Genomic DNA, 72,089 nt, shown 5'->3' on the forward strand with positions numbered 1-72,089 from the left:
TGAGTTCTTTTAACTACACTTTTAGAATGGTTTTGGGTTCCTTTAATTTTTTGCGGCCTTTTAGCGAGCCGATAGTGTATCTTTTTGGCTCGTTTTCTTTCTGAGTTACATGTAGGTGAATATATATTTTTGTTTATTTTTTATTTTCGGCTAGATTTGTTATAGTGGATCAATATTATGCCGTAAAGAAATTCTTCTAGCAGCAAAAGTGTGGTGTTAGTGAGTTACGTGATGGAAATGAAATTCTTTAACAGTTAACAAGTACTTTTGGTAGGAGTGAAAACGGTATGGATAATATCCGATTTGTATTCGATTTGTATTCGAAAACTTAGATGTGGATATCCGATATCCAAATATTCGTGTGGGTAAGGATACTGTTATGGTTTTACGTTTCAATTATCTGTATCTGAATAGTGAATATATACTATATATTTTAATTTATATTATGAACAATTTATGTTATTAACAATTATAATTAGATAAATATTATAAATTTTAATATTTTTTAATATTATTTTCATAAATATCTGATCTGATTTGGTTTCGTATCCATATCCGTCTTATATCCGTCTTATATTCGCTCGTATCTGTATTCGAAAAATAAAAAAAAGAGATATGATATAGTTTTAGCACTACTATCCGCTCCGTTTTCACTCTAAATTTTTTGGTATAGCTATGAATTTTTTTTTTTAATGTTTGTTTAGTAGCGACATCTACTTGGCAAGGCGAGTTGCACGAATGGATGAACTAGATTTATTTGGACTTAATTGAAAAAAAAATGAGTTCAGCCGGTCTGCGCGATTATAAAAGAAAATTTTATTATAATCGTGTTGTGAACTTGTTATGGGTAAAGTTGTATTTTTCTTTTGGGTAGTAATTGTAATGAAAAAGATGAAAAGGATCTTTTTTTTTTTTTTTAGGAGAGAAAAAAATGAAAAGGATCCTTTTGCATTTATGATGTTTGCACGGGGAAGGATACAAAAATCGATGAAACCAATGAAAAATTGAATCGATGAAAAGGATCTTTTTTATTTATTACAAATTTTACAATCATATCTCTCTTTAAATATGTGGTAAGTTTACATTATTTTTTGAACATGTGTTAGTAACATTATCTGAATGCATGTAAATATCTTCATGTTTTCACTGATTTTCTTTTAATGCATGCATACATAATTCCGGAATTTTGACCCAAAAAAAAATTAATAATAATAAGAAGACTTTTGTAATTGTTGCTATTATTTCAATATTACGTGACATATGCTGGCCAAACAAACTATTGAAAATTAAATTTGCAATGAAAAAAAAGTTAGTTCTCATTTGACCTTTCAAATACATAGACATACATTTATCACATCATTATCCAGAAAAATAATAATAAACTTGGTAAAATTTTCCGCAGTGCAAAGTGCAAAAATCAAAACACCCGGGTAGTAATTTACAAACTGCAGAAAAAACAAGGGTCTGATTTACAAAAATTACATGAATTAATGCTGACGGCTATTATGAAATTGGTACGTACGTGACGTCACCCTGAAAGTCATTTACAAATAACAGAAAAAATAAGGGTCTAATAAAAAACATTACATGAATTAATACTGAGGGCTATTATGTAACTTGGTACCTACGCCACCCGCAAACTCTCTCTCTCTCTCTCTCTCTCTCTCTCTTCCCCACCCTCCCACTCGCATCTTTTACCTATTTCTCCTTTTTTCTCTCTCACAATTTCAACCTCTAAATCCGCTCCTCCTGGAATTCCCGACCTTCGTTCTCTCTCGCGTAAGATCGCTTTTTCATGGTTTGATTTTTTTTTTTTTTTGTACGTATTTAGAGCTGGATTGGTGCACACGTTCAAATAGGTTTTGAATTTTTTTCAGTCCTTTACCAATCATTCCCTTTTCCATTAGGTTTCTTTCGCTCTACGTTCAAGGGGTTTATTATTGCTGATTTGTTCCTGGTTTATACTAAAGCTATTGTTTGGGTTTTGCTGATTTTTGGAACAGTGAAATTATAACCCAGTGTAGGAAACTTTTGCTGGAACTCTAATCTAAGATGTTTGTCTCGCAGTTTGAAATTGGTTAGTTGTTTATTCGAAACAGGGTTTCTGATGACTGGGAATATTCTCACTCGAAATTGTTTCAACTATGATTTGCAATTGTGAAAGAGGAAAGTCTCACTTGAAATTGTATGGGAGATTCTCATAATTGGAAAAAAAAAATTCAAAATTAAACAAAACTAGAAATCATGTTTAGATATTAACCTGCGCATACATTTTGAATTCACTCTCCTTGTATTTTTAAGCGTCTAAGATACAAAACTTCTATTACTGACAGCTAATGGAAAAATAAGCTGACCATTATTTAGTTCCACTTCGTTGAAATCAGGACCATTGAAAAAATATATCAGGATTTTTCCTGTTTTATAATTTCTGCTCACAGTTTTGTGGAGTTGGGGAATATTCTTTCCAATAATAAAAATCACCCAAAATGTTGTTGATAGAATTATTAACATCTAGTTACTGGTACAAGGTTTTATTTTTTGTCGGGGTTGTCATTAAGCCATTATAGTTTTCATGGTTCTGCCAGAGAAGGTTTAGGTTTTGATAATAAACAAAGAAAAGGATATTAAAAAAAAAAATAAAAGAATGCCATTTTTCTCTATCCAAACCTGCACAAAATGGCATTTAAATATATCCAAATCTACATAAAATGTCTACAGCCAGATCCCAATTCCATCATTTTTATTATGTATTTTTTGTTTGTTTTTGTAGTAAATATCTATTGATGTTCATTCCTATAATGTGTTAATGATCTTCTTCTTCAACGCCTTTATTCCCAAACAAGTTGGGATAGGCTAGAAATGAAACCCAACTGGAATCAACAACACAGGGACTTCCCAGGAGGTCACCTATCCTAGTACTACTCCTACCCAATTCATGAAGGTTTCATTTCCATAAAGAGACTTTTTTTACCACTGGTTCGCCAAGCCTATCACGAACCCTCCTCCTTTTTCCTGGCTTGGGACATGCTGTGTAGAAACTACACAAGCGGAGATAATGTGTTAATGATCTATTTTGACCTTTTTATGTGCAGGTGCGCCCTTGGCCATGAAATGTTCTTCAAGATAACAAGCATTTTGGTTCATATTGAGAAACCATCACAGTGAATTATATTTCTTTATTGAGCGGAATCCAAATTTCAAATTTAATCTCTACTGTGTAATTGTATCTGTTGGAGATATGGCAATGAAGGGAACTTCACTTCCACCGGGATTTAGGTTTCATCCAACCGACAATGAATTAGTTTTGTATTATTTGAAGAGAAAGCTGACACATAAACCATTTCATTTTGAGGCTGTCACGGAGATTGATCTTTACAAATATGCCCCCTGGGAACTTCCTGGTAAATTTTAATATGTTTAATATTTTTTTAATGGAAACACACAAGGACGCTTACAGTAAGAATTTATTTAGGTTTTGCATGATAAGGCTATATTTCAAGGTCTCTAAGGGCATATGTCATACTTTGTCATTCCTTAAGTGTTGTGCAGGATAATACCATAGTACCATTCCACGCTTTTGGTACTTGTGCTAACTTTGTATATAATTTTGCATGAACAGATAAATCATGCCTGAGAAATCGGGATCGTGTGTGGTACTTCTTCTGTGCTAGAGATAGGAAGTACACTAATGGGATGCGTACCAACCGGGCCACCAGTACAGGTTACTGGAAGACTACTGGTAATGATCGGCCAGTGGTTAACAACTCGCGTACTGTTGGTATGAAGAAAACCCTGGTTTTCCATAGGGGGAAGGCACCTAGGGGAGAGAGAACAGATTGGGTCATGTATGAGTACCGCATAGAGGACCCTGATTTGGTTTCTTCTGGTGTTCAACTGGTACTTCCATTTTCTTCTTCTTTTTTGTGAAAATTTCTGGGGTACCCATACAAACTTTTGAAATAGCTAATATCCCATTGAAACATCATAATTCCAATATCCCCATAAAAATTTAACATTCTTATTTCTATCCCCTTTTAATTATTTAATCTATATTTAATTATTTTGAAATCTGAACTGACCAATATGTCCTTGAACTCTAACTGGAGGTGTCCATTTTAATTGTATCTTCCAGGTGTCCATTTTAATTGTATCTTCCTCCCTGATGTGTCTCTCTCAGCCCCATTCTCCCTCATATGCACCTCTCTCAGAAAAATCAAGATTTTTCTGGAGATTGCACAGAATTCTAAAAATGTTAACTGGTTAAATCTATTGACTAGATCTAAAAACGTTTCCTGTGTGAAATGTTCCTCAGTTTTTCAATGGCTTTACTCTGTTACACACCCTTCGCCTATCTTATTTTAATTTGTCGGGGTTTGATATTGAGAAATTGGTTTCACGTTTCCCTTGCTAGAACACTTGAAACTTCATTTTATGTCCTGCAAGGTTTCCTTCAATCTGAAAACAAGGAATTATCTTGTTTTACTCAGGTATCTTTTAGGGTATGGTAGGATACTATCATGCTACAAAATAGGTCGGCAAATCATGTCAACAGACATGAGCAAATTATTCGCAGACTGTTAAATTTGAAATCATGTATGAAGCACTTAAAAGGCATACTCAGCTTGATTGAAGCTCAATTTAGTTCAGAAAAATGAGAACAAACATAAAGAAAGAAGCTCACTAATGAAAGGTCGAAATTGTAATTAGCTGATGTTGGGTGCTTTTTATTAATAGATTGTAATTTTGCAAAGTACAACTTTTGTTGGTTAGATGTTATGATTATCGGAAGGAAGAATCCAGGATTATACAAATTGACACGTGTTAAGGTGGCACGACCAACCTACTCGCCAATCACTAGTTGGTCGTCAATAGGTTTAACCAGATCTCCAGCAAAATCTTGATTTTTCCGTGAGAGAGACGCACATGAGGGAGAATGGAACTGGGAGAGACATGAGGGAGGAAGAAACAATTAGAATGGATAACTCCAGTTAAAGTTCAAGGGTATATTGGTTAGTTAAGATTTTAAAATAATTAAATAAAATGTTAAATAATTAAAAGGGGATAGAAATAAGAATGTTAAATTATCATGGGGATATTGGATATTATGCTGTTTTATGGGGATATTGACTATTTCAAAAGTTTGCGAGGGTACATTGGAAAATTTCCCTTTTTTTATTAATTTCAAATGAAACTTGTTTGGATGTTATTGCTAATAGACCTGTCTGGTACCAGTATGGAAATGCTTTCGTCAGTTACTGGCATTGAGCACTAATAGAAGCCCTAGTTTAATTTTTAAAGCAAGTACAAACAGTGAAGCTTGTTTGTACATACCTGTATCAGGTTTTCATCACACTGGTTCCAACTGATTACCTCTGTTAAGGTATTGTGTTTTTAGGCATTTAAATCTACCCCCGAAACAGCCATACTACAAAGTAAACACCACTAATGTAACTTATTCACACGTAGATTACCAGACCTGATTGTATCATGTGTAGACAGTATGGTTATAAATATAAATGCCTTTGTTTTGTCAGAATTAATATTGGGCACTATAGAAGTAGTTCTCATTCACTGGCTTAGCAGGGTGGGGCAAAAATTTTGGATGAGGCATAATTTTGTCATTATTTTGAATATTAAGTTTTTTTTTATAATTTTTTCTGAGAAAAACATAGAAATTGAAGCATATTTTGGAGAAAAAATTTCAGGGGTAAACAATTTTATAATTTTTTTCTGAAGAAGTCCCAAATATATGGTGCCAACGCTCTTTTAATATGTATTTTAGGAATTAAGCCAAATATGCGGTGCCAACAGTAGCCCAAATATACCATTTTTTCATCCAATGACACCAATTTTGTTCTTCTTTTTACTTGTATAGGGTAATTGGCAGTGCTTGCATATCATTCCCTATTTTTGTGTTTCCCTTCACAGGTGCTGTAAAGTTTGTTCATCTTTTATTTTATTTTTTATTTTTTTAATACAGGATGCATTTGTGGTATGCAAGATATTCCACAAAAGTGGAATGGGCCCGAAGGCGGGTGAGCAATACGGTGCCCCATTTGATGAGGAAGAGTGGGAGGATGCCGAATTACACTTACCGACCATACCCATGCCATCTGTCACAATTGCTGTCCCATCTACTGACAATAACAATACCTCCTCATCACTCCATCTGAACAACCCGGTTCAGTCTACTGACTTACAGGCGGGTCCTACTCCCCCTATTAATCCTTGCCCACTGCAAGCACACACCTCTTCTGGTGTGGACTGTAATGGCACTGGAGGCAAGGAGTCACCTTCTTCGGTTGATGTGTTGTCATTTGATATTGTGAATCTCCAAGAAGTAGTACGTTTGTATATTAATTAGGTTTTGCATTATATCCTATAGTATCAGGAATAAGATATTGATTGAGGCTATGGTACTATGCTTAGCGCAAATTGGTTTATACTATGGATTAATTTCTTATTTTCAAAGTTCAAATAGTCGATTTGAAAATGCACTTGCAAACTAAATTTTACATTTTTTAGAATTTTTTTAGATAGGTAGAAATTTCTTGATCTAGACCGTTCAAAAGTAGTGATTTTTTACCTATCTAAAAAAATAGTAAAATAATTGTAAAAATGTAAAATTTGATCTACAAGTACATTTTCATACGGAGATCATATTAAACGGTTCAGATCGACTGTTTGGACTTTGAAAATGAAAATATTAATCCATAGTACGGACCAATTCGTGCTATGCATAGTAGCATAGCCTCACTCTAAGATAATTATGATTTGACATTTTTTAGCGGATTGATAATTTGAATTACTGTTTGGGCAGCTTCATGCTTCAGCTCCTCCTATAGAAGACAATTACAACAATGCCCCTCTTGATGCTGAAGATGCAATATTTGAAAATTTAGGTGACAGTTCAGGTGACCCGGGGGCAAATCTTGATGCGGAAATGTATCATAGTGATGATTATGACATGGTGAATGGCAATGCTTTTGATCCCACGACAATTCTATCAGAGCTTGCTAATGAGAATTTTGTTGAGCTTAGTGACTTTCTCTCCGCCTTAGGATTGGCATCTGATACTGATAGAGTTTCATTGCTGAAGGATTCGTTTAAAGCTAATATGTGTAGCTATTACTCTCCTCATTTCAGATGACCTCATGGATGCGTTAATTTGTTGTAGTTGACTTTGCGGCAATGTTTTAGGCGGAATAGGTGGTGAATGATCTAAATGACTCTGAATTAGGATTTATCAGAGAATTGCCTGAGAGGAGAGGGTGCAAGTTAAAATGCTGACTGGACTAGATAGTTTGGGAGGGGTGATTTGTAATTTGTAGGGACAGATCTGATAGGATAATTTTTTTGTCAAGGAAAGTTGAATAGTTTGTTAGTTGTAACATTGTCAGATGGTACCAGTGCATTTTGAACATGTTCATCAGAGTCATTGATGTGACAATTCCCCAATTGCTGATGAGAAAAACATTAGCTGTTTAGGAAAATGTAGCTATCTTTGGACATTTATTTTATGTTTTTTTTTTTTTTTTAAAATCTTTTGTGGCAAAACATAACTTTTTTTTTCCCAAAAATTCAACATGTATGACGAGAGAATGACATAACTATGAAATAAGTGCTATCTTATTAGTATAATTAATTGGCGACACATATTTCGTTAGTTAACCAATAATAATTGATAATCAAGTTTGTATGATGTCTTCATCTATTTATATATTAGTTATAAATTACATATGAAAGACACATAGGTAGGGGTGAAAACGGAGTGGATACGAAGCGGGGAGCGGATAATGTTGATACCATATCTGTATTCATCAGATAATGAGTGGATATGAATACGGACATGGATAGTAAACGGATATCAAAATTCAAAATCAAATCCGCTTTAAACGGATAGTCCACGGATACAAATTCAAATATAGATATAAAATGAATAATAGTCGGATAATTAAGATGTATAAACTTCTAAGATACAAATATTAATTAAAAAAATTAAATATAAATATTAATGATAACTATAAGTTGATGGAGAGATGGGGGAGAATCTATTCATGTAATATATATATATATCAAATAAAGAAATGATAACAAAAGATGTTGTGTTCTAGTAGTTTGAAGTTTAATCCAAAGGTCTTGAGATGGGAGTACATGAGTTCAAATCCACCTATAGCAAAAATTAATTCCTCTTCTATTTGAGTCCGGCCAAACTATTGGGTTTTGGATGGTCCAAATATCCGCTCTGTACATAAGTCATGAAAATGCAAGAAATCCGATACATCTTAAATTATTAACCTTTTGCTATATTGATATATTACAATTAAAGATTGCATTCTGATAGTTCAATTAATTAAACATATTAAGTAAAACAAAATATTGGAGGAAATCAATATTAACAACATGGAAAGCCATATCTTAAATTATTAATCTTTCATGGTCATGGTCCTTCCACAATTAGAGCCTATTCGGCTACCATTGTGTCTATGGAGAAAAAAAATTAACTTCATTCAAATTGGACCCGAACTCACGCCCATTTCTGTTCCCGTCTGGCAGCCGAACATGCCCTTAAAGAGCAGCTAAAAGTCGAGGTGTCATTATTGGAAGCTGAGAAAGAGCAACTGCCATTGCGGGTAGAGAAGAAGTCTTTGAATCATGCTGCAACATACTTGGGTGGCTTGACTCATCAATTCTCACATTCAAAATTTTTTTTTTTTTAACATATGAATTTTAAAGTTTAAAATTTTAAAAAAAGTAAAAGTAGGATGGAAATATAAAAAAAATATGAAGGCATTTTAATTGTCCACTTATTGTATTTCTATAAACAAAACAAACCTTCATTTTAATTCACCTCTTGTTCTATTTTTTTTTAAAAAAAAATATCCAACTTAGGTATAGCAATTGTTGACTTTGCTTGTACTTCCCAATTGACCTTTATCCGCGTCATACCAACTAAATGAAGTGATGCGTAAAAATTAATAAAAGTTTGAAGCAATAAAATAAAATAAATAAACAAAAGCTGTGTAAGTAAATTGAGGATTGACTGGATATATAAACTGGATTAAATGAGGACTAAATGAATAAATAGGAATTAAAATAAACGCAATGGATTTGAAGCTCAATTGCTGTATTTGTGTTACGACCTGGGCTGCAAGTTGAAGCGGAACGGGTCAATTTTGACCCAGTGAAAAGCGATAGAGTCGGGCAGAACGGTCAGGCAGAATGGGGTGGGGTAGATCAAGTGATTTTCTAATTGTTTCAAAAAATAGTAAAATATTTTAAAAAAAATATATAAAATTGGTTCTCCAAGTATATTTTCATATGATAATAATGTTGAGTGGTTCGGATCAACTATTTAAAATTTGAAAATAGAGATATGAATTCAATGCATGGAACGATCCGTGCATTGCAAAGTACCATAGCCTCACTCTTTCTTTTTTTACACAGGGCCCGATATCTCTTTTATATAATTAGTTTGCTTAGTGTAGTGACACGATCTTTTGTCTTTCTTCATAGAGACACATGTTTAATTTTGAGAATAATATCTAAAAGATACAGCATCAGAGCTCTTCAATGAAAATAAAAATTATTGTTTAAAGCTAATTTGATGAATTTTAATTGGAGTTCTCACTAAAAAAAATGAGGGTGTTCAGCAGAGTGGATTAAGAAAGAGGCTGAAAATTTTATAAAAAGCTCATGTTCGGAAATTAAAAATGATTAATTGAGAATAAAAGCTAAATGCGAATAAAAAGTCTATTATAATATTAAAGAAGTAAAAGACAATCTTGTCCATCACATGATTGTCACATAATTAAGGAGACTATTAGTTCTGTCCTTTTTAATATAATTTCAATCCAAAAATAGAAGAACACTCAACATGTGATTTACATAATTAATTTCATATAATTATTTTGATACTCAGAAAAAAAAAGGGTATTGATACTTTTTAAACAACATATATGTTTAACAAGTGATTTACAGTTTACTGCAATAGCTAGAAAGTTTTTCATCAGGGTGATTCATTGATGTACAATGCCTCAATTAGGGGTGTTCAAACGGTTCGGTTTGTTCGGTTTTCAATTGAACCAAATTTTTTTTATTTAAATGGTTCGGTTTTTCAGTTTAAATGGATCGGTTCGGTTGAAATTTTGAATTATTTTAGTTTAAATGGATCAGTTCAGTTTAGACATTTCAAAACCGACTAAACCGAACTGATCAAATTATATTGGTTCAAGTATGATTTATATTTTGTTTGGTTCAATCATTGCTTTTTTTATTTTAGTTTAAATATTTTGTATGGAATTGAATAACTTGCATATAAACATGTGTAATTTTCATTAATAATGACACCAATAGGTTTACTTCAGTTTGAACCGAACAAACCAAAATTTACTTCGGTTTATTTGGTTCGGTTCTTAATTGATTTATAAGTTTAATCGGTTCGGTTCGGTTCTATTTTTGAAAACCGAAGAAAAGTTTGATTTGGTTATTTTAGTTCGGTTTCAACCGAACCGACCGTTTGAACACCCCTAGCCCCAATAGCTGATGAGAAAAAAATATTAGTTGTTGAGCAAAATATAGTTATCTTTGGAAGTTTGTTTTATATATGTTCCTTTTTTCAGACTAACAAAATCTCTTTAGTGGCTAAACATAATATTTCTTTTTTCAAAATTCAATATGTATGACGAAAAAAATAACAAAACTATGATGTAACTTGCTACTATCTAATTAATTGGCAACACATATTTTGTGAGTAAACCATTAAGAATTGATAATAAAATTTGTATGATCTCTTCATGTTTTATGTAAGTTATAAATTACATATGTTTTTTCTGAAAATTCAAGACGTCAGATACATCTTAAATTCTAAACCTTTTGTCATATTACAATTAAAGATTGCATTCCAATTTTTCAACTAAATAAACAGATTTAATAAAACAAAATATTGGAGGAAATCAATATTAACAATATAAACTAGTATTGGGAGAAGGTTGTTCAATCGTTATAGTTTGTCAGAGAGATATCTCAGAGAAAACTTCACACTACTTGATTGGTTGACGAGTTATTCCATTTTATAATAATAATAACAGTCGATAAGGAGGAATTTGACAGTGTCAAGGCTCCTTATTGGACTCAGATCAGAGGTCTTCACCAATGAGCTCATTGCTAGGCTTCAGCATTTTCAGAGGTCTTTACCAATGAGCTTATTTTTATTAATAGAAAAATAATTAAATAAATATCGATAATGGTGAACGAGTTGTGTTTTTTTGACATCTAGAAAAAATGTGATATTTTGTAATGTCCAGAGAATGTTATAAACTATCACGGCCAGCTTAGTAAAAATATGATTACTCTCTTAACAAAACTGCAGAAAAAAAGAAAAAAAAAAACTTTGGACTTCATAGTCCATTACAGCCAGATGACTTCATAATCTATTACGGCCAGAGGGAACATGCCCTCTGGCCGTGATAGTCTATGAAGATTAGGATTTTTTTTTTTCCGCGGTTTAGTTAGTTTGTAATTAGATTTCGCTAAGCAGGCCGTGATAGTTTATAACGTTTAGAGAACATTATAAACAATCACGCTCTTCTTAGATGTCAAAAAACACAATTTCCTTCATCATTATCGATATTTAATTATTTTCTTATTAATAACAATTTCGGGTGCAAAAGCTCTTCACTTTTCTATGTCTTGAGAACCCTTCCTTGATTTAAGGTAAAAATTAAGAAACTGCAGAATTATCTATAATCTCAATTAAAGCAGTTCAGTTCATATTTTGATTTTCTGATCTAGAACACATGTTTTCGCCTGTACCCTTCCCATAATATTTAACTTAATAAAAGTTTGAACACCAAAACCAAAAATTATCATTATTTTTACTATTTAACCGGTTATACAAATCATACCAGACAATATAAAAGATTCGCGAATTAAATCCAAATAATTCATTTTTTTGGTGATGCCGAACCGAACGCCGAATTATTCGGTTGACTGAACTTTGACCAAATTAAACCCGAATAATTTGCGAATTTTTTCCTAAAATATTTGTTTTTTGCTCTCTTGCAGAACTGAGATCTCTGATCTAAATAATTCCTAATCATTCATGAATTATATCCGAATTATTTCCAAATCACAAATTTTTGACATCATCGAACCAAACCTAAATAATTTATTTGCCACTATGTTAGACACTAGGAACTGGTACTATACTGGCAACTGAATTCGAAATATTTGGTGACTATATTCCAGAGGAATATGAAAATAGAGAAAAGGATACGAAGGAATCAAGGACTACACAACCAGCAGCATTTTTGACCATTTCAAGCTATTGACGAGGATGCTGTGCCACAAATTAGAGAGAGATAAAAGTTAGAAATAAAATTTAAATGCACTTCAGCATTGTAAATTTGATACTAGAAAATCATTGCTAGCAACACCACACAATTTTTATTTTTTTTCCAATTTCTAGTCCTACATCCTCTTTTTGCTTCATTTTCATTTGGTTCTAGCGTGCACAATAATAATTAGCTCTATGAGATTAAAAAATAATTACTAGAAGGATTCCATAATAAAACCATGTGAAATCAGGAGGGGCAAGTGCCCTCTGGCTCAAAAAAAAAAAAAAAAAAAAAAAAAATCAAAATCAAAATCAAAATCAAAATCAAAATCAAAATACGCTTTTATAGCTCTGTTTGTTTAGAAAAAAGTTCACAGAAAATATACTAAAAATTAAAAAGAGGAGGGTTCAAATGTCTCCATTTTTTGTTCCTCCACCATGCCTCCAATTTTTTAAACTTTAATAATTCAAAATTTAAAACTTAAAAGTTAAAATAAAACCGTTGGATATGATCTACATCATTTTTATCTATGCACGTGTAAAAAATTATGACATTTCAATTTTATTTGGGTTGTCATCAAGAGTTTGTAAAAGACGTACTAATGTGGATAATTTCTAACCGTTGATTTTTGAACTTATAGATTCACATAAAAATAAAATTGAAATATGATAATTTTTTATGAGCACATAGAGAAAATAACATAAATCACATCTAATGGTTTTATTTTAACTTTTAAGTTTTAATTTTGAGTTATTAAAATTTTAAAAAATAAAGGCATGGTGGAGATACAAAAAATAGATGCATGTGAACCCTCCTCAATTAAAAAAAGTTATACAATTATACCTCACCCGAAAATTTTACTCCAAATTATGCTTCTATTTCTATGCTTTTCTAAAAAAACTATAAAAATGTACCTAATATTCAAAATAATTATAATATTATGTCTCATTCAAAAATTTTGTTTCAGCCTGCTGAACATCTTAGTTTCACCCTTCGCACTTTCGAAGAAATAAATGAAATTAGTATTTATTCTACGCAGAAAGTCAAACGCATTCCTCTAATCAATTTGCTTCCAAATCCAGATAATATATGTGCAAATTTTATGAAAGATAATTGTACAGGGCGACCTATATATATGTTTCTTTTTTTATATAAATTGAACTCAAATGTGAAAAACAACCTTAATCAGGACTAAAAAGCTTACCAGAACTTATTATAATTTATTGCAGTTTGGTACCTGATCTTTTATATCGGACAAATTTCAGCTCAAAGCTTTAATCCAAGAAATTGCACACTAACAGTGACAGTGAAATTAGAGCAGGGTTTAATTGTTCATGGGTTGTGGGTTGGCTGTTGGGAGATGAACAATTCAATTAACAGCTAGAATAGCTAGAATAGCTACTGTTGAGAATAGTAGGTTAAGTATAGTTAGAATAACTACTATTTAAAAATAGCGCTAACTTAAAGCTATTCGGAATGTTGTTTGGATTGAACATTTAGAATAGCGAGAACAGCGATTGAACATTTGAGAGAGTAGTTTGCTATTCCATGTTTTTGTAGAAATAGCGAGAACAGCGAGAATAGCGCTATTCTCGCTGTTCCTGAGTATGTTTGGATGGATCGGAATAGCACTGTTCTCGCTGTTTCCGCTATTCTCGCTACATCCTAAAGTTAGTGCTTAACTAGTGATCTAATGTGTAGAAAACGAACAAAATCAGAAAACAAAGTGCAAACCATTACATAAATCTGACAACTTAAAGTGAAGTTCCTATTGTTTAATGAGACAATCTTGCATAACTCATCGGTTCACTTAGTAGATGGTGAAATCCAATTTCCACATAAAACATGAGCAATAATAAAATTGTGATCCGGTACAAACATGAAAATTTTCCTAAAATAATAAAATAAAATACCAATTCTTCAAAGTAGATGCAAGAGGAGGTTTACAATTCTGTATATAATAGAAATTTGTTTCATGTTTAAGAGTGCAACACATGTCATTATTTCATACAAATAGTAATTGTTTGACTGGTACAACACATGATGGTATCTAAGTTGTATGAGCCATACCAGCAACCCATAATTGTTCCTCAATATGCAAAATTTAAGCATGAAGAATAGTGATTCAAACAAAAGCAAAAATATCATTTTGCATCAGCGCTGCATATGAGTTATACCAGCCTCAACCTCCAGGTTAAATGCTTCTTTTTTCTGATTGTGTTCCCTGTGCTATGGTTTGGATTTCCAAAGCCATGCGATGCAGGCATGCAGCAGTTATTCTTCCTTCTCATCAATTTCTTCTTGTTTGCACAGTAGGGCTGCTAATGATTAAGGTTCGGCTCAGCTCAATGAGAGAAGTAAAATGATTTGACTCTAACTCGGTTCGATTTTGAAAGAAAAAGCTCGGCTCGGCTCGCGAGCCGGCTCAAGTGTGTTTTGATTGATCTAGGAAAATAACAAAAGACAACAGCCTAGAAATAAACCTAGAAAAATAAGTAAAAATCGTAAGCCGAGTTGAGCCAAGTGTTTACATGAGCCGAATCAAGCCGAGTTGAGTTCAGGCTTTTTTCAGTTTTGAGTCCGATTCGTTATGAAATATTAAGCCGCTCAACTCATTGATTTGCGAGCCGGTTCGACTCATTAGCAGCCCTATTGCACAGTGCATCGGAGAGCATTGTAAGTTACAACATAACATCTGGTTCAAGGCCTTTGGAAATCATGCACTGCAGCATCTACCCGGCTTTGTCTAGCAGCCCTTTCTTGCACATCCCATCTATGAGGGTGTTATAGGTCACAACATCAGGTTGAAACCCTTTAGTCTTTAGAAACCATGTAATCTTACACAGCCCATTCGTAAGAGTGCTATAGAAGAAGACATCAGGTGTGCAACCCAGCTTAGGCATTTTATCGAGCACTATAGCTACAGCTTCAGGTACCCTCCCAGGTACCTGACTCAACGCAATTGTAATAGACAATAGACGGTCCAGATTTAATTTTAGCAGGTAGGTGATCGGGATGGCAGTACTGTAGGGGCAGTATCATTTGTGCTTTGAGATTCGTGCCAAGTTAAAAATTCCAATTTGGGACCGTCCGATTCAATAGCGCTCTGTTACAACCGATTCTGATTGGCGGGTCCCCATTGGCCATTGCTCCGGATTACACAGTAGCACGGCAAATTCTTTTCGGATTCATAACAAAGGAGAGAACTTGCGAGCTCAGTGCCTCAGTCCAAGCACCAAGGAAAAGAGGAAAAGGGGTTGACTAGAGGAATTCATAACACCTGGTTAGCTCTAATTTTGAGTTTATATCTAGACCGTCCGATCTGCATTCATCTCAGGTTTAATTGGGTCTGATTCTAATCGTACGGCCTTGATCTAAACATAAAATTTGAGTTACTTCAGAGGTTCCTGTCTCTTATTGGAGAGTGTGTCTCAATATCTTTGTTCAATATTCGAATACTCAGTTATTTTTAACGGTTATTTAATTGCTTCTAACATATAGTTATAGAAAAAAAATAATTGATTGCGTGCTTTTTATATTAATTTTTTTTAGAACCCTCCTTTTAAGGAAATTTGGACTGAGAGTTAATTAAAGAAATTATGAGTCCAAAGAAATATAAGCATTTTAGGCAGCGGAAATTAGATTGGACTGAAAGGTTAATTAAGGAAATATGGATTACAGAAAATTGATTGGACTCCTAGAAACTAAATTAATATTAGTCTAGTAAAATAAAATATTCTTATAACATATTATATATGTTGATAATGATTAAATAAAAAAAATTATGAGTCGTTATAATAAATTTCACATGGTTCTTTGGACTCTGAAGAGCGTTTACCTTGACAGTTTGTATTCTCAACCACTTTAAGAAAAGTTAGATTTAAAGGATAAAAATGTTGGATCAATTGTATTTATACATAATATAATTATGAATGGTCAACTTTCATAGAATTTATCAATTAAAGTGATCAATTCATATTAAGAACCGTTTGGTAATATGTGTATTAATTAGGGTGTGGTTTGTAAATGTGTAAATCAACATTAGGCAACTTCTAATTATAAGAGTTGAAAAATATAGAATATATAACCGTTTTTGACAATATAATATTGGATTGGCTAATAATATCATATCCAATATTAGAAACCCTCACCCCTTATATAAAGACGGATTAGTCTCAACACCTGGGTATCAAAATCAGAAATCAAATTCAGATTTTTTATCTTCTTTCTGATTTCTCCATCTAAGCAAGAGAGAAAGAAAGAAGAAAAATTAAAAGAATAGAAAATATTAATCACCGTCGCTAGCCACCAGTTGGAGATAATTTGAAATTCAAATTCACGCTTCTCTGGTCTGGTTAGTACTTGGTACTTAATCCCAATTTTGCATTTTTTTGTCTTTCTTTATTCAAGAAATGTTTAAGGAAAGCACCGTAACTATGCCATATTATTATATAAACAACCAATTAAGCAATTACAAATCAAAAAGTTACTGTACCTATTCGTGTGTGTTTATCTAGGGTTTCAAGTGGTTGGGGTTTTGTGCAAAACAGTACATGTGTCCAAGATTTATGGTACTTATTTTGCTCTAACCACATGATTTATTGAATAATTCCAAATCTTATAGTCTGGAATCCATCTTGTATATGGATATTATTTTCGTTAGATCATTCTGTATATTGCATTCTTTGCTCTAGGTCCAATTATTTGTCTTGTGTTCTTAATTAATCCAGTGGTTGAAATTGTGAAGGTTTTGTTGCTTTTCTAATACATGATAGCAAATATTAGTGGTCCAGTATGCTTAATTCAACCAACAAATTAACCCAAAATAACACAAATTATGTTTCTTACTTTGACCATAATTTCCTCATTAGCACCTTCTTCTTTTGGTCAGATGGCGTCTTTACAAGATAGTCTGACCAGATTTAAGCAACAGCAAGTGAAATGCCAGTCAACCCTGAAAAACATATCTCGTGCTGCTCCATCATCCAATGGAAAAGCTGCACAACAGCCACCACAAAAAAGGCCACGCATAGCAACAGCCATCTTCCATGGTAAAACAGGATGTTCCAGCTGTGAAATTCTCGAACGACACTGAGAGATTACAACGTATTAACACAATTCAGAAGTCTTCCCATGGGAGGAGAATGAAGCTTGTGATTGACCTACTTTTTGAGGTAAAATGCTTTCCTTATTAGAAACTCTGTACTGTGTTATCTTGGTTTCGAGCAATTGATGGGAGACCCTTCTTTACCAGATACTGGGTTAAGTGACTAGGTATTGTACTGGATCTGTTCCAGTTTCATTATATAGACCAAAATTCCTCAAGTAAGGATCTTGTCCCTTGATATATATTGAGTTTTAGATTTTTCTTATACCTGCCATCAAACCTTGATTGAGTTTCTTAGTAATTAATTTTGTTTCGTTTTCTTTGATTGTACAAACTTTTGGTTTCAGACAAGAAATGCTTTAACCCCCGAGGAAATCTATAATGGCTGTTATGTCAACATTCATGACAATAAGAATGAGATACATGATAGCCTAAGGAATAATCCCAAGGTATTCTTTGACGGAAAGCGCTTCTCGTATAAGGTAATTTTTTTATCTTCCTTTTCTTTGGGTAGTTTTTTTGTACACTGTGCTTTTTTTATACTATGCTTAATTTTTTGTCAGTATACTATTGTACCAGGCAATATTTTGTTTTACTTTGATGTGGTGCGAGGTACTGACAATCAATTGAATTTTTTTTTGAGCTTTTTGACCAACTATATGTTACATTTTGATTTTGTTATTGGGAATTCTGTGCAGTCCAAGCATGACTTGAAAGGGAAAGATGACTTGCTTTGTCTGATAAGGCGTAATGTAGAAGGGCTCCCAGTTGTCGATGTTAAAGATTCCTATACATCTGTCATGGAAGACTTAATGGTACTTTTTTTTTTTTTTAAATCACTATACTTGGTTGGGTATATCAATTATTTTCTTCTTCTTGCAATTAGATAGTTCTTCACTTTTGCAAATGATGCCGTCATCTTCGCATATTTTGAACTTAAAACCAAACATATTTGGGTTTCAAGTGATCATGATTGTTGAAATTAGGGTTAAGCAAACAAACTGCAGATATGCTCAGTTTAATTTTAGTTGAGCTATCTATACTTTTGTTTTATTAGTAGCAATCTATACTTTTTGTTTGGGAACATTGCACACATATTTTGTAACCAACATCTACATACGCTCAGCTTCAATTTAGTTGAGCAATCAGCTTTAGGAAAAATGAGAGTGTATGAAACTATGAATTCATATCACCGGAGGTAACAAAAGTTTTGAGTTTAGATCCGCACCGTCCAATCTGCTTTGGTACGAATATTAAAGGGGCCCCGTGCATTCTAATTCAGGCCGAATTGGCTCAGATTTTGATTGGATGGGCCGGTTCTAAACTGAAAATTTATGTTACCACAGAGGATGTGGACTCGCTCAGTTTATATAGCCAGGGGGAAGGAGACTCCTTATAATGAGAATGTATATACTTTTTCCATCAGAGTAATATACAGTTTAATTTTATTTAAAGATAATCCAAAATTATTTAGTCATGATATGAGTTGTTTAATAAACTGAAGTTTTGGGTGTAATTGCTAAAAGGACTCAAGTCTATGTTTTTTGGTAGCTTGTGTAAACTTTGACAAAATGTACCAGTACAAAGACAAGTTTCAGACCATTGAAAAAAAGTTTTGGTGGCCTTGGAGTTGGAACAATGCCAATCATCATTCCTTTCATTCTATATACGCCACATTCAATTTAGAGCGAGGCTTTGGTACTATGCATAGCGCATAATTGTCTGTACTATGGATCAATATCTCCATTTTCAATGTTCACATAATCGATCCGAACCGTTCAACGTGATATCCATATAAAAATGTACTTGTAAATCAAACTTTATATTTTTTAGAAACTTTTACTATTTCTTTAAGTAGAAAATCACTTAATCTAAATAATTCTAGACCATTCAAAAGCAGTGATTTTCTACCTATATAAAAAATTTGAAAAAAATTATAAAAATGAAAAATTTAGTTTGCAAATATATTTTCATATGGAGATCATATTGAACGGTTCAGATCAACTATTTGAACTTTGAAAACGAAGATATTGATCTATAGTACGAACTGATCCGCACTATGCATAGTACCATAGCCCCGCTCTTCAATTTAATCAATCTCTTAACATTGGTCTGAGTTGTCGAGACTCGAGAACCTCATCAACACTTTATGTAGGCTCTGAAGGCTGAGAATCTCGTATGGATGGGCACCAACATTGATTCAGAAGAGAACATAGTGTACCCCAACAACCCGAAGATTGTTATCAGAGTAGACAACGACGTCAAACAGACATATTTTGCAACCAACCTGCCCCGCGACTTCATTGACTTAGAGAAGGAGCTGCTTAAGGTGGGCATGAAGCCAGTGACCAAGACAGCTGAGAGGCGGGCCAAAGCCGAGTTGAGCAGTGTGTCCCTCTCCAAATCTGAGGGCAAGAAGAAAAAGCACGGCAGGAAACTGAATGTGCGCAACATTACCAATGCGCACCTGCCGGAACTTTTTCAATATTTTAACCAGTAATATGTTCTTTTGAAAGTTGGGGGTTTTTTTGTTTCTCTTTTTGGTGTTTGAGGAAGGATCTTGTTAGTCTGTAAAGATAGACTGAATTTAGGAATTTACCGATTTTCCAGTGGCTTTAGCATTTTAAAATGAAGATTGCTTTTTGTAGTTAATTTACCCTGCTGTTGAAAAGCAACTAATTTGACTCTGGATGAAAATTCTCTAATTGTAAGATTGCAGGAGTGTCAGACATCCAACAATATCTTCCTGTACAATGTTTGGTAAAAAAAATTTGATCTTTAGGGGTACATTGATTATGTGAATTTGAATCCTTTTTAGCTTCTGTCTTGACAGTTTCACAGACAAAAATAATACAATCAACACAATATAATCAATCACGTGAATCAATTTATTTTAAACAACAATCAAATATGAATAATTTAAGTAGGCATAAAATTGGTGATGAATACCAACACATATGTATGAATTACCAAATTCAGTTCCATACAAAAGATGTGATATTGTCTTCATGAAATTTAGATATGTGTGATACTGCTTATTTATAAAGCTACAATATTTTATAATTGTTCAATCAGAAAAAGATGATTTTCAGATCATTTCTTTGATAATATCTAATGGAAGATCATTGCATCTTTCCATATTTTGTAATTGGAGATCAGAGAGAATCAAAAAAATGTATTACAGTCCTCATCTCATCTAAAGAAAGCTATTTCATCTAAAAATTCTAGACCAATCAGAAATAGTGATTTTCTACCGATATATAAAATTAGAAAAAAGCTTCTAAATATGAAACTTTAGTCTGCGAATATATTTTCATACGGAGATCATATCAAACAGTAGATCAATTATTTAAACTTTGAAAACAAAGATATTGATCTATAGTATGAACCAATCCGTGATGTGCAAAGTACCATAGCCTCACTCTTCAATTTAATCAATCTCTTAACATTGATCTGAATTGAAGAACATGTAAATTGAATGTGCGCAGAATTGCAGGGACTTTAGCATTTTAAAATGAAGATTGTTTTATGTAGTTGATATACTCTGCTGTTAAACAAACAATTAATTTGACCTCGGATGAAAGTTCTCCAATTATTGGATTCCAAGAAAATATTGACTGTGGTTACATATCGTTCATCAGTCGTACTGAGTTTTGTATGGTCTCAATTTTATTTGGAACTACAGTGAAATAAAATTTGTTCTACAATAAACTGCAGGAAGTATGTCAGAATTATAATTTGTACAGTTGGTTGACTGAACACTAAAGCCATAGTATATCCAAGGACTGAAAATACATTTTTTTCTTTTTCTTTTTCCATCTTTTCTGTACTGAGGAGATGAATTAATTATAAAAGTTCACAGGACCCATAAAAATAAAACAAATCACAGGGAATTGTGAGAAATAACTGAGTACTCAAAAAATTACACAAAGTAGTTTATTATTACAATAGATAAAAGTATCAAACAGCAGACATGTCCTAAAAGATAAAACATTCTAGTCACAGTGTACAAATAGAAATCCACAAGCATACACCACAATTTATATATGTATATCAATATGCCATTAATTGTCCGAATTAATTAACCAGATATTTCAATAGCCTTCACCTGAGGCTTCTTCACCTCTTCCTTAGGCACAGTCACAGTAAGCACCCCATTCTCCATGGTAGCTTTGACTTGCTCAACCTTTGCATTCTCAGGCAACCTGAACCGCCTCAAAAACTTGCCGCTGCTGCGTTCGACACAGTGCCACCTGTCATTCTTCTCTTCCTTCTCTCTGCTACGCTCTCCGCTTATTTTCAACACATTTCCTTCCTCCATTTCGACCTTCACCTCCTCCTTCCTGACACCCGGGAGATCGGCTTTGAACACATGCGCTTCTGGCGTCTCCTTCCAATCAATGCGTGTATCGGCAAAAGATGTCTCATTGAACGGGGCAATGGCCGAGGGATTAAAGACAGGACACCGCTGCAATGCATTCCAGAGGTCGACCGAGAAAGGATCGAAAGTGTTGTTGCTCCTAACAATCGACATTTTAGTTGGTATTATTTGAACAAATCAAGAATATACAAGGAATTAAGTTGTGTAACGTTTTCTCTAGGTTAATTTGGAATTTCTCTTGGTGATGCTCTCTGCCTAACTTGGTTGCTAAATATATAGCATGGTTTGTTAATATAGTCAAACTTCTATTTAAAGTAAATAGAATACTTAAATCTATAAGAAAAATGTTAGTCAGTAATATGAGTTAAACTTTTAAAGAGCCAATTAAATATAAAAAGTAAGATATCTTATCTACTAAAAAGGAAAATCAGCTCGACCTATACAAATCTGTAAAAGAATGTTGAACTTTGGAAGTATACCTTTTCACTAGATCTTCTAGGAAGCTTTCAGCAGTATCCTCTAATGTTCTGGATTCTTCTGTCGATACGAGTCTCTCAGCAACCCACATCCGAAATAATTTTTTAGCATCGATTTCATGGTCTTCGGGAAAAGCCGCAAAATACATGAAACATGACTTGAGGACAAATGGCAAGCTAGTGGCAATGATCCCAGTACATTCTCTCCCATCAATACCCCAGTTCATAGTTTGCAACATTTTACTCCAAATAGCATAATTGGCATCTTTGTTTAATAATAAACCTCCCAAAACTAGCAATGCAAGGGGTAATCCACTACATTTTTTAACATATTGTTTTCCAACCTCATACAGTTCATCGGGATACCCTTCAATTAAATCTCGATTAGGCAGAGCCTTCTTAAACAAAAGTTCTAGGCTCGATTCCTCACTTAAATATGAAAGTTTATATGGTTCAGCATTATCAACAGTGTTTTGGATACTTGTAGTTACAATTACTCTACCTCCAATCCCCACATCAGGTAGCACGGGGGGCCTAACCGGTAGCCTCAGCCGCTCTCCACTGCCTTCACCCAAAGTGTGGATTCCATATTTCACTCTACTTTCATTGATCACCTGAATCCTTTCCAGGATCTTATTCATCTCAACGGCAAGGTTGTGCAAAGCCGGGAGCTTTTTGGGCTTCCTCCACATCCTTTTAGCAGCCTCAATAATTCGAGAACATCTACTTCGGAGCTCTCTTGGAGGGTTCTCGGAAGCCTTCAAGAAAGAGGCATTGTTTATAACATTTTCTATGTCATAAGCAATATCACTGACCTCTTTAACCCAAAGCTTTTCCCTCTCATTTACAATCTGCTTCATGTCAGCATCTTTGAGAAATGCTTTAATCCAACCGAGCTCACGACTCAGTGTCTCCACTTGCTCGCCAACGCCGTGTATTAGTAAAAACTCCTTAACAGCAGCATCTGATAGCTTCTCCAAAACGAAACTAACTATACCCTCGGCCATCTTTCAAACCAATTTATTGCCGATTTATTCTCGTTCGCGAGTGATGTATAGACAAACGGTAAAATCTAAGCTGAATTGAAACAAATCGGGAAAGAAATGGGGAAGATTGAAAGAAAGCGTGTTTATTTAGCAATACTATGGTAAGAGGTTTGCAATTTTTAGATATGAAACAGATCGAGAAAGATAGAAAAGGGCAAGACTTTGATAAGACCGAAAGAGTAAAGTGGGGGTTAAGTGGAACGCGGAGCAGAGAGGTTTGAATTCGTTTCCTCTGAGATATCTCAAACTTTGCGTGACTTTATGGAAAATCCCAACCGTTTAAATACGTTCTGCACGAATCTCAAAGCACACATAACACTGACCCCCTACACCACCTCCGAATAGGCACCGGACACGTCGGTCACGCATAAGTTGAGATATCTCAGAGGATACGCACTCGAGAGGTTTGCTATCATAAATTTAGGCCTAGCTAGTGGAAATGTGGAATCCAGTTGGCCTATTTATTTAATTTTTTAACCTTAAAAATAATGCACCGTGAGAAACATTGAACGAACCTATGCATGCTTGCAAGGTCCATGCATTTATTTTTACTAAAGTAGGCTGTCGTGGTAGCTTTAAGAGCTTATGAAAATGTGAGGTAAATTTTGTTAGTTATGATTTCCACTCATCAATCAACCGTTTTTAATGTCAGTGAGAATGAATGCCTTAGCGACACGGATGATAATATTTCTATATTTGTCATATGCATGATTAATTTAAATAAGTAAAACCATTAAATTTCCATTCCATTTTCCTAATGGGAGATTGCAGAAGTTATTTTACAAAGTGGGAGGTCATATCACAATAGTTTATTATTTTCCAAATTCAGAGCATACTAGGGGAATGTTTTTTTGGTAGTAATTAATAGAAAAGAAGAGAGGGAAACAAAAAAGTTAGAATCGGTATGAACAGTACCGATCTAAACTTTGCAAGAAAAAAAAAGTTAGGATCAGTATAAACAGTACCGATCTTATTATCCATATAAGAAAAGATGTACTCTTTCTATTTCTCTCTCTTCTTTTCTATTAATTACTATCAATAAAAACTTCCCGCATACTAGCGTGATAAGCCTCAATTATATATACTTTCGGTTAGGGTTTTACGTCTAAAACTGCACCAAATCTCTTGTATTTTAGCTTAGTTTAACATAGAATATACCAAAGAACCAAGTTACTGCCTTTGCCTTGTTTAAATTGCAGAAATCGAGCAAAATGAGCAATTCTGTGGGTGTTTGTGTGGTCTGTAGGAATTCTGTACGGGCCACACAAAATAAATTCAAGCCAAAAATAAAATTCGTAATTTATCAAGTTTTCTCCTTTCAAAACAGAGAGTTGTGCGGGCCTTTGTGCGACCTTAAGGAATTTTGTGTGGGTCACAAAATCCTGCATGATCTCCGGCCAATTCTCCATTCTATGCAGGCCGCAAGAAATTTGCACTGGCCGCAGAGAATTTGTGAAGGCCGCACAAGAGGCTGCACGAATGCCAGTCTGGCCTGATTTCACCATATCTCTTCAGATTTCCTTCCAGATTTCGGGGGATTGTTTCCCAAGGCACAAAAATAGCTATATATTGGCAAGGAGACACAAAGGGAAGATATCTTTCAACTTAGCTTTTATTCTACACATCTTTCCACATCTTTCCACATCTTTTCTATATTCCCCAAGTGATTAAAGGCGATTGGAGTGAAGGATTGAAGGATTGAAGGTTTTCTCGAGCGAGCAAAGGTGAAGACAAGGGGCAGCGAGCGAAGAGCTTGGTGTTTTCTATTCTCTTTTTTCTTTTCCTTAGTTTTAATCATATTTACTCTTGTATTTCTTTTGGATGTTAGCTGTCACACCCCAAATCCACCGGGTCTGACAGCCTGCCGCGTGTATAAATCAGGCGTCACATATACACGCAAGGCAGTGGATCTTTTATATGCATTACCAATATCCTCACTCGCTGCGTCCGCATAAAATAACCTGAAAATAATCGGGAGGGTGGGGGTGAGAATAAATCCTCAGTGCGAATTTGCCACATATGAATTATTGGACTTGCAATCAAACTCTATATTCAACAATGAAACTCAAACAATAACAATGCAAACAGATATATATAATCATAAATCACAGAATGCCACTACTCGACAACAGTTAATCAACCTGAAACACAGTTTACGGAATTTCCAAGATGGTTTTCAACACACAACATATATTTTGGCTTAACTCGATTCCTAACTCAGTTCAATTGGGCTTGTAGCAATTACAGATGTTCTCTCGAGCTGAACCGTTATCAAACCCACATCTGTAGGGTTACAGACGCCTATAGATGGCCAACCGCTGGACCCTTTATCAGACACCCATCTGCAATTGCTGTTTGGCTTAACCATTTCTTAAGGTCCGGTTTACAAGTCACCAATACAGGTCAACTTGACACAAATGCAAACACACGGAATCAAAGTTACCTATACAGGTCAACTTTGCTAAATCTCAAGCAAATATATATATCAAAGCCACACATATAGGTCAGTCTCGCAAAATCATAACAGGTCAAACGCATAAGTCAGCAGCGTCACCCTATCCAGCCACCTAAACAGGTCGGTCTGGCAAATTCTAACAGGTCAAACGCATAAGTCAGCAGCGTCACCCTATCCAGCCACCTAAATAGGTCGGTCTGGCAAATTCTAACAGGTCAAACGTATAAGTCAGCAGCGTCACCCTATCCAGCCACCTAAACAGGTCGGTCTGGCAAATTCTAACAGGTCAAACGCATAAGTCAGCAGCGTCACCCTATCCAGCCACCTAAACAGGTCGGCCTGGCAAATTCATAAACACAGGTCAACGGATAGGTCACCGTTACCTTATCCAGCCACCTAAACAGGTCGGCCTGGCGGATTCATTCACATCAAGAACAATTAATAGAACTAATCAAATAATAACCATACCAACATGCCAAGTAATCTTAACCAAACAATTCAAATCATTCTCAGTTATGCAAGAATCAATCTACAACATAAATTCCAAAATATGCAATAATTAATCATTCAACATGACAAACGAATAAACAGTTTAATTCCTGAAAATAAAGTATCAAACAAGTCCAAGAATCTCGCACCTTATTATGACGAGCGTACCGCTTAATTACGGATCGGGCGTCTCGAATTACCTCGCGATATCTGGCTCGACTGAGCCTACACCTATATTATACGATTACTTGGTTTAGTTCGGTTACATTCTCAAACTTAAATTCCGAAAGCCGTATTTTAATTCGTCAATTCTTTTATACCTTTTTGGCTCATTTATAATCATTTTAATTCAATTCAATTTAATTAAAAGCCCATAATTTAGCAAGGGTTTAAGCCGCTAATTTACAATTCACAATTTACTCCAAGTCCATTTATAACATTTCTAATGCGTAGGCCGGTCATTAATTCAAAACCTCACATTTTCACATTTAGGCTATTAATTTATACTACTCTACATAAGGCCTTATATTTTACAATTCATACCCCTTATTTTTATAAAAATTCCCAAGGCTTGTATTTTGCACAAAACAACCCTCAATTTAATTTATTTACATTTTTGGTCCCTGTCAAGTCAAGGGCTGGTACACACAAAATCAGCACCATTCAACAACACACCATCCACATACACATTATCAATACAGAACCAGCAAAACAGGTCAGAACAGCCTCAACAAGGCACACACCAGAACAACAACAAGGCAGCACCTTTGCCGGGAAAATCAACAACCCGAGCAAAGGTGAAATTAACTACAATTCCGTTTAATTAATACAAATCACAATGGTCATATATTTTACAATTCCTACCATAAAAAAAATCATTTTTGCAATATAACCCCTTACACTTAATTTATTCGAACAAATCGATCGAGTCGGGAAAATCAACAACCCGTACTCGAAAACTAGCAATTTCACATCCTACGACATTAATCGGTTCATCCGGACACAATTCAAGAAGTTTATAATTTATTTTAGAAATTAACCGAAAGAGAGGATGTCAAGAGAAGTGATCGGTTCCGAGGGTTTCGCCTCGCCTCGCGGCCATCTCACTCGAGCACAAGCAAGCACCATAGCAGCACCAAGGTAGCACCGGGACAGCACCAAGCCGAACCCTAATTTCTAGGGTTTTGGATCCTAGGTGGGTTTCTGGCGGGTCTGGGGGGTCTGGCGGGTCTGACGGGTCAGACCGAGAAGAGAAGGAGAGGGATGGGACTGGGGCGCGGCGCGGCTCGCCGGCGACGGAGGAGGGAAGAGGGGGGCGGAGCCCCTCTGTTTTTTTTTTCTTTCTTTGGCATAGAAGAGAAAGGGATGGTTTAGGGATGGGTCACGGACAGAGACAGAGGAGGAGAGGAAAGAAATAGAGAGGTTTTATTAATTGATGCTTCAAGATTCGTGCTACAAGGTTTGAATGGTTGAGACTTTCCAAAAGAAACAAAGTTTAATTAATTGATACATATAGGGTGCGAATTCAATCCGACGAAAATCAAAAGTTATAAATTTTCAATTACCTTTGTTATAAGTTTTTCTTCTAAATGAGTTCCAAAGTTTAATAATTCATATCATGTAATTATCCACAAATCATTCCTTCATTTCATGACTCGAATCGAGGCTTCATAAAATTTCCATAATGTCGTACGAATATTTTCAAGTGTTGATAATTAAATTTTAGAACCCGAAAAATTTGATACCAAATAGTGTATATATAAATATCAAATCAAATATCTAAAATTCATAATTGAATGAAATTCGTAAGTTTTATATTAATCTTATTGGTACAATAATTTTGTATATTTATTCTCCTAATTAGAACTCAATACAACTATTTATTTTATGTTTTAACCCTATAATTTTAATGTACATAATTTTATGATTCATTTATATTTCGAAATTTTAGTTTCGTTTTAGTCGGTCAGAAAATCTCTGAACGATCGTTAAGTTAATTAAACTTTTTATTTAAGCCAATTGATCGATTTATCAATTTAATCATGTTTTAAAATTTCAGAATGTAACATTAGCGCACCCATGAGAGGCTAGATTTCTTCTCTAGGGGCTTAGGCTTTAAACATGAATTTGTGTTAAAATCTACCTTAGTTGGATATTTTTCTCTATGATGATTGTTTGCTTGCATGTTTGTTCTTGTTGATTTTATAATTCACGTGCTTGTATGATTTGTGTGCTTGTTAATTAGCGTCCCGTTTAGGTCTAACAAACTTAAAGTACTAGGATCAAATAATTGATGGTACCAAATTGTATACATGAATAACCTTAGGATTAAGATTAGAAATGACCAAATCTATTTCTTAGTCCGGAACCACAAGAAACAAATGTTGAATTGAGGTGAAGGACTTAATCGTGAAGCCTCATATTTGATTGGGACCCCTAGAATTGAATCAAATATTGGTATGAAGGACTTAATCGTGAAGTATTGATATTTAGGGATAAACTAGGCTCACTTGTGCTTATGGTTTAGATAGCTAGGGTGAAGGACTTAATCGTGAAATCCGAATTATCTAGGCATGTCATTAATTCACGAAAGTGACTCTTTTTGATATTTAAGGCTTAGAAACCCCATAATTGCAAACATAAATTTAGAAACTAACTAAGTGTTGATTTGACCAAGTGATTGTATGCCGAAAGCCCCTAGACTTCCATCTCATTAAATCACAAAACTCTTTTTATTTGTTTGTTTAAATTGCTTTGTTTACTTTTAGACTCTTATTCGGGTATTGAACCCACAAACCAATTTTCAAACAAACCCCCCCATTTACTTTTATTGCACTGTTTTAAAATTAATTAATTTAGTAAAAAGTAATATTTCCCATTGTCTTTGGATCGATACCTAAACTACTACAAGGATAGGTTGTATGCTTGCAACTAACCTATTATTGTGTACTAAGGTTTTATAAATTTAAAAGTGAAAAAGTGTATTAAATTGACCCATTATCTAATACCTAAAATACACAACATAGCGTAGTAATGCTTTTTGAAAAGGTGTACCAGCAATGCAATATGTGCACATTAGAACCAAGTTATTATTATTCTTGTTGATTGGACATTGCTTTACTAAAGGGAATTTTTTTTTGTAGTAATTAATAGAAAAGAAGAGAGAGAAACATAAAAAGTACATTTTTTTTTTTTATATGAGTAGTAAGATCGGTACTGTTCATATCGATTCTAACTTTTTTTTTTTTTTTTGCAAAGTTTGGATCCGTACTGTTCATACCGATCCTAACTTTTTTTTTTTGAACTTTGATCTGTTTCAAAGTATTGATTCAAACTTTGCAAAATAAAGAAAAAGTTAGGATTGGTATGAACAGTACCGATCTAAACTTTGCAAAAAAAAAAAGAGTTGAGATCAATATAAACAGTACCAATCTTATTACCATATACAAAAAGTTGTACTCTTTCTATTTCTCTCTCTTCTCTGCTATTAATTACTACCAATAGAAACTTCCCTTTACTAAAGTTAGCAACAAGAAGACTTTGAGTCAACCGGAGAAAAATCAATATAACAAGCGACAATTATTAATTGCTGAGAAATATCCATTCACTAAATGATCTTCACTGTAACACCCGGTAATATGTATTCTTTTAATTATTTTATACTTATTTATAACAATAGAAATTGAAAGGTTCTAATTGAAAAATTGCAAATTTTAAAAGAAAGAAAAAAGAAGCCAACTTGGCATACAAGCCACGCGGCTCATGCCTGTTGCTCCTCTTCCATATTAAAGTTCTTCATCTCTCCTTACCGATTCAAAACAGAAAAGAGAGAGAGAGAGAGAGAGAGAGAGGGAGAAAAATGAAAGAGGAAAAGAAAAGAAAATAGAAAAAAACTAGTGAAATATTTTGATATCAATTATTATTTGATTTGATATCCGATTGAAATTCTGATTATGTTGCATTAATTCTGAATAGTTATTGCAACTTAAATTGGATTTCTGGATCGATCGCTATCAGGTAACCAGACTTCTCTATAATTTGTATTTTCGATTTGAATGGTTAAATTGGATTTTAATTGGGTATTGAATTGAATAATCGGATATGATAGTATATTTAACTGGAATATGGGGTATAGATACTGAAATTGTTTTCAATGGACTGGAATACAGGGAATCGCCTGTTTGAGAGATTCCAAGTGGAATGGAACTATTGTTATTGAAAACCTAGATCCAATTGATATTATCAGTTAAATATACATACTTAATTATTTTTTAATTATGTGGATTAATACAATCCTATTGAAATAGTTGTTTACTGTTATTAAGTCAATTATAGAGAAGATACTATAGCTTGGCACTTAAGCTTGTGGATGACTGATCCCGTATTTGTTTCTGTTTCTTTCTGTTGCGATGTAGGTTGACAGGACGACGGATGGAAGCGAGGATGTCGTTCCATCGCGTTGCTTGCTCGGTCCGACCGTCGAGGTGTGACAGAATGATATTAGAGCATTCGTTCCTCGGACTGTGTTTGGGTCTAAGTACGTTTAGTTAGTTAATTTACTTCAAGTTGATAAATTTCTTATGTTCCAGATTTGTCTGAAAAACAACGATTTTCAATAAATCTAAAAAATAGTAAAAAATTTCCAAAAAATGTAAAATTTGGTCTACAAACACATATTAATATGGAAGAACAAGATGAATGGTTTCGATTGACCGTTAGGATTTTGAAATCTCGAATATTGAGTCGTAGCACCGTAGCCAAATCCTATATGTATATATATGTATATATAATAATACATATATACAGAGTTAGGCTGGGGTGCTATGGATAGCATAGAGGCCTCTATGCTACGGCTCAATATTTGAGTTTTCAAAATCCAAACGGTCGATCAGAACCGTTCATCTTATTCTCCATATTAATATCTGCTTGGAGACCAAATTTTACATTTTTCTGAATTTTTTTACTATTTATTAAGTATTTTACAAAATTGTTGATCCAACGGTGGCTGCACAAAACAGTAAAACCGTTGGATTAGCAATTTTCAAAGTGGCTTAATAAATAGTAAAAAAATTCATAAAATTATAAAATTTGGTCTCCAAGCATATATTAATATGGAGAATAAGATGAACGGTTCGGATCGACCGTTTGAATTTTGAAAACTTGAATATTGAGCCGTAGCACGGGAGGCCACTATGCTATCCATAGCACCCCAGCCTAACTCGATATATACATGTATATACATGTATTATATTATATATACATATATTATATTATATTATACATATATATATATAGGGTCCGGCTAATTTGCTGCCGGCAGCATTTCTGCCGGTGATGCTGCCGCCCCTTTTTTTATTTTGTGATGTCCAAACAACAAATCCAAACCGTTAGCTGTTTAATCTATATTATAATCTACTTGGAGACCAAATTTTACATTTTTTAGAATTTATTTTACTATTTATTAAGCTAGTTTGAAAACCGTTGTTTTCAGTAAATTTCTGCAGCATTGAAAACAGCGGTTTTCAAGCCAGCTTAATAAATAGTAAAAAAATTTAAAAAAATGTAAAATCAAAAAATGACTTGGTTGTATGGGAGGCTAGGAACAATCGATTGTATATTAGCCTGTATATATATATATATATATATATATATATAGGCTACGGCTAATTTGCTGCCGGCGGTGCTACCAGCCTTTTTTTATTTTGGGATATCCAAACAACAAATTCATACCGTTAGATGTTTAATCTATACTATAATGTACTTGGAGACCAAATTTTACATTTTTTTAAATTTTTTTACTATTTATTAAGCTGGCTTGAAAACCGCTGTTTTCAATGCTGCAGAAATTTACTGAAAACAACGGTTTTCAAACTAGCTTAATAAATAGTAAAATAAATTCTAAAAAATGTAAAATTTGGTCTCCAAGTAGATTATAATATAGATTAAACAGCTAACGGTTTGGATTTGTTGTTTGGACATCACAAAATAAAAAAAGGGGCGGCAGCATCACCGGCAGAAATGCTGCCGGCAGCAAATTAGCCGGACCCTATATATATATATGTATAATATAATATAATATATGTATATATAATATAATACATGTATATACATGTATATATCGAGTTAGGCTGGGGTGCTATGGATAGCATAGTGGCCTCCCGTGCTACGGCTCAATATTCAAGTTTTCAAAATTCAAATGGTCGATCCGAACCGTTCATCTTATTCTCCATATTAATATATGCTTGGAGACCAAATTTTATAATTTTCTGAATTTTTTTACTATTTATTAAGCCACTTTGAAAATTGCTAATCCAACGGTTTTACTGTTTTGTGCAGCCACCGTTGGATCAACAATTTTGTAAAATACTTAATAAATAGTAAACAAATTCAGAAAAATGTAAAATTTGGTCTCCAAGCAGATATTAATATGGAGAATAAGATGAACGGTTCTGATCGACCGTTTGGATTTTGAAAACTCAAATATTGAGCCGTAGCATAGAGGCCTCTATGCTATCCATAGCACCCCAGCCTAACTCTTATATTTACATATATACATATACATATATTATAAAAAAATGAGTTCATAACAAAAAAAAGGGCCGGACCATGGATTTTTTCCACAGTTTCAATTTTTTAATGGGACAGTGGAAAAAATCCACGGTCTGGAAAAAAAATGGGGCCGTGAAAAAAAATTCACGGATGGGAAAAAAAACGGAGCTGTGGATTTTTTTTTTCACGGTTTGAGCATTTTTAAAATTCTGATCAGACCCTGATTATTTTTATTAAATTATTTAATATATTGAGTAAAAATAAAAATCTCGGTGCCGACTCAGTCAAATTAGGACCATTTTTCACTTTTCGTTTCTTTCTTTCTTTCTTTCCTTTTTTTTTTTGGAAAGAATGCGTGTTATCTATTTCGCAGCGTAAGCCCCGTAAGGCCTGGATACTTTAGAAATTCTAGAATAACGCGGTTTGAGGTGGTTGGCTTTATATTTAATTTGACAAGTTATTTGCTTCTTGGCTAAGCCTTCTTAATTACTTCGAAATCTGAATTGTTTATATTAAATTAAATTAGATTCTATATGTTTCTTTTTTTAATTAATGTTGATGAATCAAAATCACTAATAACCATAGCAACATTCATCAACAAAAAAAGGAGTGACAAATATTTGAATCTAAGACCTCTCATCTACAAGACAAAACTCTAACTACTAGACTACAAGTGAATATTTTAATATTATTGAGAGAGGCTAGACTATATAGAAAGTTTTGAAAAAAATAATTTTTAATTAAATTTCAATATATATAACTAAAATTTTAAAATCATAGCGGTGACTTAGCCACCTTTCCAATACATTGAGAGCCGCCCCTGGAAATAAATTTATGCTTAAGAGGAGTGAATTACTATTGCCATAATCTATGGATAAATTAATTTGAATATTATTGACGAATAAGCAGAGACAGAATCACATAAGACCATAGTTCTCAGCTCAAAAATAAATTAAAAAATAGGCTTTTATTTTTATATTTTTTGTCAGAAAAAATATAAAATATACTTGAGATTTAAAAATTATGTCTCATCCTAATTTTTTATGTTTTTATGTTTTATTAGAAAAAAAAATTAAAAAAGAAAAAAGAAAAGAATGCGTGTTATCTGTTTCAGAACTTAAGCTTTGGAGAATTTAGAAATTATAGAATAACGCGGTTTGATGTTAACTTTTCGGTAGACTTTATTTTTAAATTGGCCAGTGTTTTCTTCTTGGCTAAGGCTTCTTAATTACTTTGAAATCTGGATCGTTTATATTAAAATCAATTAATTAGCTTCTATATGATTTTATGTTTCTTTTCGAATTAATGTTGATGATGTAGGGATTTCATGTGTATGTCTATCTGGTGAGAATTTAAATTTTTTTCTATCATCACTTGGCTCAATACACAAATGACGTTATTTGTATGACAATAGCAAACAAGAAACTTCTTAATAGTTTCATCAAGCACCTAATGTGTACTAAATAAAAACAAATAAATTTATTCATTTCTCACACAAGAGAAGATAATAATTTATACCTAAAAAGATTGTCAAATCTCTTGATTAGAGGGAAATTGATTTCCCTTTTAGATCTCTTGAAAACCACCTCTTCGATTGAAGCGCCTCTCCACCTCTTGGTTCACCTTGAACCTAAACAACAAACTAGCACACCTCTTAAATAGTTGGATGTGAAGTTTAGAGCTTAGATCCAACCACCTAGCAAGAAGAGATGAGAGATGAGAGCCTCCCTTCAAAGTTTCGGTCAAGGGGAAAGGAAAAACGTGGCTGCTCAAAGGGGCTGATTTTGGCAAGGGTTATAGGCAAAAAATTAGCTTATTTTTCTCCCAAATGAGTCCATTTAAATAGGCAAGGGTTATAGGCAGAAAATTAGCTTATTTTTCTCCCAAATGAGTCAATTTAAATAGGTAAGGGTTAGGGTACCTCTTTGTGTAAGGTTTGAATCAATTACACAAATGTCACTAGCCTTGTTTAGCCATTTTATTATCTCTATAATCTCGTCTTACTATTGTTTAATAAATTAATTTATGAACAAATAATATTATTCATATTATTCTATTATACAATATTTATATTATTCTTAGAGTGAGTCTATGGTAATATGCATATCACGATTTGGCACCGTGCTACGGCTCTATATTCGAGTTTTCAAATCCTAACGGTCGATCCGAACCGTTCATCTTGTTCTCCATATTAATATGTGTTTGGAGACCAAATTTTACATTTTTTGAAATTGTTTTACTATTTTTTTAGATTTATTGAAAATCACTGTTTTTGGATGGTCCATAATTTTCAGATCAAGTGATTTTCTAAATATCTAAAAAAATAGTAAAATTTTTTCAAAAAATGTAAAATTTGGTCTCCAAACACATATTAATATGGAGAACAAGATGAACGGTTCGGATCGACTGTTAGGATTTAAAAACTTGAATATAAAGCCGTAGCACGGTAACAACCCGTGATATGCATATTACCATAGACTCACTCTTATTCTTATAATGTATTCAAACATTATAAGCATGTTATATTATGATATTTTATTTTAACATTTCATCACATATATTTTATCTTATACATCATTATGCAATATAAAATACTTGTTGTTTCTCTTCAGTTGGTTTGACCGTATAGAGGATCTATGTCATCTTAGCAATAATATAAAACTTTATATTATTGACTATAAGAGGTTCTATAATTACATTATAGTATTCCAAACGACATAGTAATCATTTACTCAATCCACTAATTTTGTGTCTATCATTGTCACATGATATTATGATTAATATGCAAAATAAGATCGTATCATTTTTGTATTATATTTGTTTTATTTGAACACATGCGCTTCTGGCGTCTCCTTCCAATCAATGCGTGTATCGGCAAAAGATGTCTCATTGAACGGGGCAATGGCCGAGGGATTAAAGACAGGACACCGTTGCAATGCATTCCAGAGGTCGACCGAGAAAGGATCGAAAGTGTTGTTGCTCCTAACAATCGACATTTTAGTTGGTATTATTGGAACAAGTCAAGAATAAACAGGGAATTAAGTTTTGTTTAATTTCTCTTGGTGATGCTTTCTGCCTAAGTTGGTTGTTAAATATATAGCATGGTTTGTTAGTTGTCTGGAGTTCTCCAGAGGTGAATAGAAGTGAATTACATCCGGACAAAATGTGGGAGCTGCTAGAGAGTCTTTAAGTCCGTGTCCCCCGCCTAACAAATTTCTTCTTGAGTTTGCTTGAAAGGACTAGACACTTCTTTGTTTACTTCGTTTATTGTTTTGAAACCTCAAATTAAATGAAATGGTGCTGTTGGCCTGTTTGTCACCCAGGCCAATGGGCTATGGCCCATTGGGCTACAAATCCAGTAAAGTTAATAGTAATACGGCCTCAAATTTGTCGTAGGAGTACAGCACCAACCATGTGTTGTTTTGTGTCCTTTTTAGCATTTGTAATTCGAGTGATCTATCGGTCTATCTGGACGCTGCAGTAGTTATAATGAGTTAGGCTAGTATAAAGTTAATGTTATTTCAACCTATATAATATTAACTCTAAAATCTATCAAATCGACTTCAAACGGTGAATTCAAACTGTTTAAACTGATTTACTTCATTAGTTGTGCATTTATATGTAAAATTTATAACTTTTTGAATTTATTTAGTATTAAGTTAAGTGGTCAAATATGTGAGTTTTTAAGTTAATTTTAATACATTCATTTTTCAATATTTTTACTACTTGATTTGATACTAAAATAACTTGAAAATATAAAAAATTTGTATGTAAACGCATCACTCATAATGTAAATTGATTTGAATGGTTTCGATTAGTCATTCGAAATCAATTTGATAGGTTTTAGAGTTGGTATTATATAGGCTAAAATGACACTGATATTATATTAGCCAAACTCAATTATAATATCTTAATTTTGAATGTATGTGACGTCAGTGATGAACAGTAGCACGCCTACTCTGTGCTGTCTGATTGAAAATCAACGGTTCATCAACAATTAAGTCCCAAGTTCTGAGCCTGGACCTTCAGCTTCTCTGCTGGGTGCTAAATAGCACCTCTTACATCTTTCAAGCAAATAAGCAAACAAGTTTCATTTCCCACTTCCCAGTATGTTCTGGAACATTACAGTTAGAACCTTGTTGTACACACTAAAATATGATTCGAAAGACAAATTGTGACATCATGGTCATAATTACATATGGAGCCATCCATGCTAGGATTGGATCTACTCTTAATTGCAACATCACATTATGGTCATATTTATGACATCACATCTTCAGATAAGTATCTTGATCAGTCAACTCTTAATGCAATCGGATTAAGGACCAAGGAAGTTTGATGCAGCTTGGTGATACAGAATGTGCTTGCCGGATTGAGGCAATGTCACTTAAAGCGGTAGCCTTGTATAGTTCTCAAATCAACATGAGCAGGGTCCGAAAAAACAGGTAATTCATTGATTTGGGAAGTTTGAAATCTGGTGGGGTCAAAATGAGAGTTCAGCTTCAGCACCAATGTTTTTTTTAGTGATACTTCAAAACATGAATCTTCCAAAGAAAAATAACTTGTATAAAATAATAACATACTGAACATCCATTTAGTTCAACTTATAAATAAATAAAGCACTCAAATAGATTAGAAAACATGTAAATAACAAAATACATGAATTAGTTTTCTCTGGAAATGTTGTTGCCTCACTAGAGCCCCAATTCATTGGCCTAGTAGATGAGAACTGATATGATGAGTGTATCTCTTCAATTTTTTTTGAAGGTCCATTGGCGATTGACCTCCATAATCTTTATATATTTAAAATTTGCTGTGAGACCCTAAACCTCGAGTGCAAGCGATGAGAGAACAAGATAAATATACTTTATGCTTTGTAGCTCATCATTTGGGATATTAAAATGAAATATTTAGACTGAATATTCATACATGATATTCAAACAAAATATTATTTCGACAAGATATTCACACATAATATTTAGAAAATTGAAGATCAAATATAATAATACCTTCCTCAACTCCGGGTGCAAGATAAACATTAACAATCTCTACCAATCTCAATTAAATACTGACATTTGTATTATTAAAAAAAAACAAAGTTTTTACAACCTACTCATTCACTTAATATACAAATTACGTATTAGAGATTACCACTTACATCATTGCAAGAAAATAGAAAAATTAAGACACAGTAAAATAGATTACAAATTACATATATGATGAGTCCAACTCTTCATTAATCATTAAAAAAATAACTCTGAGTGGAGGAAATGCTCTTCAGTATGTCGTCTAAGACTTCTTGCATCCTATCAATGTTATGGAGATACCAAAGCCTCCAATCTTTTTTGAAGAGTAAAATACCAAAAAATGTCCATATTCCAAAAATAAATCCAAGCATCACAAATCCAAACAGCCACACAATCTCTTTGTTATCACTATCCTCATTCTCATCTATTATGCTTCCTTTTTTATTAGTTGAGTCATAGGTTTTGCATGCCTCTAATGGAAATCCACACAATCTCTTATTACTAGCATAAATTTGTGGGTTATCCAAAGTTTGCAATTGACTCCCCATAGGAATCTCTCCCGAAAGATTGTTATTTGATAGATTCAGGAAACAGAGAGATGTTATGCTAGCTATGCTTGGTGGAATTGGACCTGATAGCTCATTATTTGACAAATCTAGGGACTCCAATTTATGCAAATCTCCAATCCTTTCAGGAATAGTATGGGTAAAATGATTGTTTGATAAGTTGAGAAATAGTAACCCAAATAGCCCCATTAACTCGGGGGGAATTTTACCAGTTAGAGAATTGCTTGAAAGGTCGATACCATTAACAAACACAAGGTTCTGCCGAAATAATTGTTCACTCCCTTTCCATGTAATTAAGATATCATCCATATGTGTATAGTTCATACGAAAATGTTTATTCAATGTAATTGAGATGATCTCCATATATGCAAATTCTGAACTATCTAGATTACTCCATGTATGTTGCATAGTCATGGAAATAAGATTGTCTATGCTTTGAGGTATACTTCCAGATAAGTTGTTGCTAGAAAGATCCATCAATTGAAGCTTACCAAGGTTTTCTAAAGCCGGGATAGTTCCACTAAACATGTTTGATCTTAGGTTAAGAATTTTAAGTGAAGGAAGGTTATATCCTAACCATTCTGGGATTTCACCATATAAATGGTTATTTCCGAGATCTAGAACAACCAAACCATTACAATATTTCAGTGCAGAAGGAAACCCTCCAACCAAAGAATTGTCCTCCAAGTGAATAGATAGAAGGGGTAGCATATGTCCTTTGAAAATTGGGATCTCACCAGAGAAATTATTGCTTCCCAAAATCATTAATTGGAGGTTCTTTATTTCCCACCAACATTGCGGGAGTTCACCAGATAATTGATTTCTTGAAAGATCAAGAACTATTAAAGAGTCCATTTTACAAAAAAAAGACGGTAAGGTACCATTCAAAATATTATCTCCGACAGACAAATATTGCAACTTGGGCAATGAAGAGAAATTCCACGAATGAGGGCCATCATTGCCAACGAATAATTGTTGCAATTGACCCTGAAGTGTGAGTCCTGACAAATCAAGACACTCGAGTTTCAAAAAATTAGCTATATAAGGAATTTGAGTTTGACCTAATAAGATGTTATCACTCAAATCTAAAAAGTATAACGAGCTAAGGTTTCCCAACTCAGGAGGAAAGTGCCCTGAAAGTTGATTAGTACTTAAATCAAGTAGTTTTAATGCAGTAATGTTTCCAATTTCAGTTGGGATTTTGCCAGAAAGGTTGTTGTAGGATAGATATAACACAGAGAGATTTCTGAGGTTACCAATGGAAGGTGGTATTCGACCACTAAATGAGTTCATTGATAAGTCCAGTACATATAATAGAACTAAATTTCCAATTTCTGACGGGATGGACCCCACCAAGTAGTTGTGTCGCAGAATCAAATATTCGAGCTTCTTGGCCAACCCAATTTTTGGTGGAATTTCACCTGTGAAATTGTTTATTTCCAGGCGTAGCAAGCGCAACATTGATAGGTTTCCAAGGGAGTCTGGTATCATGCCAGAAAATATATTATTTGAGAGATCTAGGTGGGCCAGATTCGACAGGTTTACAAGGGAGTCTAGTATCGGGCCGGAAAATGTATTCTGAGAGAGATCTAGTGAGGTTAGTTTAGAGAGGTTCGAGATACTAGAAGGGATTGATCCTCGGAGAATGTTATCACTTAGGTTGAGCGAAACAAGGTTGGGAAAAGAAGAAAAACTTAGAGAGTCTAATGTACCATTGAGACTGGCGCTTGGCAAAGAGATTTGCACCACATTACCAGCTGTGTCGCAGGTGATACCATACCAAGAGCAAAGACTGGTACCATTAGTGGTTGACCATGAAGCTATAGACACTTGCTGGTACAAGCTTGATTTCCACTTGTGCAATGCTTCTACTTCAGTCTCTGCTGAGGTTGCAACTAAAAGTATAGAGAAAATAATCAGGAGGTGACTCATTTCTATCTTCATTTTTATGTTTGTGTCAATGGAGGTAGTAACTAGCAAGTATGATATGCTAAAGATATTGCAAATGTTGGGTATAGTCTCTACTTGTGACAGCTGACAATTTGGTATATATAGTTGTCTAAAAGAATACTTTTCCAATATATTTTTTTTTGTTTTACAATTGTTTTCCGTGTCAAAACAAACTAATAGTCATTGTGAGATATTATCTCTAGTTAATGAAAGGGAAAGATCTAAGATACCACCTCTGTAATTGTTGAAGTATATATCACTACGATAGGAAGCAACGTCAAGTAATTTTATTGATTGTTGGGTAAACGAACTTTTGATCTACTAGCTAAGATAAAAAGAAAAAATTCTAAACATCTTTCACGTGAAAACAAAATAATAGTCATTGTAGAAATTCCCTATGTTTAACGAACAGGAGAAATTAATCTGAGATACCACCTCTATAATTGTCAAGTATTCAGTACCGTACGTAGGAAGCAAGGTCAAGTAATTAATATTATCGATAGTGGCTAAGATATTTCTTTTGCAAAGTGTCTTAATTCTGTGTCAAAACAAACTAATAGTCATTGTGAGATGTTCCCTCTCTTTAATCATTAAAGGGAGAAATCACAGATATATATTATCACCTCTGTAATTGTTGAAGTAATCAGTACGTATCATACAAAGTAACGTTAAGTAATTTTATCAATTGATCCAGAGAACAATTTTATGATCTAGTAGTTAAGATAATATTTTTCATATTAGAGATAGTAGTTTTGAAATTCGGATTCATGTGATATATAATGTTAGAGCTATGTGTGGGAGAAGATCGTAGGTTCGAAACTTGGAAGGAGTAATTTTTTGTGGATAATAAATAGTTGAGTAATTTGACCTCCAATATTTATTCAAAAAAATAATGTTAGAGCCATGTTTTTGGATTCTTTGACTGGTATCGTATTTTATATTTGAAAGTTGATAGATAAGGCACTAATGTTCATGTTATAATATTTTTTTTACATTTTAAATTTAATACGTATGGCACTTTTATTCATGATCATGTTATAATAAGTATTTTATATTTTAAATTTAACTGGTAAGGCACTAGTATCCGATTTTTTTATTTATATCCATAAAATAAAAAAATTTAAAACATAACCAAACGGGTTATAAAAATCGAAAAGTATCCAAACCGGTTAACGGTTAACTGGACCCAAATCAAATTTCCGGTTAACCATTAACCGGATTCATTGAAATAATCCGGTTAACCATTAACCAGTTTGGGGATTTGGGTCTGGTTAATGGTTAACGGTTAACTGGTTCCTTGGTCCGGTTAACCATTAACCGGACTTTCTTTTTCTTTTTTTTTTTGTCCGGTTAACCGTTAACCGGACTTTCTTTTTCTTTTCTTTTTGTCCGGTTAACCGTTAACCGGATTTTTTTTTTTTTTAAAAAATTAATTTTTTTTTTAAGGTGGGCTGCGAGCACGTGAAGGAAAAATCTCCATTATAATTTTTTTTTTCAAAAATCGATAGTTAAAAATTACAGTTAAAAAAAAAATAAGAACTTACATAACTGAAGAGAGGTTTAAAAGGGTAAATATATTAACAGTCATGTTTTGACTTCATGCAAGACATGAGTTATATATACATTTTTTTTTCTATTTTAATTTTATTATTTGTGTCATGCATAAAATTAATAGAGCATTGTCAATATCTTTGTGCTTCGTGTTCCGAAAATAATTAAAGTAACAGCACAAGATTTCTTTTTCTAACAAAGGATTAAGTCAAATTAATTATAAAAAAAACTTACCTTCTTTTCTTCCGTTTGTCTCTCTCAGTTTGAGTTTGAGGGCGCTTCTCTGTTTTTTTTTTCCTTTCATTTCTTCGTCAGAGTGATCGGGTTATATAGCAGATTCTAAAATAACTTTCCGGTACTCCAAAAACCGGACTTCTATTTCATTTCCGGTTAACCAATAACCCCACCTTAAAAAAAAAAAAGTCCGGTTAACAGTTAACCGGACAAAAAAAAAAAAGTCCGGTTAACGGTTAACCGGACAAAAAAAAAGAAAATAAAGAAAGTCCTGTTAACGGTTAACCGGACCAAGGAACCGGTTAACCGTTAACCGGACCCAAATCCCCAAACCGGTTAATGGTTAACCGGATTATTTCAATGAATCCGGTTAACGGTTAACGGTTAACCAGAAATTTGATTTGGGTCCGGTTAACCGTTAACCGGTTTGGATACTTTTCGATTTTTATAACCCGTTTGATTATTTTTTTAAATTAATTTTATTTTATGGATATAAATAAAAAAATCGGCACTAGTATTTATGTTATAATAAATCGAGTCTAAATTGATGTATTATATACGTGTTGTATCATTAATAGAAAATAATGACAAGTTTTTTTTGTTTTTATTTTTTTATTTTGCAACTTTTTTTAAGTGATGTTTTTTCTTTGATGAATCGAGCAGTGATGTTATTCCAAGAGACAGAGTGAGAGCTGTCAGAAATATATATATAGTGAAATTAGTGCGAAAAAATGGCAATCCAAATAGTAAGAGAAATGTGCTAAAAGCCTAAAACACATTATTTGAAGTTTCACAGTATTGTAAAAAAAACGAATAATTAATTTCTATCTTTACATTGCGATCTATTTGTATTAAGCAATCAAATACACTTTGATTTCCATGTTTCATTATTTGATTACAAAACATATAATAGATATTTGAATGAATTTCATATATAATTTTAAAAACCTCGAAATTATGTATTTTTCCATCTAAAAACTATAATATCATATTTATTTTTCTAAATTTTAAAAACTCTCATATTTATTTAATTTATTATATTTTCTATTTAAACTCACTTTACATAAATGTTTTAATTTTGCTCTCTATTAAGAAAAATAAAAAATATGTAGTATGTGTAAGAGAGAGACTCACTCTTCTAATTATCTTGTCGATTTGTGAGAACAAATTGTTTCAACCTCTCATTGTCACTTGCCATATACCAGACGACAGATGCCATAGCTAATTATTGTTTCAACCTCTCAAAGATTTGTACCAGTCGTTATTGGTTTCTCAAAGATTTATATTTACTAAAAAAAATCAATGGTTCAACCTCTCATTGTCTCATTGTCATTTGCGAGATGGCAGATGCCAGAGCCAATTATTTAATCCTAACTAATAAATTTGGCAAAGACTTTTCAAAAACTCTATGTCAGTCTGTTATCGGTTCACATCAGTCCACTGGGAGCATAATTTTTTTCATTGATAGCATTAAACAAAAAATATATCCGTAATATTATTTTTAGAAAATGTCCAAAAATTATAAAGCTGCAATGACTCGTTGCAGTTTATGGACCATAAAAAATTAATTATTGCGGTCCAAAGAGAAAGAGGCAAAGATTCTAAGGATTAATTTCTAACAGCTCACAAGATATGAGTCCAATTATACTTCAACAAATTACTGTAGTCTTGTTAGTTTCGGACATTTTGTAAAAACTAGGCAGAAGCCTCGCATTGCTTCGCCAAATGTTTTCGACACATGAAGAAGTGTATGAAGAAAGTTTATATATATATACATATATATATACAGAGTAAGGTTACCATGCTTTGCAAATTAAAATTAGTGTTTTAATTTGCATTTATATCTCTAGTTTCAAAGTTCAAATAGTCGATCCAAACTGTTAGATGTTTAATCTCTATTAAAATGTACTTTGAGACCAAATTTTATATTTTTTAGAATTTTTTTATTATTTATTAAGATGGTTTGAACATTGCTGTTTTTTAATGGTGGAGAATTTTAATAAAAACAACGATTTCCAAACCATCTTAATAAATAGTAAAAAAATTCCAAAAAATGCAAAATTTGGTCTCCAAGCACATTTTAATGTAGATTAAACATCTAACGGTTTGAATTGGCTATTTGAACTTCGAAACTAGAGATATGAGCGCAAATTAAAACACTCACTTTAATTTGCAAAACATGTTAGCCTTACTCTCTCTCTCTCTCTCTCTCTCTCTCTCCCTATATATATATATATAGAGAGAGAGAGAGTGCCTAATGTGCATTCGAATATATATGGGCCGAAATACATACGATCCAAATTCGACTTTTCAAAATCCAAACGGTCGATCTGAACCGTTCTTGTTCTCCATATTAATATGTGCTTGGAGAGCAAATTTTACATTTTTCTGAATTTTTTTACTATTTATTAAGTATTTTACAAAATTGTTGATCCAACAGTGGCTTAACAAAACAGTAAAATCAGCAGCCACCATTGGATCAACAATTTTGTAAAATATTTAATAAATAGTAAAAAAATTCAGAAAAATGTAAAATTTGCTCTCCAAGCACATATTAATATGGAGAACAAGATGAACAGTTCGGATCGACATTTTGGATTTTGAAATTTCAAATTTGGACCGTATGCATATCGGACCATATGCATACGAATGCACATTAATCACTCTCTCTCTCTCTCTCTCTCTATATATATATATATATATATAGATGGGCTATGGTGCATTACAATGTATAGACTCTTTTGTACATTGGACTATAAATCGCCGGATTCAAAGTTCAAATGACCGATCCAAACCATTTATCTTGTTCTCCATATTAATATGTGTTTGGAGACCAAATTTTACATTTTTTGAAAATTTTTTACTCTTTTTTTAGATTTATTGAAAATCACTGTTTTCAGACAAATCTGGACTATAAAAAAACAACGATTTTCAATAAATCTAAAAAAATAGTAAAAAATTTGCAAAAAATGTAAAATTTGGCTCCAAATACATATTAATATGAAGAACAAGATTAACGGTTTGGATCGGTCATTTGGACTTTGAATCCGGTGATTTATAATACAATGTACAAAAGAGGCTATACATTGCAATGCACGTACCATAGCCCATCTCTCTCTCTCTCTCTCTCTCTCTCTCTATATATATATATATATATATATATATATATATATATAGTGACTAATGTGCATTCGTATGCATATGACCTGATATACATACGGTCCAAATTTGAAATTTCAAAATCCAAAACATCGATCCGAACCATTCATCTTGTTCTCCATATTAATATGTGCTTAGAGACCAAATTTTACATTTTTCTAAATTTTTTTACTATTTATTAAGCCACTTTGAAAATTGCTGATCCAATAATGTTGGCTGCTGATTTTCCATACCGAGCGCCACCTATATTTGAAGGCCCAGATCGAGCGCAGGAGTGGTTATATGATGGCATCGCATGGATGACCTATATCGATCCAGCTAAATTCGCAGGAGTTGTGCCACCTCCAGTCGTAGACCCTGGACAGTTATATTCTACGTTACTGCAAATTCAAATTTAGGTTATAAATTACAAGGTGAATTCAAATTTAGTTTATAAATAAAAAAACTGTGTATGAATTCAAGGTCACCCAAGATCAGGAGGCGTAGGGGAAGACATGGTACAATATACCATACTGGTTACAGGGGATTTTAGACAGTGACCTCAGACAGGTATATACTACTTTAATTTTTTTTTTTTTTAAAAAGGCAAAAAGCCCGTTTCATTAGAATGAAACTTCTAGTCCATACAAGCAAACCACACAAAACAGAAGCAGCATAACAATAATCTGCTTACAATTTTAACAGACAGCCTAAACCGATCAACACTAAAAAGAACTGCTGACAAGTTTAGCATACAAAAACATAATAAAAGCAAACTACAAGACAAAAGCCTTAAAGGAATAAGATTTTCCATGTTAGTTCTAGGAAAGTAGTTGTGTCAGCGTTTCTCAGATTCATCAGACAACCAAACGATCACCGTCTCCATCTCAGGTGGCGCAACCTGGAGCGGTACAGCATCCAAATCTGGAGGAAGCCATTTCTGCGCCTCCTGTTTGACCTCGTCAGATAATTGCCCTGTCCAGTAGATGACAAGAGAAATAATATTAAGGATAACAGTTCTACCAGAATGCACTACAGAATCATTAAAACAAAGGTCATTGCGTTGTCGCCAAATGCACCAAATGGTGGCACAAACTACTAACAGGAAAGCAGTTCTAAGTGTTTTAGGGAGAGTAAATGCATAATCAAGAACATCTTGCACAGAATGCCAATTAAAAAATAGGTTCTGACACTGACCCATATGAAACCAAACATGCTTAGCAAAATAACAATGAAAAAATAGATGCTCAGCATCTTCAAATTCAGTACAAAATTGGCAAGTTGTGTCCCCTTTCCATCCCCTATCCCTTAATCTCTGTTTGGTTAGGATTTTATTTTGGTGCAGTAACCACATGAATGCTCGAATTTTGGGAGGCACGGGTAGTTTCCACCAAGTGAGTGGATTTTTTATTTTAATCCCACGAAAATTAAGGAACCGATAAATAGATTGAACAGTATACTTCCCTGACACATCCCATTGCCAGGCCAAACGATCTTCCCCGTGAGTAAAAGCAGTTTGACTAATAATAGTGAGAAGTTGTTGCCAATCTTGCAACAATCTACCAGTCAAGCACCTACGAAACCTAATACCAGTACCCTGTGACGCCACTACTTCTTGTACTGTGATGTCCGGTGTAAGACAAATATCAAAAAGGTGGGGGAACGTAATGTCTAAAGAGCATTGTTGGAACCATTTATCTGTCCAGAATTTGGTATGACCTAAAGACCCTGGTCTATACACCACGCCAAGGTCACCAATATGTTCCAGTTGTACAATTGATTTCCAAAAAGGAGAAACTGGTATAGAGCAGTGCAAGTTAGCCAGTAATACATCTTTCCATAAATGTTTATAAAGTGGATCTTTGACCCTCCACCACCATTTGAGCAACAAAGCATGGTTCATTTGTTTTAAATCTAATACACCCATCCCCCCAAATTCTTTAGTAATGCATACAGAAGGCCAATTCAAGAGAGAATATTTTTTTTTTATTGATAGTCCCTTGCCACAAAAATTGTCTCCTAATTTGGTCCAGCTTCCGCAAGACTTTTTTAGGGATGCTATATAAAGAAAGTGTGTATAGGGGTACAGCGGATAGAACAGAGGACAGTAATGTTATTCTACCACCTAAAGAGAGACATTGACCTTTCCAACCCTGTAATTTATTATTGAATTTATCTATGAGAAATCCCTAATCTTTTGGAGTGAGTTTCTTATCAGAAAGAGGTACTCCTAAGTAAGTAAAAGGGAAACTAGAGATTTGACATTGAAACAGATTGGCCAAATTCTGACTCTCTGGTGCAGATAAGTTGATAGGATATAAGGCAGTTTTGTTTAGGTTCATCCGAATACCAGAAATAGCTTCAAACATCATCATCAACCACCATGCCGTTTCTATATTTTTGGGATCAGCATCTAAAAACAATATAGTATCGTCAGCATAGTGACAATTAGTCACTGATTGCTGTGTTGGACATGGAGGACCTAGTCCTACAATATGACCTAATTCTCTACCTTTAGAAAATAGTTTACAGAGGGAGTCAGCAGCCAAGTTGAACAAGTATGGAGAAAGGGGATCCCCCTGCCTCACGCCTCTCTTACAGAAGAAGTAAGGTGTGAGGGATCCATTGATATTAACACATGACTGTGAACTCTGTAACCAATGAGTGATCCAGGATATCCATTGTCCATCAAAACCCCTAGCATGCATCAATTGGAGGAGATAGTGCCAATTGATTTTATCATATGCTTTTTCGAAATCAATTTTGATCACTACTCCTTTTTTATTAGAGATTTTGCAATGATGGATGACTTCATTACTAAGTACTACTTTAATTGAAGTATTTTTTTTTATAATATACAATTTATTAAATTAAAAATGTGTATGAAATGCAGTTGACTCAGGATCAGACAGGTAATCAGGCATAGGATCAGACGGGTTATCAGTATCCAAGTTGGGATCAGTATCAAGCGCAGGATCTGGAGCAAAGGCAGTTCAATGAAGCCAGACAAGCATCACTGGAGGAGCTCCGGATGCGTGAGGTTCTGAGGACTCTAACATGGCAATTTAATCTGGGTGACGAAGGGGCATCGTCTTCTCAACCACCTCCTGAGACCCAGATTGAACCGGAGGTCTATGACGAGCCGCCACAACAGCGACTACGGTGTAATGTTGGTTCCCTGGACCACTTCTCACATTGACAATATCTCAGTCATTGAACTATTTCATCCAAGAACAGATTGGTTCGGCCAGGAACAATCTGTTTCGGCCTTTTCAGAACCAAGCACATTTCTGCATTTTTGTTTCTTCCAGGAACAATGCTGTTTCGTCCAGGAACTAATTCTGTTTTGGGCAGAAACTATTTCTGTTTTTTTAAACAAACTAAATAACAAAAAATAATCTATAAATAATAAGGGTGTAAACGGAGTGGATAATGCTAATACCATATCCGTATCCGTTTTTCAATGAGCGAATACGGATATGGATACGGATAGTAAACGGATATCAAAATTTAAAACCATATCTGCCTTAAACCGATACGGATACGGAGCGGATAATTAACGGATACAGATTCGAATACAGATACGAAACAAATAATTGTCGGATAATTGAGTTATGCACTTTTAGATACAAAAAATGACTTGTTAATGTCTTGAAACAATGACTAAAACCAATTTATCAGAGACTCAAAACATACTACATTCACAGACTAAAGTCTTGAATGAAAAATAATGAAGAATGAAGAAATGGAGATAAAAAGAAAGAAAATTGTGTTATTGTAGTATCATCACCAGAAAAAAAAAGAGATTAAATTGAAAACCATATCGTATTATCATTTACACCACAACTAAGACTGAAATGAATATGTGATAATATATAACTTCTATCCGGAGCACTAAAGTTAAAGCTAGTTGGGAGTAATTTCGGATTAAAATAATTGAGGATATGGATATGAATATTCACCAAATAAAATTATCCGTATCTGTATCCGTATCCGTTTAATCCGGATACGGAGCAAATACGGAACGGATTATCCGTATCCGTTTACACCCCTAATAAATAACAAACTAAACAACATAAACTCCAAATAAAAAAAAATAACAAACTAAACAACAAATTAAATAACATAAACTCCACATGAAAAACTAAATAACATAAACTCCACATGAAAAAATAAAATAACAACAAACTAAATAACATAAACTCCACATGAAAAAATAAAATAATAAACTAAACAACAAACTAAATAACATAAATTCCACATAACAAAAATAACAAAGATAAACACGATTTTTTTTTAACCCTAATTTATCCAACTACTTCTCAGAATAAGCATTGAACATACATGGGACAAAGTAAACAGCAGCAAAGCTAGAGCAGTTAACTAACGGGGTCAATTAAGTACTTATTCAAGTATTTGAATTTCCCTTGGAATAGAGTTTTCTAATTTTCATTGGTGTCTATTGACCCCAAAACCTTAGAATGTCGCCCAGCCACTGTTTGTAAAATACTGAAATTAATGAAGCAAATATTTACTTTGAGGTTAGGAGTCAGAACGGGAAATTTGACACCATCTACATTTTGTATTGCTGCCATGACATCCTTGGCATCAGCAAGCTTTGATTAAAAAAATAATAATAAAAAAAAATTACACACTGGATTTACCAATTTCACAAATACCATTGTAATTTCAGTATCTCCAATACTTTTAATATCCAAAAGTGACACAATATCATCCTCAATTTGTTAAATTTCAATTTATACACGAGACAAGAATTAAAAGGATTTCACTGCTACAAAAAACACAGTTCTGACCTGAGGGACCCACTTAGGAGAAAATCATGTTAAACGGTTCAGATCGAGCATTAGAATTTTGAAAACGAAAATCATTCCCTTTTTTCTTAGCAAGACCAACAAAAGTTATCAAATTGAATTCGCTACACCCCCAAAAGTCCAAACAATTTCCAAATATACAATCACTGCCCTATCAAAAATATTAAAATTTTCCTTTTATGCCACACTGCTTATATGAGAATTATTTTGTCTATTTAATTTCCTAATTTATAGCGGTCCTTAATTGCAAAAATAAGAAAATATTTAAGAAGGGTAAAATTGTATTTAGAAGAAAAGATTTCTCTTTGCTCTCAATAACCTAATTGTTGCCCTCAATATAGCACCACCCTTAGTAGATGAAAAAACATTGCTTGGTGAAATACAATAGCTTTACAGCTAGCTTTCCAAAGAGAAATAGATATGGAATTATGGAAGGTAAACATACTTTTCCTAAAGAGGCACTGCACTTGCTGCTCTTGTAAAATCTTGAAGAAAAGAAAAGAATAAAAGAAGAAGCTGACGCCATTGATAAACTGAAAAAGAGTAGTTGAGGTAAACATATAGGATTAATACCTGGTGTGGTATGATGAAGTATGTACTCATTTAAGAAACAAGAAAAAGAAAAATAACAGTAAAATAATGATAAGTGGTACTGAAAATTATCATTAATTGAGACCTACCAGGTTTAATTGAATACCTATAACTAGAAGCACCATCCAGCAGAGAGTACTGATTAGCCTTGTAGGAAGCTATCATGTTTTCCCCATTGATCATATTTGTCCCTACAACAAGCATTTGAAAAGAAATTAAAAGAAACAAATTAGTGCAACATAAGTAAATAATTTACAAAATTAGTGAGGCTATGGTACTACGCATAGCGCAGATTGGTCTATACTATGGATCAATATTTTCATTTTCAAATTCCAAATAGTTGATCTGAACCATTAAACATGATTTTCATATGGAAGTGTATTTGCAAATTAAAATTTAATTTTTTTATAATTCATTTACTAAATTTTTAGATAGGTAGAATATCCAAGGGAACTAGTCATGAACTTTTGTACCTTACGACCTAGAATTAGTACAGGTGTGGTATGATGAAGTATGTACTTATTTGAGGAATCTATTTAAGAAACAAGAAAAAGAAAAAAAATAATAACAGGGAAATAATGATAAGTGGTACTGAAAGTCATCATTAATTGGAACCTATCACTTTTGAATAAAGCATCATCCAGCAGAGAGGAGTACTGACTAGCCTTGTCGGATGTTTTCAATTTTTTTTTTTTTTTGTACAAAGACAAAGGAAATGATTCAATAAATATTTACAAGACAAAAAAAAGGAGGCGCTATGTACCTTGAAGACACATTATATAGCGGATGGTGAATTATCTGTACTTCTTCCAACTTATGAGATTATTGAAGAGTAGGGTCCCTCTTTGCAGAATTTTTTAAGATCAGGGCACTCTGAAATCTTAAGCTTTTTAAGAGAAGAGAGCCATTCACCTCCAGGTAGCTCCTTCACCCTTGGGCATTCAGACACCCAAAGAGTTTTCAAGTTTTTAATTTCTGGTAACCAACTCGGCAAAGAGGTCCAACTTATGCATGAGAGATACAACATATCCAGCCGCTTTATGCCTGAAATCGACTCGACTTGAGCACACTCGTCTAGTTCCAAAACATTGAGTTTATTTCCACATTTCGGAACTTCTTTTAAAGAACTGCATCCATAGAATTCTAGCTTTCTCAATGCAGGAAAGAGCGATATGTTATTTTTTGCCTGGGCAGGAAGTTTGCCAGTTAGGTTTGGGCACATTCGGATTGATAGCCTTATCAAGTTTTCCAAGTATCTAAATTCAAGAGGCCAGGAAACAAGAGTGTTGCAATTAATAATTTCCAAATATTCAAGATTATTAAATGATCTCCATAGACCTGAGGAATGCAACAGTGAATGCGGTAATATTGTAGGCATGAAAAAACTGTTAGTTGAATCCATTCGCAATATTCTAAGCGCAGTCCTGACCAGTCCCTTCTCCACCATTTCTTCTAATGCTGGAAATGGCTCATTATCAATACTACTTGCTTTTGCAATGTTGGCTTCTTTAACTATGCTCTCTGGTCGAGTAATTACATTTGTGATAGACCAAAGCAACCTATAATTTTCTATACTCGCGGTTATGTGTTTAAGTTGAGGAACACGTGGCATGGTTTTCAGATTTGGACAGCCGGTGATTTCTAATTGATCAAGCATGGTGAATATTGTGACTTCTTCAAAAGTGGTTTCCAAGTTTGAGCACGAGGCTCCTCCTCCTCGTTCCTTCTCTTCTTCTATTTCTCCTCCTCCTCCTATTATTGTATGAATTACTTCTTCATGCCACCTTTCCAACTTATTCAGACCAACCAATACCAGCCTCTTGAGGCTTGGAAAAAATTGCCCCGAGCTATCTTTATGATCATCGGTACGAGATATACAAGTCAAACTCGGCATGTGCTTCAAGCAGAGAACTCTAAGGGACGGCAACTTCCACACTGCAGGAAGGGTTTCACATTGTGAGCAACCAATCAAATGAAGTTCAACAAAATTTACAAAACCCATTGCCACTGGATTGGCAAGCCAAGCTGCGAATTCACGGCCCCCATATTGCTGTACTTTTAACACTTTCAACTGGGTGTGAGGTTGTAGAGCCTCCAATACTCCCAAATCATTATTTTCTTCTGACATAACTAATGGTTCAGTACCCCAATTTAAAGTCAGTCTATCCAAATTTGTCTTTGAAACCAAATCAGCCTCTTTTGCAATTGTTACAGTTTTCACCTTATGCAAGTTATACAACTCAAGCAAACCACCGAGATGCATGCCCTTTATTTGATCAATGCCGGTGCTGGTATTTTCTTCTCCAACAATGTAAGTTGTGAGGGTCTGTAGGTTACTGAGCTGCCTAAAATGTGCTGGCATTTTCTTTAGCCTGGGGCATTTATGGATATAGAGATGCCTTAGGCTCCTCATATATTTCATATTTTCCGGAAGGTGGTGAAGGAGCAAACATTTTGAGAGGTTTAAAGTTTGTAGGAAGTATAATAAGCTTGTGGATTCCGGTAATATTGTGATTCTACTTCGGGATAGATCGAGATATCTCAAGTGTCTCATATATTTCAGTACCAAAAGATCCGGCTGAAATAAAGCAGAGTGCAAGTGCAACCCTCTCAAGGAGTTTGCTCTGGGCACTGCACTGCAATTAACATTTCTAATAAAGGGATCACCTGGGAACAACAAGGTACGTGCAGCTGGATTGGTTTCTAACAATATAGGATTATCTACTTGTGAATCACCAGAAATAGATAACAGGTAAGGTTTTTGCAGTGCAAATTCTCTTGCAGCAATTACTGCCTGCTCATGTATAAGGTCCAGCATCTTGCATGTTAATCTACTATGGTATCCATATTTGTTCCCGTATGAATCTTCATGAACGAGTTTAACATCCTCAAAGAAGTGCCTCGAGGCAAGCTCATTGAAAACAATGTTACCATTTTCTTCTGGAGGCATCGATCTTGATCCATTTGAAGGCAATAATAGACCATTGGCCATCCAGAGTTTGATCAAAACCTCCTTTTCCATGTAATATCCCTCAGGAAAGAGAGAACAAAATGCAAAGCATTGCTTAACTTGAGAACATAAGTTATCATAACACACCTTGATAATTTTCTCAACAGTTGCAACACCATCAACAGTATAACATTCCAATTGGTTAATTACTCGTCGCCATTCTTCAGGCTGTTTCTTGAACCTCATCAGAGCACCCATCATATTCAGTGCTAGAGGTGATCCCCCACATGTGACAACAATTTTCTTGCCCATCTCTTCTAGTATCTCTGGACAAGTTTCATTAGCATCATCCGAAAATGCTTTCTTACGAAACAGATTCCATCCATCATTATCCGTCAAAGGTTGTAGTACAAAATTATAATTACGACTGAACATCTTCCCAACTTCTTGAAAACTGCTTGTAACTATTAACCAAAATCTGCGTACATTAATTAGTATCAACTTATTGAATTTCTGTTGGAATATTTAGAGAGGAAATAAGAGAAGCAGACAAAGTTCAATATTATGTATTTGAAAAGGAGATACAAATAGTCTATTATCTAACTGCTATATATAAAGCAGAATAGATCCAACCCCTGAAGAGTTACAACCCTTCACTTAACAAACAGTTACAAAATAGAGTGCGCCTAAATTAGCAATTTAAATAAACAAAGACAACCCTAATAAACGTAAATTTACTCACAGCCCTTCACTCATTTCTCTAATAACAGAAATTATCTAAGTTTGAATCATTTATTCAACACCCCCTCTTGATTCAAACTTGGTTACTCCTATCTTCCTGCGCATAGCTAGAAAATCAGCTGCTGGTAACGCCTTGGTCAGAATATCAGCTTTCTGGTCTGCAGTGGGCACATATTCCAATTCAATAGTGTTATTTGTGACTAACTCCCTGATGAAATGAAGTTTAATATCAATGTGCTTTGATCTACCGTGATACATCGGATTTTTGCACATAGCTATTGTTGATTTGTTGTCGCATTTAATCACTACTGATCCTTCCTGTTGCTTCTCAACATCTTTCAAAATTCTACTGAGCCATACCCCTTGACAAGCTGCTGTACATACTGCTACATACTCCGCTTCTATTGAGGAAAGCGCTACTGTTGGCTGTTTCTTTGATTTCCAGCTGACAGGACTTAACCCCAAACAGAACAAGTAACCAGATGTACTCTTCATATCTTCATAACACCCTGCCCAATCACTGTCACTGTACCCAGACAACTTTCCTGTACTCTTCCTATCGTACCACACCCCATACTCAGTTGTTCCAGAAATGTACCTCAGAATTCTTTTCGCTGCTCCCATATGGTGTTTTGTTGGATTGTGCATAAATCTTGATACAACTCCAACTGAAAACGAAATATCAGGTCTTGTGTGAGTAAGATAAATTAAGCCACCCACCATACTTCTATATCTCACACCATCAGCTGATGCACTTCCATCCTCCTTGACTAATTTTTCTTTTGCGTTCATGGGTGTACTCATTGCCTGACAGTTCTCCATCTGAAATCTTCTTAAAAGGTCACAGGCATATTTCTTTTGTGAGACAAAAATGCCCTTGTCATCTTGAATCACTTCCAAACCCAAGAAATATTTCATCCTTCCTAAGTCAGTCATCTCAAACTTCTTTTTCATACTCTCTTTAAACTGATCAACTAAACTCTGATTTGTTCCCATGTAGATCATGTCATCTACATAAAGACACACAATCAGCAGTTCATTTCCACCATTCTTCTTTATGTAAAGATTAGGTTCACTACTGCTCCTTTCAAAACCAGTTTCAAGAAAGTGACTATCAATTTTACTGTACCATGCTCGTGGGGCCTGTTTTAATCCATACAAAGCCTTATCCAATTTGTATACATGCTCCTTTTTCCCGTGAACTTCAAACCCCTTTGGCTGCTCTATGTAAACATCCTCCTTCAATTCCCCATTTAAAAAGGCTGATTTTACATCAAATTGATACACTGTCAGTTTTGAATGTGCTGCAATTGCCAAAAGAGTTCTTATGGTTTCAAATCGTGCCACAGGAGAAAATGTCTCATCAAAATCAACTCCCTGCTCTTGAGTGTACCCTCGCACCACAAGTCTAGCCTTATGCTTCAGTATTTTTCTTATGGTTTCAAATCGTGCCACAGGAGAAAATGTCTCATCAAAATCAACTCCCTGCTCTTGAGTGTACCCTCGCACCACAAGTCTAGCCTTATGCTTCAGTATTTCACCCTCTGGTCCTACTTTAGTTTTGTACACCCATTTCACCCCAATTACATTTTTTCCTTCCGGTAATCTTACCAATCTCCAAGTTTTGTTCTTCTCTATTGCTGCAATCTCATCCTTCATGGCTACTTTCCACTCGTCCTTCATAGCTGCTTCTTCAAAACATGTCGGATCAGCCACTAACATTACTTGCGTTGATTCATACAAGTCTGTTAGTGCTTTTGTCTTCCTGTTTGTGAGCCGCACATCTCTCCCCCTCCTGGTATAAGTTTTCAGAGGAGTTTCTACAACTTCATTTCTATCCAATATCTCCTGCTCTTCACTCCTATCACTTTCATCTTCTATTAATTCACTGTCAGTAACTGTAACAGTTTCTTTTTCAGCAGCTACCGCTTCTTTCTTCTCATCCAAATCCCAACATGACCCTTCATCAAAAACAACATTTCTATTCACTGTAACCTTTCCACTTACAGGATCATATAACCTGTACCCTTTTGACTGCTCACTGTACCCAATAAAGATTTGTTTTAGAGTTTTGTCATCAAGTTTACTTCTCATGTGATCATCAATGAACCCATAAGCTATACAACCGAATACTTTAAAATAACTTACATCGGGTTTCTTTCCAGACCAAGCTTCCAATGGAGTAACTTCACTCACTGCCTTGGTTGGTGATCGGTTCAGTATATGAACTGCTGTTCCTACAGCTTCAGCCCAAAATTGATTAGGCAGCTTCTTGTGTTTCATCAAACTCCTTCCCATTTCAACTACTGTTCTATTCTTCCTTTCTGCTACACCGTTTTGTTGCGGTGTATACGGTGTGGTCAGCTCATGGTGTATCCCTTCTACTTCACAAAATTCATTGAACTCTCTTGAAGTAAACTCCCCTCCCCTATCAGATCTTAGAACTTTTATACTGCTGCCTGATTGTTTTTCAACCAAAGCTTTAAACTTCTTGAACACATTGAATGTTTCAGATTTGGCCTTAAGAAAATAAATCCAACTTCTCCTACTAAAATCATCAGTGAACAATAAGAAATACTTACTGCCACCTAAAGATGTAGTCTTCATTGGCCCGCATAAGTTGGTATGCACAACCTCAAGAATGTTCTCAGTCTTTCTACTTTGATTCTTTGGAAATGGTATTCTGGATTGTTTTCCATACACACATCCCTCACAAAATTCTACTTCATCAATCGCAGGTATACCATAGACCATCTCTTTATGACCCAATAACTTCAAACTTGACTCATTTAAATGCCCATATCTCTGATGCCACAGATCAGAGATCTTCGTCCCCTTTGCAATTAATGCCCGATCCATCACAGTGGTCATTTCTAGAGGAAACAATTTGTTTGCAGCCATTTCTACTTTTACAATTAACTGGTCACTTGTCTTCTCTTTTATGGTACAGGTTTTACCATCAAATACAACGAAATAACCGTTATCAGTCAATTGCCCAATACTCAACAAGTTTTGTGACAATTTTGGAATGAAATACACGTTTTGAAGATTTTTCATACCGGTTGCTGTAAGAACAGATACTGTCCCTTTACCTTCTACTTGAATCATCTTATTATCTCCAAGTTTCACTTGATGCTTAAAGGATTCATCAAGAGTAACAAACTGCTCCTTATGCCCTGTCATGTGATTTGAGCACCCGCTGTCCAGAAACCAAATCATGCTTGGATCAATTTTGTGACTGGTGTAAGCCATGAAAAGTGCGTCATCTGTCTCCTCATACTCCTCTTCATTCTCCTGGGCGAAACTTGCCTGACCTTCTTCTCTTTTTTTGGTGTAACACTGAGATTGAAGATGCCCCAGTTTGTTACAATAATAGCAACGCACCACCCGTTTACTTGGCTCTTGACATTCAGATTTGTAATGTCCCATCTTATTGCAGTTATAACACCTAACTCCTTTCTTAAACTCATCGGATGAGTCACAATTTGACGAATCAATATTCCTTCCCCCTCTGGAATTCGATTCTCCAGTGGTGCTTCCCCCTCTCGAACTCGATCCCCTGCCTCTTCTCCCTCTAGCAAAACTACCCCTGCTTCTTCCTCTTCCTCTCACAACTTCTCCTCTTACATAAAAGGCTTGTTCTCCAACCGATTCTTCCCTTTTCTTTAATCTAGATTCATGTGTCTGTAGAGATCCTGTAAGTTCTATGAATGAATAATTTGCTAAATCTTTGGATTCCTCAATCGCAGCGACAACATGATCAAAATCAGGATTTAGACTTCTCAACACTTTGGAAACCACCGTCTGATTTGACACCGTATCACCATATACCTTCATTTGATTCACCACATCCTGCACCTTTGTAAGAAAAGTTTGGATGTTCTCTTCAGGCTTCATCTGCAGTGTCTCAAAATCCCTTCTCAATCCCTGAAGTTTCATCCCCTTTACCCGAGTGTTCCCTTCAAACGAAGTAGACAGATTCGTCCAGGCTTCTTTGGCATTTTCTGCTGCTGCGATTTTGGGAAAGACTGCATCGCTAACACCTTGTTGAATAAAGCACATCGCCCTTGAATCCTTCTTAACATTTTCTTGATCAGTTCCCGTCAAACCAGCCTCAACTATGTCCCATAACCCATGAGACTTAAGCAGCGTTTTCATCTTGATACACCAGAAATTGTAATTCTCTCCATCGAATTGAGGAATGGTAGATTGATTCATGGTTCTAACCTTGCTCTGATACCAAAATGTTGGAATATTTAGAGAGGAAATAAGAGAAGCAGACAAAGTTCAATATTATGTATTTGAAAAGGAGATACAAATAGTCTATTATCTAACTGCTATATATAAAGCAGAATAGATCCAACCCCTGAAGAGTTACAACCCTTCACTTAACAAACAGTTACAAAATAGAGTGCGCCTAAATTAGCAATTTAAATAAACAAAGACAACCCTAATAAACGTAAATTTACTCACAGCCCTTCACTCATTTCTCTAATAACAGAAATTATCTAAGTTTGAATCATTTATTCAACAATTTCAATATCAGTTCCTTACAAACAGTACGCACATCATCCAATACAATAAGGCACCTCCCGTGACATAGTTCTTGAGAAAGGCGAAGCTCTAGTAAATCTGTATCATCTTCGGATATGCAACAGTCTTTCCCTATTACTTGATCAATTATGGATTTTGTGATTTTACCAATGTTAAATTCAGATCCAACATCAACCCATACTACACAGTCAAAATAGTGTTTGATATCAGAACTGTTGCATATGAATCGAGCCAAGGCAGTCTTGCCTATTCCTTGTGGACCCACAATGGAGAAATAAACATCTCCGACAAAATAACTTAGATTCTGAAGTTTTCTAATTTCTTTTTCTCTTCCAACAATTTCTGTCGGACTTGAGAAATTCAGGTGTTGCAGCATTTCTAGAGATGTTATATTTTTCTCCTGACCTGGTCGAAAGTTGAAACCTCTCATCCTTTCGTCAAGGTCATCAATTCTATTTTCAATTCCTTGCAGTGCCCCACTCCGATTAATCCTACTACTCTTAAAACAAGATAAGAGGAAGAGACCAACCCTTACTCTGTCACCAGTCTGATTCCGGCAGCCATCGACCTCAGTGTCTGCCTGGAGCTTCGAATATCTGAAATCATCTACTATGTCATCAGCTTCATATGCCACTGCGTTGAAATCATCAAGCCAGGTTCTGACATCGGGTTCAGCTTGAGCGCGTAATTCAGCATCAGCGAGCTTGGGAAGGGCATCAGTGAAAAAGTCGAGCATCTTTTGGCGCTCTTCCTCCATGTCGAGCATCAATCCGGGCTGATGCAGGAGAGGTATCAGACCCGATATCAGCATGCTTGCCATTGCTTGCTAATTCGAGCTAGGTTGAATGAGGATGAAGAGAAAATTAATTAATATATGTTTGAATTTTGAAAGCAGTAGAGAAGTATAGATCTGAACACACTTTAATTAAAGGTTTTAATTAAAGATTGGTGGCTGTTGCATGCAGGAGACAACAATGAATTAAAGGAAGAAAATGGAAATGGAAAGCAATAGAGGATAATCAAACTTGTGGTTATGTGAAAAAGCAATACAGGATAAAGGAATAATATGGAAAAGAAAAGAAATGAAAAGGAAAGCAATACAGATCCCACTTCCATATTCGTGTACCTTGATGATTTTCAGCATTAAACCTTTTTAGCTTAGATGCTCAGTTGTAGCATCAAAGCAAAGCAACTTCCATATTGGTGTACCTTAATTATTTTCAGCATTAAACTGTAACTTGGACATGATCAAATTCTAATTACTTCTGGTTATGTGAGAAGATTCACCTTTTTAAGTTAATTATTATTTGTGACCGAGTAACACTAGTGCAAAAAAAAAAAAAAAAAAAAAAAAAAAAATCAAAGTTTCAATTGCTGGCAAGAAAAAAATAACAAGTTAAATAATGCACGTCAATTTCAGATGATTTTTCTTCAATATCAATTTATTTTTATTTTTAATAATTGTAAGATGGGGAATTTTTTTAAAACCATAAATAAAAAAAAAGATTTACCAAACCAACTTGACTGTTTTAGTTTTTGCAAAACCATAAGAACCAAGATGTCATTTCGGTCCGAGGTATTTTCACAAGTTTTACCCAATAGTTATATCATTTTTTTTTTGAAATATGTGAAAATGACTCGGACCGAAATGCATCTCGGTTCCGAAAAAAAAAATTTCTTCAGACCTAAATAACATTTCAGTTCTCATGATTTTTGTAAATATCAAAGCAATCAAGTTGGTTTGATAAATTATTTTACAGAGAGCTTGGAAAATATGTAAAGATAGTAGAAGTGGGACTAAGATATGGGTTACAAAATGAAAAAGACATTGTACGGATATCTGTCAGTTATAAGTGGGTCCCTCAGGTATGAACTTAGTAAGAAAGAATCATCGAAATTATTTGTATTGTGTTTAATTGCAAATTCAAAGAAGTATTAGGAATACTGAAACAACATTTGATTGTAAAATTTACAATCATATTTCATTTGATGAGTAGAATTAGTTTGTTCTTAAAGTTCATTATGTTTTCTTTTGAACAACTCTAAAATTTATTTGATTGATTTTAAATGTCGAATCTGAATTATTGAAACCTGTCTATTTTACGAGTGATGCATCTACATGCAAAAAAAAAAAAATTAAATTAATTTAATATAAAGTCAAGCAGTCAAAATTAAACATTTTTAAAATTAATTTTAATGCATTCATTTTTTTTGAAATTTTATTAACCACTTGACACAATGCAAAATTAATTTGAAAGTTTAAAATTTTCACATGTAGACACATCACTCGTAAAGTATATGAGTTTCAACAGTTCGGATTTATCATTTAAAATAAATTCGATAGGTTTTAAAATTGAGTTTACAAAATAAATTAGTAAATTTAGAAAGACCTAGTTCTACTCTACATTTGATTGATCTATCCGAAATTTTATCATGCGCAAGTTGGAATTCAGATCTCGTGAAGTAACTCAATTTTTGGTTTTAGATCCGGACCGTCCATTTTGAATTTGTGAAAATCCATTCGAAGTGGAGCGCACACATCCCAATCAATGGATCCGAATTCCGAGATGATCTTCACCGACAGAGTCGAATCGGACAGTCTAATCCAAAACTAAAAAGTTGGATTTGATCCGGACCCGCGCAAGGTGTGGTTATTCAAAACTTCTCTTGCCATGTCAGCATGGCGATTCTATTTCCGACTCGTCCACTCAGCTATAATTTTTTTACGGATTCATATTTTAGAGGTGGAAGTGACCAATTAATTAGTTACAGTGTTGTAAAAAACGTCTGTTTAGACCGATTAATCGGCCGATTAGTCGTTGATGGTGATCAAACCGTTATGAATTTTCCTGACTAATCAGCCGATTATTTTCGATTATTCTCGACTATTTCCAATTATTCCCGATTAATCGCTTAGCGGTACCCTATCCGTCCGACGACCGCATACCGTTATTTAGAGCACTGATTAGTTATCGGAAGAGAACTTCATTTGTTTTTTTCTTTTTGGGGATTGCGTGAAGTTTTAGAGTTCAAATCTAGTGCGGTACCCTACCGTGTTTAACGAGATCTTTATTGTCCGATTTAACCTTGCATCACCCCTTGGCACCGAATGATTTGGCTGGATTTATTCTACGCGGTATGGTACCGTAGGGAGATTATATACTCACATGAAGTTCCGTATGTTTCGTTGAGCTTGATGGGGCCCATTTGGCATTGGCAGTAGACTAGTAGTTCTGTTCCTAGTAGGAGTGCAAACGGATCGGATATTATCCGACCGTATCCGAATCTGTATCCGAAAAATTTGATACGGATATCCAACTAGTAGTTCTGTTCCTAATAGGGGTGCAAACGGGCCGGATGTTATCCGACCGTATTCGAATCTATATCCGAAAAATTTGATACGGATATCCGATATTCGAATATCCCTGCGGATACGGATATGGATATGGTTTTAAATTTTAATTATTTGTATATGAATAGTAAATATATACTATATAATTTAATATATATTATGAAAAAAAATATGTTATTTACTATTATAAAAAGCGGATATCCGTATCCGTATCCGTATCTGTATCCGAAAAATAAAAACGAATACGGATATGATTTTATCACTATCCAATCCATATCCGATCCGTTTGCACCCCTAGTTCCTAGATAGATATACTTGACACATCACATCAGATCCTACGCTACATCATGGAGAAAAAAGAAGAATCACTGAATAATTAGAGCAAAGTAAGATTAAATGGACATGGGCTTGCTTTATTAAAGATCTCTAGTCTTTTTCATATGTTTTTTTTCTCAACTAATTAACCTATTGGCTGCTCTTTTATGTATTTTAGGATTTTGCTTAATGAAAGCAAGCTGGCGTCAGTGCAGAGAGTCACACGGGCAACAGTAATTTTAATTAAAAAATAAATACATTTAGAACCCGAAAATTTAATCTGCGGTTTAAGACTGTCTAGAAGGTAAATAAATTTTTAATAATTTGGTCTGAAATCGGAAATTTAATTTTCGGTTTGAACATATATATTTCAAAAGTCCTCTACATGAGCTAGTTAGATGTAGATATTGAAATTTAATATTTTCATTACATATTAATAAAAATTTCGGCTATTATTTTAATGAAGAAAAATTCAATTTCAATGCAAAAAAACGAAGAAATGAGCACTCTTCGGTATAAAAAAATTGGACATCTTTCCGATAAAATATTACAAAACCTTTTTAATTTTTGAAGTTTAGATAATAGTGATTGTGATGTATGCAAAGTAGGAAAACATATTAGATTAACTTTTAATTTATCAAATAATAAAAGTGAAAAACCCTTTGATTTAGTGCATTCGAATATATGGGGCCCCGCCCAATTAGCTTTTTTAATGGATACAAATATTTTATTATTTTTGTAGATGATATCTCTTAAAAAAAACTTGGTTATATTTATTAAAATATAAAAGCGATGTGTTCTCACATTTTTTAGATTTGTATAACGTCATAGAAAATCAATATGAATCAAAACTTAAAATTTTAGATTGGATAATGGAACGAAATTTATAAACCAAAATTTCTCAAACTTTTTCAAAGAAAAAATAATTTTGCATCAAACAACATATGTATATACACCTGAACAAAATGGTGTTTCCGAAAGAAAAAATAACCATTTGCTTGAAATGACTCGGGTGCTTTTATTTCAAAACTATGTACCAAAATCTTATTGGTCGGATACTGTTCTTATCGCAACATATTTGATAAATAGGTTGCCAAGTGCTAATTTAGATTATAATAGTCCATTAAAAATTCTTGACAAAAGAAAACTCAACAATGGACATTTGCGAACATTTGGTTGCACATATTTTGTACATAAAAATAAACAAAACAAGTTGGATTATATCTCAATTAAAGTTATTTTTGTGGGTTATTCCTCACAAAAAAAGATACAAATGTTATAATCTAATAAATAAAAAAATTGTACATCTCTAAGGATGTAACTTTGTTTTTTAAAGTGAGTCATATTACAAAGGAAAAAAATCATGAAGAGAATATTGTAGAACCTCTCATGGAAATTACATTACCTCAATTTAATCCATCAATAGAAGAGGTAAGAGTAAGACCAATAAAAATTGTAATTACAACTGAAAGTGAAAATGAGGAGGAAATATAAGAAATTCCCTCAAATGAAGGAGATCAAAACATAGAAGAAATACCATTGAGAAAGTCGGATATTACTCTTTCTCTAAACTAAGTTTTCTCTAATATAAGATTGGTTTGGAATTGTGTTTCCTTCATTGCTGAACAACGTAAACTGAAATTGTAAAACTAGGAGTAGAAATTGATTGCCCATTTTTGTCCATGAACCTCTTAAGATGGCGCTGAACTCTGCTGCTCTCCAAATAGGAGAGCAGGACTCTGTTATTCAAAATCTAAATCCTAAATCCTAAACCTCTTAAGATGTCAATTGAACGAGGGCACTCCAGTTTCTTTCTATTAATAGTGAGTAGCATTTGACTTTGAACAGATCCAAAACTTTGACAAATTCGTTCTATGATTACCAAAAATGTCCCTTTTCTATGTTTCATATACTCTCTCACCTGTTCTCCTGCATAAATTTATTAAGAAAAAGAGGTAAAAAAATAATATAAATTAAATTTAAATTTGGTAAAAGATGGCATGCATATGAATTGAAAGTATTGAGATGTTGCCTGGGTAAGGCATTGTTTTTTATTTTATTTCCTTGTTGCAAGTGTGTAGAAAAAGAATTATGATTTGGATTCACCGTTTGAAGTCGATTCGATAGATTTTAGAATTGGTGTTATATAGGCTAAAATGATACTGATGTTATATTAGTCATACTCACAATTATTTGTTTATTATTTTGAACACTGCAAAGAAATGGTGCTGTTAGCCTGTTTGTTGCTCAGGCCCATGGCCCATGGGCCTATAAATCTAATAAAGTGGATCGTAACTCGGCCTCAAATTTGTCATAGGAGAGCATCTATTCTGTGCTTTTAGGTTCCTTTTTTAGCACAAGTGCATGCTACACGCTGAACAGAGTAGTGTTTGGTATTCGAGTGGTTTTATCTTTTAATAAAAGGGAGATGCAGCTCAACTAATTAATATCCTTATATCCACAATATTCTTTATTATTTGAATCTCGACCATACTTTTTACATAGAGAATATATTACATTTTATCACTAGCTAGACCAACCTTGTGTTTACATAAAAAATTAAATATCTGAAATTCACATAGGGTTAAAAAACACAATTAGAAGTTTGCTTTGGTTTATTGACAATACAGATTATTCAATCTCTAAATTAATTTTTCTCTAATATAAGATTGGTTTGGAAGTGTGTTTCCTTGGTTGAGTTGCACAACGTATGTAAACTAAAGTTGTATTACTAGGAATAGAAATTCATGGCCCATTTTTGTTCACCGTCTTCGAAAGGTGTCAATTGCACGGGGTCTCTCCAGTTTCTTTCTAACAACACCCGCATCTTCTTCTGCATACATTTATTAAGAAGAAAGAAAGGTAAAATAAAATAAAACAAATTAAATTTGGTAAAATATGGCATATGAATTGAAAGTATTGAGATGTTGCCTGTCTAACGCATTGTTTTTTATTTTATTTTCTTGTTGCAAGTGTGTAGAAATATTTTTGTTTTTTTTTTTTTTTTTTAGCATTGGATGAACAATTTCCGTTCAACAAAATATAGACAAAAACTTTTTACGTAGATAATTAAAAAAGAAAAAATAATTACTTATAAGGCATCTATTTTCCAAACCTATATCTCTCACATAAAGAACAGTCGAGTAGTTTTTTTTATTTTATTTATTTTTTTTAAGAATTTTTTATAATTTTTTAGAATTTTTTAGAATTGTAAATACTTAATTATGTAGTCATAACATAATTTTCAACTATAATACATACTAAGGACATTTAAATTTGTACTTGAATTATTTTTTTGAGGGTAAATTTGTACTTGAATTAACTAAGCCACTTTTAACACAAAAAGATCCGAAGCTAATATACAAATTAAAAACTTCGTTGAATTATGAGCACTATTAATTTCTGTGTGCCATATTTGTAAAAATCACAGTTAAGCAACTTCTTTAATTATAGTTTCTCTATGATTTTTTCTACAAATAATATTTTGAGGTTTTTTCTTTTATATGTTTGAAAAATGTTAATGCATACCAAGAATTTAATATTTTATTTTGATTGTCTTATACACTAACCTTTGTAATGAGACATTGATTGTAATATATGTACTTGATTTTCTCTGATCTCCAATTGCAAAACAGTGAAAGATGCTCTAATTTTTTATTACATAATATCAGAGAAATTAATAAAAAAACTATATTTTTTAGGGAACTATTACAAAATATTGTAGTTTATAGATTAGCTGTATCACCCATATATATATATATCTCAATTTCATGAATAAGGTCACATCTTTTGTATGGATATGAATTTGGTAATTCATACATCTGTGTTGGGGCTCATCACCAACTTAATGTTTTCATGTATATTTTGAATTTAAAATATGGAGGCAAGCGTTCATGAAACAAGTCCTTTTTTTTCCTTTGATTGGAAAATAGTTCAAACGAGCATGACTATAACAATCTAATTCATCCGAGACGGATCGAACACAAAAGTTTGCTTACCGATTTATGACAAAATATCTCATAGAGTATACACAGCTATATTTTTTTTTTGGTGATGCAAATCAACCCCACAATTTTAGGTGAAAACTAAATAAAGTTTCGCGAATTTTTAGGACATCTTTTTTTTTTTTATTTCATTTAGTTACGACGCAGTTATAATTGCAACCTGAAAGTTTGATTTATGTACAAATTTTTGTTTTAGTAATGTTCTTAAATAAAGTTAAAAAATTGGAAATAAAATATTATAGGCATGTAATCAGTTTTATATAATGAACGTGTATCTAATTTCATACAATATTAGTGTCATTTGACAATTCATCAAAAATATTAAATATTGATATATAATCGTATGCATTTCAAATCAATGAAATAACACTAAACTTATACCAAATATTATTAATTTTTATGTATATAATGCATATTAAATTATATATTATTTTTATGTATATAATGCATATTAATTTTGTTGAAGTATGCCTTGATGTACATGTTAATGTCTCGAACTCTCAACAACACATAAGCACAAAATGTTTCCAAAATAATAATAATAATAATAATAATATTAAGAACAATACAAAATTAAAATATAATTTCAAATGCTTAGATCGGATCTCAATTCTTTGTATAATTATCTCATTTTTTAATTCTTGCGCATTATACTCTTACAACTCCATCTCCATCTTTCTATCTTTACCTTTGTTATTGTAAAATTCTCTCAATTCCACCACAATCCATCCATCATCTGTCTCTTTTCTTAACCGATACTGGTCCATTGATAGAAAACTACAGGTCTTCATATACAATATTCCATTCGCTAAATAATTTTCTCACATATATGTCGTAATTTGGCTCAAGATACACCGTGCTTAATTTTACGGATATGCCAACAGGCAGTCTATGATGTCCACTGTCTTATTTGACCAATTGGATGGTGTCAATATTGATCATCAATTATTTCAGTAAACTTGTAGAGAAAATATACACCATATCTAGTTCTAGAAGATAGTGTTTTGACCGATCTTACCACAGAAGGCCAATTAGCAATGGAACATTAGCTCTACTACCTCAGCGAACAAATTTATTTAGTTGAGTTAATTTCATGAGTAAACAAAGTTAAAGTTATAAAATTTTGGTTCATTAAATCAAATTTTCTAGTAAGTATATAAAATTTTAATTTGATCTTCACTCACTCGGTTAGCTATATTTTCTTGATTTTCTCTGATTTTCAATTGTAAAATATCGAAAGATGCTATCATCTTTCATTACATATATAAAACCAAATAAATCATTAAAAGCATATTATTTTATGGAAAAATTACTAAATATTGTAGCGTATAAATAGACAGTATCACGCATATATAAATTTCATGAAGGCAATATCGATCACACCTTTTGTATGGAAATGAATCTAGTAATTCATACATCAATTGGTAGTCTGTCACGTTTTTATGTATATTTTGAATTCAAACTCTTGAGGCAAGCGTTGATGCAACAAGTTCCATCTTTTTCTCTGATTGAAAGTTCAAATGATGAGCATTATTACTATCATGTACAATCTAATCCATATATGTCCAATACGGATCGAACGCCAACACAAATTAAAAAATCCAAATTAAGGTCTTTAATATAGAGCGCACAGTACTCCTATTAACAGTGAGTGGGTTGTAAATTTTCATGGCAGTTTTGTCTTCTCAAGTGCATTAAAAAAAAAGTTGGATTGATTGGATAAAATTGCAATGGAATTTACATTATGTCAAGATGTTGCGGACTCTTATATCTCCATTCTATTATTAAGCACGTTGGGTGTCCGATCCGCCAATGGCTACGATTGAGAGATGAAACTTCGGATTTGATCTCAGCTCTCTAATTACATAATTTGTCTTCTTTTGATTAAATGCATCTCTTTTATGTATAGAAGTCTAAATTTAGTTAAAAACATACTCACCACATGTGCTGCCACACGATACGTTACAATTAAAATTGAATAAATTCTGAAATTTAGCGATATATTTATCTGTTTCCTTATTCCTTTATTTCTCCTCTTCAATTGAGAAGACTCCACCTTCCATTTTCTTATTTATTGTTTCCTTACTTCTTCGTTTTTATACAAATCACAATGGAAATCATTTTTTTTTAATTTCCTTATTTCTCTTTCTTTGTTTCTATACATATTGGTGTGGGTAATTTAGAATATATTTCCAATATATAATATATCAATGTGTGAATGTGTGTGTGTGTGTGTATTCTAAATTGGAAACAAAGAATAATATAAATTGGAACGTGTGTGTGAATATTTTTTTTTCTTATAATATGTGTGTGTATATATATATATCCTATACATACACACGATAACACTTTTTATTTATGTTTTTTGATATCATATTATATGTTGATATTGAATTGTTGTATGATATTTGATATTAGATTCGAATCGAGCTATTAATTATTTGATATCATTGGTACTTAAAAATAAAGAATTACCACATCATCAAATTGTTATCAGAGATCCCGATTAAAGTTAATTACAAATCCATAATCATATAAATTTTTTATTAACATGTGTTTTAATTTTTAGATAATTATTATTTTCATTGATATATTTGTTTCTTATAATATGTTCCCGTTGCAACGCACGGGTATGATACTAGTATATATATATATATATATATTTTTTTATGGTGATATATGGTGTCTCGATCTAACTCTAATTATATCAGAATTTATTGGTAGTTATTGGTCTCATCGTAAGTTCATAATGAAGATAATATTTTATTCATAATAAATATTATATAATCATATATAAAAAGGAAAAAAGTATCTTTGATTTTCAATTAATGCATACAAAGACCGGTAGAAAAACTAAATTGTGGACCGGAAAAGATATTCCTAATGCAATTATTTTTTGTCAGAAAATACTCCTGATCTAAATTTTTTCTCTTCCTTCTCTCTGCTACGCTCTCCGCTTATCTTTAGCACATTGCCTTCCTCCATTCGACCTTCACCTCCTCCTCCTTGATGCCCGGGAGGTTGGCTTTGAACACGTGTTTCTAGCGTCTCCTTCCAATCAACATGTGTATATTAACAAAAGATGTCTCGTTGAACAGGGCAATGGCCGATCGAGGAATTCTAGAGAGGGACAAAAAAATTTAAATGGACCATCCATTATATTGATAACACAGAGGCATTTAAACTAAAATATAACACACACAAACGAAACACAAATATTGAAAAAGTCATTACGTATACCGTGACTGATACCAATAGTTAATGTATATATAGTGATATCCATAGTCAGGTTGTATATATATATATATTGAATAAAACAAAAATTAATTATACAATGCAATATTATTGAAAAGAAATCAATTTCTGTTTCAGCACCAATATTGCACCAAGCTGGATTATTGCGACAACAAGAAGAACGATGAACAACACACAAAATGACATCTTCGATGAAGCCATTTTTTACAATTTATTTTAATTAATTATGTCACTAGCTACTTACCTTACCTCAGTTTATAATTTGATTACCAAATAGTACACAATGTTCCCTCCATATATAGACAAATTAATAAAAGTCAAATGTTTTCATTTCCCCACTAGCTATATATAACATGTTGGCAACTTAAATGTTGTATTCTTTAACTCCTGCGAGAAGCACATGCATGTTGCATAATATAATATATTTGTATCTATATTATTGATTTGGAGGACAAATAAAATCAACAAAATATATTTGGGATTAAAATATAATTCAAAAATTTAATGATGATGATGATGATGATGATTTACGTTTTAAAATCTAAATTAGTAATTGGTATTTCTACGTAACGTGCATGCCATATTGTAAATTCTATGACAACTCAAAAGCTAGCAGATCTCCATTTAGAGTTAATTAACACGTACTCTATAACAGCTATGAACCTATTTCATTTGCAAGAATTTCTAACCAGCTATGAATCATTATATTCTGCACATCCTTCATCTTCTGGTCCTGAACGATTATGAAAAGAATTTCTAACGTTTTAATATTAGCCACTCACTATATATAGAGAGAGAGAGATTGACTACTCTACTTCCATAAGTACATGATGGCATATGCTTATAAGTCATTTTTGTGTTTTTAATTTCCAAATGGTTAATCTGAAGCGCTCAACATGTTCTCCATACTAAAATAAATAAAAAAATTTCGGAGTCAAAATAAAACCATTAGATGTGATCTACATTATTTTCTCTACAAGTATATAAAAAACTATAACTTTTCAAGAGCAAAATGAATATTTTGTAAAGGGTGAAAGGTATATAATGGATATATTATAAGATCGGGCATTTTTCTTAAACAAGTTACAAATTTTTATACTTTTAATAATGAAAAAAATGAGTATTTTATAAATTTAAAACGTGTTTAATATAAAAGGACAAATTTGTGAGTTTTTAAAGTTTAGAGAAGAAATTCGTAATTTTGAATTTTTTTAGGGATATGCGTGAAATAAAATCCCCCCTCCCATTTTTTTTTTGAGAAAAGAAATTCCCCCTTATGAAGTTGAACTAATTGTGACTATAGAATAATTATCACATAAAATACTTCTTAAAGAGTTTTGCTATAATATCAATATATCACTACTACAAAATGTATAAACAGAATCAGACTTTTATCGACACCAGGATCGATCAGACATAGGGGCGACCCAGATGAAACCGACACTTTAAGCAAACATGATCTTGGAGTGCGTATCCTCTGAGATATCTCATATTTTGTGTGACCGACGTGTCCAGTGCCTATTCGGGGGTGACGTAGGGGGCCAGTATTATTTGAGCTTTGAGATTCGCACAGAATGTATTGCAACGGTTTAGATTTTCCAAAAAGTCATGCAAAATATGAGATATGTCAGAGGATGCGAATTCAACGTCTTGAGGGTCAGGTAAAAAGCCAACCCTGATTCTCTACTATCAGAGTCGGACCTCATAAAAGTCTACGACTGATTCTGTTAGTACTGGGATCAGGGTTAGATCTTTAGTAATATCCCACCCTGATTGTTTTTTTTTTTATGTGAAATGTAACATTAAGTAGTGCATCATATCACATGAGCTAATTAAAATATCACATTTACATGATACAAGTTTCACAAACTAATTCCACACAACATAATAATTACATAATATCACATTTATATAAATCAAATTTCACTAAATAAATAATACTAAATTATCCAATTAGATATCACATTTATATAAATCAAATTTCACTAAATAAATAATACTAAATTATCCAATTAGATATCACATTTATATAAATCAAATTTCACTAAATAAATAATACTAAATTATCCAATTAGATATCACATTTATATAATACAAATTGCATAAGCTAATTCCACAAATAGGAGGGAACTCAAAGTTGCTAACCTATCAGGAAACAATTCAAATGTGCTTAATGAAATGAGCCTCA

At 33.5% G+C, this 72,089-nt stretch overlaps 6 protein-coding genes, 2 long non-coding RNA genes and 1 pseudogene across 11 annotated transcripts in view; 4 read left to right on the forward strand and 5 right to left on the reverse strand.

The window, feature by feature from the left end:
- Positions 1–162, forward strand: part of LOC144547958 (Exostosin family protein) — a 3,839-nt gene extending 3,677 nt beyond the window's left edge. For both annotated transcript variants that reach the window (XM_078296647.1, XM_078296646.1), the window contains one exon: positions 1–162. This exon is cut by the window's left edge and continues 246 nt beyond it. The gene's annotated coding sequence lies outside the window, so the exon portion shown is untranslated.
- The window catches only part of LOC144547961 (uncharacterized), a 61,595-nt gene extending 54,064 nt beyond the window's left edge, over positions 1–7,531 (forward strand). The window contains exon 2 of the long non-coding RNA XR_013509189.1: positions 7,271–7,531. This is a non-coding gene — a long non-coding RNA (uncharacterized LOC144547961). The remainder of the gene's footprint in view (positions 1–7,270) is intronic.
- LOC144547959 (NAC domain containing protein 50-like) lies at positions 1,623–7,531 on the forward strand. Its single transcript, XM_078296648.1, has 5 exons — positions 1,623–1,779; positions 3,093–3,401; positions 3,620–3,897; positions 5,981–6,343; positions 6,821–7,531. Exons 2-5 carry the CDS (start codon positions 3,239–3,241, stop codon positions 7,148–7,150), a joined length of 1,134 nt encoding a protein of 377 aa, XP_078152774.1. The 5' UTR covers positions 1,623–1,779; positions 3,093–3,238; the 3' UTR covers positions 7,151–7,531.
- On the reverse strand, positions 3,949–5,957 carry LOC144547960 (uncharacterized). Its single transcript, XR_013509188.1, has 3 exons — positions 5,371–5,957; positions 4,920–5,280; positions 3,949–4,884 (listed from the first exon to the last, which is right to left on the reverse strand). It is a non-coding gene; the product is annotated as an uncharacterized LOC144547960 (long non-coding RNA).
- Positions 7,532–16,596: 9,065 nt separating the features above from the next.
- Positions 16,597–19,954, forward strand: LOC144548149 (uncharacterized; annotated as a pseudogene). The gene is made up of 5 exons (XR_013509261.1): positions 16,597–16,692; positions 17,230–17,512; positions 17,793–17,927; positions 18,144–18,260; positions 19,601–19,954. The product of XR_013509261.1 is annotated as an uncharacterized LOC144548149 (transcript).
- Positions 19,955–21,367: 1,413 nt separating this feature from the next.
- On the reverse strand, positions 21,368–22,079 carry LOC144548017 (16.9 kDa class I heat shock protein 2-like). Its single transcript, XM_078296705.1, has one exon. The coding sequence runs from the start codon at positions 21,977–21,979 to the stop codon at positions 21,527–21,529; it is 453 nt and encodes a 150-aa protein (XP_078152831.1). The 5' UTR covers positions 21,980–22,079; the 3' UTR covers positions 21,368–21,526.
- A 174-nt stretch (positions 22,080–22,253) lies between these two features.
- On the reverse strand, positions 22,254–23,309 carry LOC144547840 (putative disease resistance RPP13-like protein 3). The gene has a single exon (XM_078296520.1). It carries the CDS (start codon positions 23,307–23,309, stop codon positions 22,254–22,256), a length of 1,056 nt encoding a protein of 351 aa, XP_078152646.1.
- A 14,651-nt stretch (positions 23,310–37,960) lies between these two features.
- LOC144548082 (uncharacterized) lies at positions 37,961–40,392 on the reverse strand. The gene has a single exon (XM_078296761.1). The coding sequence runs from the start codon at positions 40,376–40,378 to the stop codon at positions 38,078–38,080; it is 2,301 nt and encodes a 766-aa protein (XP_078152887.1). The 5' UTR covers positions 40,379–40,392; the 3' UTR covers positions 37,961–38,077.
- Positions 40,393–50,220: 9,828 nt separating this feature from the next.
- Positions 50,221–54,188, reverse strand: LOC144548180 (putative disease resistance protein RGA3). Of its 2 annotated transcripts, none has more exons than XR_013509279.1 (3): positions 51,346–51,411; positions 50,820–50,921; positions 50,221–50,672 (listed from the first exon to the last, which is right to left on the reverse strand). XR_013509279.1 is itself a non-coding variant. In XM_078296885.1 (3 exons), exon 1 carries the CDS (start codon positions 54,113–54,115, stop codon positions 51,545–51,547), a length of 2,571 nt encoding a protein of 856 aa, XP_078153011.1. In that variant the 5' UTR covers positions 54,116–54,188; the 3' UTR covers positions 50,221–50,672; positions 50,820–50,921; positions 51,494–51,544. The 2 variants fall into 2 exon arrangements, 1 of the variants encoding a protein (XP_078153011.1); XM_078296885.1 differs by lacking the exon at positions 51,346–51,411 and adding an exon at positions 51,494–54,188.
- Between the last annotated feature and the right edge of the window lie 17,901 nt (positions 54,189–72,089).

This window comes from Carex rostrata, chromosome 32, assembly GCF_964058835.1.
Source record: "Carex rostrata chromosome 32, lpCarRost1.2, whole genome shotgun sequence".
Classification (NCBI taxonomy): domain Eukaryota; kingdom Viridiplantae; phylum Streptophyta; class Magnoliopsida; order Poales; family Cyperaceae; genus Carex; species Carex rostrata.

What these genes read in the sequence shown, in the direction of transcription:
- LOC144547959 (XM_078296648.1), top strand. Translation starts at nt 3,239, where the DNA reads ATGGCAATGAAGGGAACTTCACTTCCACCGGGATTTAGGTTTCATCCA. An exon ending in TTTCTTCTGGTGTTCAACTG is followed by an intron (nt 3,898 to 5,980) that starts GTACTTCCATTT and finishes TTTTTAATACAG; the next exon opens with GATGCATTTGTGGTATGCAA. An exon ending in TTGTGAATCTCCAAGAAGTA is followed by an intron (nt 6,344 to 6,820) that starts GTACGTTTGTAT and finishes CTGTTTGGGCAG; the next exon opens with CTTCATGCTTCAGCTCCTCC.
- LOC144548017 (XM_078296705.1), bottom strand. Translation starts at nt 21,979, where the DNA reads ATGTCGATTGTTAGGAGCAACAACACTTTCGATCCTTTCTCGGTCGAC.
- LOC144547840 (XM_078296520.1), bottom strand. Translation starts at nt 23,309, where the DNA reads ATGGCCGAGGGTATAGTTAGTTTCGTTTTGGAGAAGCTATCAGATGCT.
- LOC144548082 (XM_078296761.1), bottom strand. Translation starts at nt 40,378, where the DNA reads ATGAAGATAGAAATGAGTCACCTCCTGATTATTTTCTCTATACTTTTA.
- LOC144548180 (XM_078296885.1), bottom strand. Translation starts at nt 54,115, where the DNA reads ATGTTCAGTCGTAATTATAATTTTGTACTACAACCTTTGACGGATAAT.